General features: G+C 39.8%; 3 protein-coding genes across 5 annotated transcripts in view; 2 read left to right on the forward strand and 1 right to left on the reverse strand.

Annotated features, from left to right (window-relative positions):
• Positions 1-2,428: 2,428 nt before the first annotated feature.
• Positions 2,429-36,101, reverse strand: PUS10 (pseudouridine synthase 10). Its single transcript, XM_074150439.1, has 17 exons — positions 35,973-36,101; positions 34,129-34,392; positions 32,391-32,477; positions 26,040-26,074; positions 23,461-23,572; positions 21,693-21,754; positions 18,968-19,013; positions 15,352-15,416; positions 14,188-14,273; positions 10,275-10,400; positions 8,498-8,554; positions 7,481-7,557; positions 7,333-7,388; positions 7,090-7,207; positions 5,761-5,903; positions 4,988-5,087; positions 2,429-3,306 (listed from the first exon to the last, which is right to left on the reverse strand). Exons 1-17 carry the CDS (start codon positions 36,096-36,098, stop codon positions 3,268-3,270), a joined length of 1,599 nt encoding a protein of 532 aa, XP_074006540.1. The 5' UTR covers positions 36,099-36,101; the 3' UTR covers positions 2,429-3,267.
• Positions 36,102-37,725: 1,624 nt separating this feature from the next.
• On the forward strand, positions 37,726-45,157 carry PEX13 (peroxisomal biogenesis factor 13). Of its 2 annotated transcripts, none has more exons than XM_074150438.1 (4): positions 37,726-37,858; positions 40,011-40,708; positions 41,157-41,282; positions 41,803-44,136. In XM_074150438.1, the coding sequence occupies exons 1-4, from the start codon at positions 37,785-37,787 to the stop codon at positions 42,096-42,098; spliced, it is 1,194 nt and encodes a 397-aa protein (XP_074006539.1). In that variant the 5' UTR covers positions 37,726-37,784; the 3' UTR covers positions 42,099-44,136. The 2 variants fall into 2 exon arrangements, with proteins under 2 accessions (XP_074006539.1, XP_074006538.1); XM_074150437.1 differs by having other exon boundaries at positions 37,785-37,858; positions 41,154-41,282; positions 41,803-45,157.
• A 7,663-nt stretch (positions 45,158-52,820) lies between these two features.
• The window catches only part of SANBR (SANT and BTB domain regulator of CSR), a 23,100-nt gene continuing 11,375 nt past the window's right edge, over positions 52,821-64,545 (forward strand). For both annotated transcript variants that reach the window (XM_074150579.1, XM_074150580.1), the window contains exons 1-8: positions 52,821-52,970; positions 54,798-54,984; positions 58,305-58,398; positions 59,454-59,692; positions 60,529-60,587; positions 61,425-61,585; positions 62,468-62,554; positions 62,666-62,776. In XM_074150579.1, coding sequence (XP_074006680.1) covers positions 52,821-52,970; positions 54,798-54,984; positions 58,305-58,398; positions 59,454-59,692; positions 60,529-60,587; positions 61,425-61,585; positions 62,468-62,554; positions 62,666-62,776 — 1,088 coding nt within the window. The remainder of the gene's footprint in view (positions 52,971-54,797; positions 54,985-58,304; positions 58,399-59,453; positions 59,693-60,528; positions 60,588-61,424; positions 61,586-62,467; positions 62,555-62,665; positions 62,777-64,545) is intronic.

Here is a 64,545-nt window from a genome sequence, read left to right on the forward strand (position 1 = left end):
GTGTTTTAGTATTTTTCACATAATGTGCTAGAAAATACCTACCTCTTTCACACAGGCCTCATAAACAAGATTAAATCTTACTCTCACAAAACATTCTGTTTGAGTACTCACAAGGAGGTGGTGTACTTTTAAAAGTAAGATGAAGGCCAAAGTACAACATTAATATTATTGCTGCAATATTCATTACAGATTATGATAGTTCAAGGTGTTGACCTTGTGTTAGAAACTGCAGATTTTAAAGTTCAAAAAAACAGATTCCATCTCTCATTTTAGTAATTTCACATGATCACTGAACAATAACTATCTAAAGCTGTAGAGATACCTGCATCATCAGCTTTTTTCCCCTCATTTGGATACTTCACCTTTATCATAAAAATAAGCAATTTGGGAATTTTTGGTGGACCTCCCTATGTTGCATGGAGTAGAGACTAGACCCAGCACATTTAGTGTCATCTTTCTAGCCTTGTTTAGCTGCACTTTGATTCTTGGCATGCTCACCGCTTTCCCCATGGTGACATATAGCACAGTGCAGGAAGAGCTGTGGACAGGAGCGCCTCGAGCATTCTGGTACTACGGCAGGAGCCCTTCCTCCTGCTGCCTTGTTAGCTCTGTGTCCCCCTGGGACAGCTTTTGTTTGTCACGTCCTTACTGCAGTCCTGTTTACATTTTTTTCTCTGCAGTTTATGGAATTTATAAATCATATTTTAGCTCACTTTAAGTTTCAAGATGTTGCATAGATACGAGACTGAAATTCTCTTTTGTTTGTTTTCTGAATTGAGTTTAAGTTTTCCATCTTTCATGACACTTCCTTTCTGGGTACAGATTATTATCTGAGACAACTACTCCTGGAATCTATTGTTCATAACAGCTTTAAGATTAAAAACAAAAAAATATTGCTGTCTGAATCATGTTCCTATTATTTTTGTGTTAGAAAAACAGGAGCTTCTGAAACTACTACCGTACTTAAGTGTCGTGGTTTGGGCTGGATTGACCAATCAAAATGACAGATGTTTCCCCCGCCCCCTTCAAAGAGAGGAGAGGAAGAGATAAAGAGATTTGTGAGTTTAGAGAAAACCTAAACTATTTTAATGAAAATATTAATAAAGTTAATAAAATAATAATAATTAAAAAAATAAAAAATGAAATAGATACTATATATACAAAACTGTATCAAGCTCCCAGGGTGATGATTGTGTCACCAACAAGCACAGGGAAAGTGTCCCAAACTGGACTCGGTGATGGATGGGAGCTGGATTCCGGATCTGGAGTCAGGAATGCTCAAATCAGCATCAAAGGCAGACGAACAGATAAAGTCCTCCTTGGACACCAGCCATTGAAGAAAGAGGGTTGAGCCTTTGATCCCTCAGCTTTTATACTGAGCATGGGGCAGATGGGATGGAATACCTGGTTGGACAGTTTGGGGTCACCTGTCCGCTCCTCCCCACAGGTGGGACCCCTCTACACTTCTCTGCTTCTGACCCTCTAACAGGGCACATAACGACATTAGCTGACCTTGGCTGTTACAATAAGTATAAGCAGGCGCCTCTCTGCAGACCATCCCTTGGCATGATCAGGTCTGAGAGCAAACAGTATCTGCACAATATGCTGTTCATTTCAGAGTTTAGTTAGAAGAGGCCCAGCTAAAAAGTAAAATTACCAAACAGAAAATTGGTTCTGTTTTACCTCAAACCAGGAGATTATGTTACAGCGGACTAGGAAAACAAATGACGAGAGACACGTTTTGACAGCCCATCACAGGCACAGTGTATAATATTTAGATTAATTTTTCAAGATCAGTTTTTAGGAGCTCCTTGAAAATGTAGTTATTAATGCCTTTCTGAGTCTTCAGCTGCAGTTGTTCTATTCTGGCACCACTCAACTGAAGGTAAGACATCTCAGTAATCCTCCCTGTCCCCAAACAGTGGTTTGTCTTGGCAAATATTACCCTCTTTATTTCTGAAATGTTAATTAATGAAGAGCCTTTAAATTTCAAACCTTAATTTCTTGTCAATAACTTAACTTTCTTCTGTACTTCAGGTAAGCAGAAGCATCTTCCTAATGGATTAACACGATATTGGCATAAAAGTGGCTTTTCCTAAAGATGTAGGTGGTGGGACCTGGCTAATAAACATAAAAATAGCCCTGCAGCCCAGCCCCTGCTTTGTGTGAAACTTGTGTTTTTCTTTGCTTGTGTTATTTTAAAATAACACAAGCAAAGAAAAAACCTCAGGTCTTCCCTATTCTAGGCAAGTTCGAGACACTGTTCAACTCTTCCGGGCATCCATCTGAAGTTGGGCACTAGAAAAAAAATGTATTGTGCTACAAAGCAAAGCTTTTTATCTCAGGCTTGTTCTCTCAATACCAACTTTCTTCAGTATATCTTATATTTGCTTGTACTTTGAGGTTCTTAGTTTTCCTATTTTTCTTTAGATTTCTATCGTGCATCACTGCCAGAAGTTCCCGGTCTTTTTATACATGGTGACTCAACTGGGGAAATCCTGCACTTGAAGAGGACTGTCACCAGGCCAGAGAGCTGCTGAGGCCTCAAGTACCTCAACTGTTGTTTCTAGGAAGCATTGCTGATGTTTTTAAATGAGAAAAACTTGGGTTTAAGTCAAAGTTTTCCTCTGAAAACCATTGTTCCCTTTGAAAAGTACTGTGGGAGACAAATTTGCCCATCTTTAAAACTGATACTGAGCAAAAAGTAGCCAGCAGAGCGTTGAATGCTGCCTCATTCCGGGCACTATCCCACGGGTTTCAGAGTCTCCCTGACTTTGGGGATTTCCTGCATGAACAGTGCTCATAAAGTTAGGACTGGCTTTCAGTTAACTCAGTGCTACCTGCACCCAGACAAGAAAGCTGCAGCATCCAATATAAAAAGAGTATAAAAAGATCTGGCTTGAGGAAGGCTTTTAATTAAAACATTTTGAACTACTGCCGAATGCATATTTGATGTACTTGCTCAGTACACCATTTGCACATTACATCATTTATGTTTATCTTAATTTTAAAAAGACTTGTTATCAATACAGTAGCTTACCAAAATCTTTTTATGCACAGGAGAAATTAAAATAAGGCTAGAGATTGAACGAACACTACCTGTTCCAGAATGTTTAAAGTTGATTCAAAATAACAGTATCCTTTGGCAGATCAACATGATCCAAATGTTCAACAGAAACACTTTGCAACGAAGCTGTAATACTGGACAGTGTTCAGTAACCAGCTGCTGACAGAGGAGCTGCTTCTTCCTCGTCCCAACTTGAAAAGTTAATTATCCAGGGCTGGAGGCCAGTCAACGTCAACAGACTAGAAGAGCAGGGGGGAAAAAAGGCAAATCAGCAGGCTTGGTATTTTACATATATAAAGAGACTTGCTATCAGAACTCTGTGCTTGTCAGCTATTGGCTAATAGTGGAATGAAACAGAGTAAATAAAGGACACTAAGGTAAGAGACAGGGGACAAGACAAGCAGGAGACCGTGGCATGAAACAGCCACCTCCTTTTAGTGGCTCCATGTGTGTTTGGAGAGAGCTTTGTGGGAGCTGGGCTTTCTTCATAAAGCAGAATCGCAACTCCTTGTACTACTACTGCCCAGCTCACGTTGGGCTGGATTTACAGTGTCCAGAACAGTTAAATAGAAATGTGAACCATCTCCATCTTCTACCCACCCCGCAGATGTGCCATTATGATGTGAAAACAAATAACCTGTTGATTGATGCAATAGAAACATTCAGATATTGGGCAGTACAGGCAAGGCTTGAGTAGAAAACCATCACCTGTCCCCAAATCTGCCTCCTGAGTAAGGAAAACTAGACTAAAAGAATAAGCTGTCACGCATTATTCACAGGAATTATCTAGGCAACTTCATTAACAGTCATCCTGACTGTTAGTCAAAAGGGACAGAACATACCAGACCTTATTAGAAGCAAACATCGTAATTACTACAACTTGGATTATGTCTTTCTTCCCTGGCCTCCCTGAGGCCACATCTCAAATTGCCTTTAGGCATAAACTTGTTGTTGTTCACCCTCTTCCAAAAGCAGAACAGCCTACACTACCACACTATCACCATCTGCAATCACAACACAGGCATCGCCACAGAGCACATTCAGTGCCTTGGCTTCAAGACTGCCTGCATTAATCATACCTACTCCTTGCCTAATCTACAACTTCATCAAAGGATTAGCCTCTTAGGCTGAGTTAAATGCATTATTAGCAGGATGACTAATTATTTTCATGTCCCTAGACATCATTCACAGTTATGTCCAATAACTGTAGTGACACCTATCCATATGAGAGCGATGTTTGTCACCCCAAGTCAGGTGTTCCTGTTACCAGAGGCAACTGAAGTGCCCTCTGCAAGCTCTCTTCCTGTATTATCCTACAAAGATATGCAAAAAACTGTAAGTCTGTTCTGCAAAATGTAACACACGGGCAGTTTTCCAGAAATACATGAGAACAAGCGTGCCGATCACTGGCTACTTGAAATGAAACCCCACGTTTCAAATAAACCTTGCCAAACCACTTAGTTAAATATTAAATCCATATCTCCACATACATTCTTTTAATCAAAACAAATTTTGTTATTTCATCTGACTCCAGCAAGTGAACAGATGATACAATTTCTTGCTGCGTTTGAACCAGCACTGAAAGAGGAAGTCAAGTCTCTCCTATTTTTCATCCAACCCTGTTTTGAAAAGAAACGATGTGGTACAGGCAACATTGCTAAGCTGGGTTCCAAGGGGTGCTAATAATAAGCATCATCAATTCATGGTGTGTCCTCCCATCCCTCCCTGACATGAGTTCAGTAGAGGAAGCCTGTCACATGTGGCAGTGTGGTACAAACCACAATCTTTGCATTAACATCAATTTTTCTTTTATCTGTGGAAAGGAACGTTGATTTGGTCAGAGCAATTGCACTGAACCATCTCACAAATGCAACTACATTTCTGATGATTGCCAGGAAAGTTAAATGGGGAACAACTTACCTCTACATCCAACTCCAGAATGTCAGCAGTTCTGTTCAGTAGGGAGCCAATATTGGGCTTTGTTCTTCCAAAGTCACCATGCACAAATTCTTTAATGTAGCTAGAAATACTGGCTAAGGAAAGGTGTATTTTACCGCAAAGAAATTGAAAGAAAAAAAAAAAAAGAGTACGGTGAAAAACACACAAAGCAAAAAAAGGTATCTTTTTCCACTCCTAAGCCATTTGCAATGAATATCCTGTTAGGATCATTCTTACTGTCCTGTTAAGCCCACACCCATCTTTAAAAGATTTCCTAATTTTTGACTTCTGACTGTAATGCCAAAAACTGCACTATTGACCTGCATTTTCTGTTTTATTCCAAAGTGAGTGGTGACTTTACGACAAAACTGTTAACTTTTAAGCAACAGCAATCTACAGTCTGCATTGCAGTGCATTAAATATTGGGGAAAAGCTTGTTTTCTAAGGTGAAGTTTTCAGTGAAATTAGAAAAAGCTTAAGCCTGTGTTTAACCAGGACACTTTTATAGCTATCACATACTTTAAAACTATCAGAGTGGTCATCACAAAAATACACACACTTGGGTAGCATTTTTGAATGAAAGCCTGAATGTGAAATTCTGACATAAAAGCAAACATCATGCAGCAACATATGACTGCTGAAGAGCAGGGATTTAGAAACACCGCAGTGATAAAGCAGGAAGCTTCCCATTACCCAAAGTACTCTAATGAGCAAGCTGTTTCATAAATGCCTTGTGTAACAGCATCTAAGGATACGTTCCGGCTTGAGTCTTCAGGTGCAGGCGAAAATGATGCTCATCTATGTACTCAGATTTCATGGTGTGAATGATCCGACATCTTACAGCTAAAGGCCTTCTGTGAAGAACCCGGAGAGGTGTCTTCTGGTCAAGTTTTAATTCCTGTTACAAGAGGTAAGAATATAAATGAGGAAGGAAATGTGCAACATACTGCACAGATTGTAAGAGTCATATATATTGTTAACCAATCACATCTTCTTTATATTGTATTATGGTAGTTGAGTAATCTTCTTGAGGCAAGACTAATTTTTTCCATGTTTATCAAAGGAAGAGAGCACAGCCATCTCCAAGGCTGAACGAGAAGGCCTCATATGAACACAAACTAATGGAATCACAAATACAGAGGAATAACCTTGAAATCTCCATAGTCCTTTGCTGGAATGACTCCAGGATTTAGAAGCTCAGCGAGAGCCTCAGGGCAATCAAAAACAAACAAAAAAATTCCCACCCACAAGATGCTTTGTCTAAGCTACAGCCAACCCCCTAGAAATGAAAGTGAGGAAAAAAAACACAACCCAAAATGAGATTAGATCTCGTAACAGTCTTTTAAAAAGTTCATTCCCCACCCCCTTTCCTAAATGAGATGCAGCAGTTTTAAAGGCAACTTTTCAGGAAATGAGTGGGCCTGCTGAAAAAAAAGCTTCACAACAGTTGTCTCCCTGAACTGCAATGGCGCAAGCCCTTGCTCTGAGAATGATTTCATGGCCAAGACCCATAGGAAATGGTGCAACACAACAAAAACCGAACACACTTCTCCATCAGCAGTATCTCCCTGACCAACGTTTAGGGAAAGTTCTCATTAACACAGCGTGCTCATTACATCAGCACTTTGTAAGGTCTCTTTGCATTATTTTCCACAGACATTTCAAACTCCTAATTGCTGCAGCTGTGGAAGAACCGCCTTAGAGCTTGCAGAACAAAAGACCTTCTCTGCTCCTTTCACCTACGCAAAACACTATCTAAGGTAAAGAAAGGGGTGGGGGTGCCAGATTTCCTCCTCTCCCATTCACTACTTTTTATTATTTGGTCTACTGGAAGGTCAACATTATTCAATAATTTGTTGTCTTGGCTAATGGCCAGCAGCCATATTGCTAGGAGGACAATGGTGAAAGTAAGGAAGGGTGAGAAGAGGGAAGGGAGATATGAAAGTCCCTTTAGCAAGAGAAGCTCCGATTTAAAAAAACAACCCCAGAGAAACAGAGATATGTCTGTGGCTGTACATGTATAAACTCTCCCCTAGGGCACCAGGACAGGTACTATATAAATTATCAAAAAGAGCTACAGATACCTTGATATCATCTAGAAATGCAATATCTTCTCTCTGTATTGCTTTGTCTGTCCATATTAAGGCACTATAGGTCTTTGTCTTTTCCTCTTCACCTTCCTTCATACGACCAATTGCCTCTCTAAACAAAAGAAATTAATTACTCACATAACATAAGCATAATTATATAACGCTGTGAGCAAGAACGCTTGCAAAACTCCCAAAGCACCGCTTTGAAATCCCTTGCCAGCGATGATAAATACTGACCTGGTGACAAGCTGTAAATCTCGAACCTGTATTTTGTCTGAAGAGTTATTAATTGTCTGTGATATTTAAAAAAGAATCAGTTAGCAAAACTGCTCAGTTAGAGAAGAAACACATGCTTTATGAGTTCCATGAGGTGCAAATGATTTACCTGCTGAAGTCCCTTCATTTCCTCAGCAGTAAAATGTATTCTACGAGGATTCACAAGCTCAATTGCAAAGGGCCTTCCTGGCAACATGCACAGTCATAAAACATAAAAACATGTTGTTCTAAATTAACGTTTGAATTTATACAGTGAGGTTGGAAGGTGCGAAGATTGTCTGCTGTTATGCAAACAGGGGTAGGACTTGCGGGTTTAGGGATGTAGCATCAGATGGAAGAAAAGAAACAAGGGACTTTTTTTGGCTACTAAACCCCAGTATCAGCAATAAGTGCAAATTACGACTTCCCAGAAGACATCTTGTACAAGTCTGTGCTAATTAAAAAATAAAATAAGAAAAAAAGTTAATTAGCTTATTTTCTGTCACCTACAGCAATGCCCAGGTGCAAGATGATGTTAAATCCCGCTCCCTCAGCTAAACATCTGTTGCAATAGCTGCACTTTCTGTGCTCAGGGCCAGGGATGCTCCCCAGTATAAGCAAATGCCAAGAACCACACTACAAATCAGACAGCAACTGGAACACATCATTGTTAATTTTTACCTTTTCTTTCCCCTCCTCCTTTGGCTATTGTAGCTTCAGCATACTGGAAAGCAACTGACCTTTATAAAGGACTCAAGTTCAAAAAGAAAATAAGGCTTCCCCACTTCCCAGTGACAGTGAGGCAAAGCAGAAGGACCCAACAGAAAACAAGACAGGATCAGCCTGACACAAATGGCTTAAAAATAGGAAGTGAATAAAATAAAGTACTCCTAACAAGCTATGCATTTCCATGCATCTCTGCAGGCAAGGATGCTGAAAAAGGACTCCTCTTTCAGTTGGTTTTTCAAAGGTATTCAGTCTTTGGGAATAAATACATAAATAGCTCCAAAACATTTCTGAGATACAATTTCAAAGCATGCCTAGTCACACACTTCATGCACTTAGCATTCAGCAAGTTCTATTAGGGTAGCTTTGGTTAACCATTTTCTTTGTTTCTATGTTTCACAAGGGATGTTCCAAGCCTCACCATTGCCTAGTGTCCTTACATCCACATCTTCTCTTCCCGAGGAAGAAAAATTAAAGCCTGTAACAAATTTGAACAAGGGAGGTGAGATTTTATTTTACATTTTCAATACTAAGTGAAGTGTTTTCTTTATAAACTTGTTTGCAAATATACTTCAAAGAGCTATCTTTACAAAATGAAGCCTGCACCGTATTTGAAAAAAATGGGATAGTTATTGCTTATTGGATCGGTTCACAAGTTTCTCGAGTGCACTCCTAGTTCGTTGGCCTGAATGTGACCCCGTCAACCCTGAAAACGACTGAAAAAAGCAGTATTATCCTAAAGGAATTCCTCTCACTAATTAGTTTTGTTCGTTTCTTACCCAGCTAATTCTAAGTCTATGAAAAAAATCAAACTGAGCTGTCTTCATCCAAACCAAAACTTTTTATCCTAAATACTCCCAATGGTTTCCAAAGATTTCAGAGAAATTTCTGCTAGTCATACATGCCTGGACAAAAGAGGAAAATAATTCAAGTCCAAACTGAAAAGTAACATCTGTGTATTTGTTTTTTCATCTTTCAAGCTACAAAAATGTACTATTGGGTATTTAGTTTCCTTCATCGTACCCCTTCCACCTTTAGGCTTTGCCTGAAGGAATGGGGGACAAAACCCTGCACTAGAGGTAACTTTGCAGCTCTATTCCAAAGGGTCTCTGAAAAACTGATGGTTTCAAAACTTTTTCCTCCACAGGGAACAAACGTAGCATAAAGACTTCCTCAGTTTTTATTCTCTCTCATTTCTCTGGTTGTATTATGACAACTACATAATCACTTTCCATGGTCATGATGGTGTATTTTGGTCATACTAACAGAATTTTCTTAGCTGGGAAGACTCCAGCCCTTAATCGTCTTCACAGCCCTTTGCTGGGCTCGCTCTGGTATGTCCACATCTTTCTTGTACCAGGGAGCCCAGAACCGGACCCAGTACTCCAGATTTGTCTCCCCAGGGCTGAGTAAAGGGGAAGGATCACCTCCCTTGACCTACTGGCAATGGTCTTTCTATTTGTTTATATCTCTTCCTAACGTTACTGCACATGCACTTCTGGTAGCCACCTGTAATAGTTCTGCAAGCTGAAATAAGGTGTTACATAGTACCTGGTCTAAAGACATGGTTTGAGGATTTTCCTAGTGTTTAGACTAACATATCCATGGGAAGGGAGGAGAGGAGGGGAAAGCAGCTGTTTTTTCAAAACTAATACTTAATGCAATTTTTCCTTGGGCCTTCTATGTCTCTAATTCCACATCTAGAAGATGACAAATGATGGGCAATGATTATTTCATCTGGATAATCCCTGGATAAGCATTTAGCTTGTGGAACTCTATGCGCTGAAGACTAAATTAATCAAGGTAAGAAAAATGAAGCGGTCAAAAGATAGGCAGATATTGTGGAATGCTGATGGCAAAAACCTTCTTGTTACAAGTCATTTTATGAATTACCAACTGTTAATAAGTATGGCTAGGCAAAAATACTACCACATAAAACCATAATATTTGCATCATCAGATCAACTGAGGAGATATTTCAGAAGGATAAAAGACACTGCATAAAACAAAGCAGTCATCTAATTACTTACAGATCATAGCTAAAAAAAGTTTACAAGTTTGGACTTGGAAGGATGAGAGGGGGATAAAGAAACATAGTGTTTTTCCCTTACAATCTTGTATTAAGTGAGTAGCTATTAAGAAAAAATATTCTAGTAATAATGAAAAATATATATAGTAAAAGATTTCCTAGATACTTACTATCTGCTTTGAATTCTGCCATTAGATGCTCTGAAATCAGTTCTTCCACTGAAGATTCCAGCTTCCGCTCCCCATCAATAATCCAGGGAGTCTGAGGTAAATTCCTTGAATATTTATTGTATCTTCCTGTAAAAAACAACTATGTTACCTGCAATTGTTCCAAAGCAATGGACAAAAGCTGCAATATTGCACAGCATAACACATTTAACTTGCATTGGAGCATTGTGAAAATAAATTTTCAGGCTTAAACTTGGTTTATGGCAAGAGCATTAGAGCAACAGTATGAAACGCACGCTGCTGCACCTACGAGAGTTTCAGTATCCGAGATGGCCAGCTTAAAGGTAGACTTGGAGAAGCTGTTGCTGCAGTCATACCTTCAGGTATAACCACAGAAACAAAACTGTATGTAGCCTGACTCAACTGGGAATGAAAACCTTCAAGTTCAAGTGCCTCGTCTGAGTCAACTTAATTCTGAATGGAAAAATAATTTTTTTTTGATCAGACCATGGCCTTTAATGAGCCTCCCATATACCAAACTAGTGCTATACATATGCCTGTCCACCAAAGGATGTTCTCACATCCTCCCTGTATCAAGTATTCAGGTTTCAATCCAAGTTCTGCTGTTGTCTGAACATTTAACAAAAGAAACCCAAACTAAAATACTTTGGCTCACTAAAAGGAAAACCATGCAAGCAAAATGTGTCAAAAATAAACTGGTACAAATTTTGAAAACCTTGAAAAGTTGCCATGTAAAGAGATTGCCATCCTCTGACTGATTCCACACAGTGTCACATTATGTCACACTAGCATGCCATCTCCCATGACACAACTGCTACGACCAAAGAAGCAGCCTGACACAGATGACCAAGATGAGCTTTCTTATTGACAGGTTTTATAAGAAGTGAAAATATGAAAATATGCACAAAACAAGGAACTCATTCATAAAGAACAATGAGTAACCCCCCAGCATAAACAAGTTTCAATCTGAAACCTTGCATATAGAAAATAAAAAAGGAGTTCAAAGTAGCTATGCATATTATACTGAGCATCTGTCTTCTCAATATTTTTTTTTTGGTTTTCAGTATCATATTTTCCTATTTCTAACAATGTTTCCTTCTTGCATTTTGATCTGCAGAAAAACCCACACAAACAAATGGGGAAACTGACTAATACTGTTTCACTGGGGCAAATAATGAAAGCGGTATGACTATCAGCTTCACACTGCTAAAATCTCTTTCCATAAAATGGAAGAAGGAAAATAATACTTTTTTTTTTTTCTCTCTCAACTCCCCATTCTAATAATTTTAGGTTTTGATCTGATCAAGAGTGGGTTAAAAAAACACAGAAGGGTAAAAAAACACAGTTCTCACTTTGACAGCTTCTCCTGAGCCTTTAAAAAAAAGTTGAGGGGGAGAAGCATTCAGTGAACCACAAAGAAAGACAAGGTGAAGAAGACAATACCAACCCTGAAACTGTGCTTACAAATTAAGATTCCGTCTCCTTTAAACTGCTGTAATAACAAAGTAACTGCACTGTACTCAATACATTCTTCTAATCTGGATTTAATTATTCAAAAATTAAAGACAACATCCTGCCTGGGGTTTTTTCATTTTGTTTGGAACAAGCTATGAACTATAAATTGCAAAACCACTATTAAATCCCATGCAGAAAGCTAACCCTCTGTCTCTTTTGCCATACAGATGAATTCTGATGAAACCATCCAAAAAAGCAACCTAAAAAGCAAAAAAAGCCTAACACCTTTTCCAAAGTATTTGGAAAAGACTAAAAGACACAGGATATCTCGGATTCATTAAAATGTACATCTAACTGTCTAATCAGTAATTAAAAATAAGAAACAGGTATGTATAGAACACCAACTAGCCTGCCACGAGAACACTCACTTTTGCATTTTTTCTTCTCATTTTACATTTTCCTTTAGTCAGGATCAGTACCATCCTTGTAAACATAGTATGTTGGATTAAAATTGCAGAGTTTTTAAAAAGAATCTGTTTGCATATACTTAAATAAGTGGTTGGTTATACACCAGACTGGGGGAAGGGTAGATACTCTTGCAGGCAGGTGATAGAAGAGTTTAATCATCCCAACTCAGGGACACCAAATGTTGTTGTATTATTACCTGCCTCACCCAGTTATTTCAGATGCTGTCTGGGTTTGGATGGGAGAACTAGAAAGAGCTAAGCTTTCCAAAATGTAACCTTTTTAATCACATTAAGATTGGCAGTTTTGGATGGAATAACATGCAGATATATCCAGATGGTGAAAACCTCTGAATCCAAACCAAAATCCAAGCCAGTGGACAGCACTGCTGGGAGGTTATTTAGTGGAGAAGTGCCTTTCCCAAACCATGCGCTCATTACAAGGGGACATACTACAACTGCAGGATTTGTAGGGATAAAGGTTTTCCACAGGAGAGAGCAAGCTTTTAACAACGGGGCAAAATTCTTTGTTTCATAAACTGCTTCTGGATAAGCCCCCACAAAGAATCACAGAATCACAGAATCACAGAATCTTAGTGGTTGGAAGGGACCTTTGAGATCATCGAGTCCAACCACATTAAAAAAAAAAAAAAAACAAAAAAACAAAAAACAAAAACACACAAACAAACAAAAAAACACAACACAAAACCAAACAAACAACAACACCCCCCCCAAAAAAAAAAAAAAAAAAAAAAAAAAGCAAGCAGCATCCATCAACTAAACCCCACACACAACACCCCACCACAAACCAACAATCCCGGGCACTAGAGCATGCCCTGAAGAGCCACGTCTACACGTTTCTTAAATACCTCCAGGGATGGTGACTCCACCACCTCCCTGGGCAGGCTGTTCCAGTGCTTGACCACTCTCTCAGTAAAGTAATTCTTCCTAATATCTAATCTAAACCTCCCCTGCCGCAACTTCAGACCATTTCCTCTGGTCCTGTCGTTATTCCCTTGGGAGAAGAGGCCAACCCCCGCCTCTCTACAGTTTCCTTTCAGGTAGTTGTAGAGGGCAATGAGGTCTCCCCTCAGCCTCCTCTTCTCCAAACTAAACATGCCCAGTTCCCTCAGCCTCTCCTCATAGGACTTGTTCTCCAGACCCCTCACCAGCTTGGTGGCTCTCCTCTGGACACGCTCCAGCACTTCAATGTCTTTCCTGTAGTGAGGGGCCCAAAACTGAACACAGTACTCGAGGTGAGGCCTCACCAGTGCCGAGTACAGAGGCACGATGACTTCCCTGCTCCTGCTGGCCACGCTATTCCTGATACAGGCCAGGATGCCGTTGGCCTTCTTGGCTGCCTGGGCACACTGCTGGCTCATGTTAAGCCGGCTTAACATGAAGCACATGTTAAGAAGCACATGTTAAGAAGGCACAACGTAAGTTGTTTTAAATTTTCACATCACCCTGTGCTGTCTCTGGGAGAGAGAATTCTTCCATCTCTCAAAGCAAAAGAAAAACAATGGCAAGGAAAAGCAAGACCTTCCTAAATATCCAGACAGGAGGTGTGTGTGCACACTGGGAGCAGCTGGAGTGACACGCTCCTCTCCTGCAGCTCCTACCACGGGAACCCGCCCTTGGCCCTGACACAGCTGCCTGCAGCTCCCACTCCTCTTCAACCATAATCCACCACGCACTATCTCCAAGTTTAAATTCACAATGCAAGAGCAGGCAAATAGTTTTGATTTTAACATGTTGATCTGTTATTTCTAACTTCTGATGAAATCACATCTTCAGTAAAGGCAAGTATAATTTCTTCCCCTTTCAAAGCCCACTCTTAGGTAGAGCTAGATTTGTTTTTATTTTTTTGTTTTAATTACAGGAATCAACCAATAGCAAGAATCTTCTGGGTCTCACGGCAGTATTATAAAGTTATGTTTAAGACAACACAGCAGCAAATAAATGGATCACTTTACCAGCCACAAAAACTGCACCATTATTGCACTGAATTTCCAGAGCAACAGAGAGGTTCTTTGGTGAACTTGGGGGACATGGAAAATGCCTGTATAAAAAAAGATTAAAAAATACTAGTAATACCAGAACATGATGGAGCATCACCATAGCAATAAAGGCATGAAAGATGATGACTTCAATTACACAAATCACAGCCACAATATAAATTCAGTATTCACGTTAAAAGGTGGAGCACCAAGAGATGGATAAACATTAAGCAAATCAAGAACACCACATCGCAAATACTTTTGTCAATCTATCATCAAACATTATCGAAGTATAACACTCCAAAGTGTGCTAATAAGATGTGCTGTGCTATAGCTATAGCAATAATGAAACTAGATACTACATGAAGACTATCTTCAGGATCTATTACTAAATCTTTGTTGGGAATCAAAGAAAAGAGCTGTGAAGACTTAGTGCAATTAAGTGCAGTGAATTACAGAGAAAGTGTCTATTGATGCCTTCCCACTGCTTGTGATTTTTACCATATTACAGCACTTGGTGTTTTCTTAAAACTCAGCTCCTAACATTTTGGAAATACGGGAAAAAGTCTTTCTTGTAAAAAGAAGCTTGCCTTACAATCTCTAAGGTTCAACACACAGAAGGAAGTTCCATGATTTCTAAATCTCTTCTGTGGTTTTGGGGATGTACATGAAGATTTTTGAATGTAAATGACTGGTAATATAACAACAAACTGTTTTCACTTCTAACCGTTCTAAATCCCATGCCAGCTTAGAGACCCGCAGTGACATAGTGCTGAAAGCACAGAGCAGAACTCCAGCTCTCTGACCCACAGTTTCTCCTCTCCGCTGCTCCGGACATAATCAACCAATGAGGCACTTTTACTAACAGGAAAAAGACCGTCATTTCTGTCATGCCCAGTTTTCCATCCTCTATGGCTTCAGTCAAGCATTTTAAGATTACTCCTTAATTAAAAGATCTGGAATGACATTTTATTACCAGAAGAAAACACAACACATTTTAAACAGTAAACTAGCAGAATTTAAACAATTAAAAGTTCTTTTATAGACATCTTACCACTACTTACCCACCTAATATTTTCCTCCCCATCCTAATTCTATACAAAAGTACAATACTAAGAACTAGTTTCAGGATATACTTACTTGAGAAAATCCTCTTCTTTAATCTTCTCTAGGGCTTTTATAACTGCCATTCTAGTGAAAATAGACTGCACAGTGAAACAAAAAAATTAGTCAAGACCTAAGGAGACGCTAAGAAAGGATATGCCTAAGGAAGAAAAAAACCCCTAAAACACACACACTGTACACTTCTCACAACATAGTTTTTTCACTTGTGTTTAGTGTTTTCTTATATCTAAAAGCAACTCTATAGCAGCAAGTACTCTCTGTGATCTTAACCCGAACTTTAATAGAGCAGCAAAGAGCAACAGGTAATTTTGCCAAAATCTATTCAAGTGACTTTACTCACAACATGAAAGCAATACAACTAATACAGCTGACAGGTTTGAACATAACAGTTACTTAGTCGTAGAACTCAGATTTGCCCCTTTGTTTCTACAAGACACATACAAACAGTATATGTTTCCTCACTCTGTTTTTATACAGAAGAAAATAACAAGTGCCGCTGACTTTCAGCAGGTATAAAGTTACAGTCATGCTTCCAAATAAACCTATTCCAACTCCTTAGAATATTCAATTGCTAAGTCTGCCCCTTGGTTAGCTGAAAGAAATGCTAAGCATATCTCTGGAAACTATCTTATTTCAGATGATATACAAAAGTGTGCAAAGGCAAGAACAAAAAAAGTTGTGCTTGGGAGCTCAGTTCCAAATCTGCAAAATAGATTAAAACCAGAATCCTAAATCCATGAACAGAAGCCTAAACCAGCTTCCTCACTTTCAAGAGTTAAGTATACCTGAGGCCCAGCTTTTATCTCAGTGACAGTAGGCAGCTAGTTCTTCTGAAAATAAGACTGTTGAGTAGGTATCTGTTTATAAAGTTCAGAAGTTCATTCATACTCAGAAGTAAGAGCTCTGAATGGTAGGGCTTGGCAGTTCCCAAACTGTGGAGAGCAAACAATTTCAGACTCCCAAGCTGCATCAATTCACAAGGGTGAACTAACAGTAAAAGTAGTAATAATAGTACAATAGCGGGAAGAGTCACGACTACCATCCTCTATGCGTAGCCAGGCGCTGCTGTTGATAATTCAAGTGAGACTAAGGCAGAAAACAGAATTTAGGTTCCTAGAAGAGGAGAAACAAGTGTTGTAACAGGTGAGGTGGAATCCTACTTTAGGAAGGCTGAGGACAGCAGAAGGTTTCTAAATGAACCCCCTAGTCAAAGCAGGGTCAGCTATAAGATCAAACTATACTGCCCAGGGTTTTATCCGGTCAGGTCTTGAAATCCTGCAAGGATGGAGCCCGTACACTCTCTCTGCATAGCCTGCTCCACTGTCTAACTGTCCTCAGGGTAAAAAGTTTTTTCTTCTATCACAGAATCTTCTAGGTTTGAAGGGACCTTCAAGATCATCTTGTCCAACCATCAACCTAACTGACAAAAATAAACACCCACAAAACAACAAAATGCAACAGCATCACTAAACCATGTCTCCCAGCACCACGTCAACCTGTCTTTTGAACACTTCCAGGGATGGTGCCTCAACCACCTTCCTTGGGCAGCCCATTCCAATGTCTGATAACCCTTTCAGTGAAAAAATTTTTCCTAATATCCAGCCTGAACCTCCCCTGGCGCAACTTGAGGCCGTTTCCTCTAGTCCTGTCACCCGTGACTTGGGAGAAGAGACCGACCCCCGCCTCTCTACACCCTCCTTTCAGGTAGTTGTAGAGAGCAATAAGGTCTCCCCTCAGCCTCCTTTTCTCTAGGCTGAATAACCCTAGTTCCCTCAGCCTCTCCTCTTAAGACTTGTGCTCCAGACCCCTCACCAGCCTTGTTGCTCTTCTCTGGACCCGCTCCAGCACCTCGATGTCTTTTTTGTGGTAGGGGGCCCAAAACTGGACACAGTACTCGAGGTGGGGCCTCACCAGTGCCGAGTACAGGGGGACGATCACCTCCCGAGTCCTACTCGCCACACTGTTCCTGATACAGGCCAGGATGCTGTTGGCCTTCTTGGCCACCTGGGCACACTGCTGGCTCCTGTTCAGCCGGCTGTCCACCAACACCCCCAGGTCCTTTTCTGCCAGGCATCTCTCCAGCCACTATCGACTCTGAACCTCTCATTTCAGTTTCTTTCTGCTGTCTCTCATCCTTCCACCGTGCACTGTGATGAACAGCCTCGCTCCCTGTTCTCAATAATCTCTCTGTTGATACTAGGGGGAGATTCAGTTGGGTCCTCCAGAAAGCCTTCTCTTCTCCAAGCTGAAGAAACCCAAGTTTCTCAGCCTCTCCTCCTAAGGCACGTGTTCTAGCCCCCTGACTGTCTGGACAACCATCTGCTGCATTTCCAATTTAATGATGTCTATCTTGCAAACTGGATTGGGGATTTGGAAAAAAAACCTGAAAAATACTGGGTCACTGTTTGGGACAATTCAAGTCTTGGCTCTAACACAGAGTTCCTGGATGCCTTCACGAAAGCTGCTCTTTCTCCTTCTCAGCATAAATTAGAGATCATAACACTTCCCTTCCTTGTAGAACAGATCAACTGGAAAACCCTTAAACTAGCAGCAGGTTTAAATAACTCTCTACAGCAGATGATACAGAAATTTTCACTCAGAACCCAGTTTTTATACTACTTCTCTGATTTAACACAGCCCTTGAAGCTAGCTTCAAGCACAACTTCTTTGTTAGGATGAACCTCTGACGGCTCTTCAGAGTCGATATTTTTTTCCTTTCGACTCCCCTACATCTTGTTGCCTGTGTGGTTTTAACAGCCAGGCCCTGCTGGTTTAGCTCCTTATGTGGGATTTCCCTCCTTTTAAAGAAAAGCAATGCAGCAAGCAGTGAGTTATAACAATAAAATCCTTCTAAAAAAAGACTTGCATTTATTGGTCAGGTGGAGTAGAGTAGGCAGAATTCCTGGGTCAGACTGCCTCTGCCAAATGTCGGTAGGCTCTTCACCAGAAAGAATAAAAGGCCTCACATAGGCTTCTGACAGAAGTTACTTGTTCTCCCTCTGATCACACCAACTGTCCTACTTATATCAGTTTCTCTCCAACTGTTTTTTTTTTATTCTTACATATCCTCTTTTCCATCAATGATTGTGTGCGTGCTCAGGGCCTGCAACAAGTGGCAAGGTCCCTTTTCTTTCCTCCCCTCCTCCAGAGGCAGCCAGGATAAAACCATCCTGCATGTATTGTGTCTTTCATTCACATCAGAGGACATGAAAACTGCAGTGCGATCATTCGCTTTCAGCTGCAGAGTCTCATCTTCTCAATGTGACTTATCTGAACTGTTTCACCAACAGAGAGCTTGAGGATCATCTTTTATGCTACTTCTAATGCATGACAATCCTAGATCTTAAGGGAGGTATTTACAGAGAACGTTCCCAAAATTATGGCCTTCAGACAGTCTGGAAAATGAATGACCTAAAGAAAAGCACCAAGTGCTTAGTTTTCTTAAGCAGAGAAATGTTAACTGAATAAAGGAGACAACTTTATTTTCACACTACTGAAAACTGGAGAGATTTTTGATGACGGAAAGCCAGACACAAAACACTGACTGAATACCCAGAAAAGTTCTTCGTTGTAGCTACAGCTGTGAAATTCTGAATGTCAGAAAAAAAATACAACAATGATAAGTTCCTACCTGTTTGTTCTTCGCTGGTTTGAAACAGTCTGGACAGGCTGCGGCTCTAAATACAAAAATGAAAATTAGCTGCTACTCTTACAGAAAAAGAAACAAACAGACTGACAGACTTATAACCATAGCATGTACATGGTCTTTGTATCAATATGTCCAGTATCTTACTTCCACAGCTTAGCACAGAGCAGATTTTAAAATTAACTTTATCCTAAACCACAAATGGCGGAAGGTGTGCATTGCTTGGTCTAAAGAGAAATCACAGACAAAGCTGTGTAATCCTCTTTTGCTCTGACCAACACAAATGTGTCTCAGCTTTGAGATGGGATGGAAAAGCATACAAGAAGTTAGGCTTTTAGTCATTTCTAATCCTTCTCAATAAAGGTCATGATTGATGTTTATGTTCTGTGCAAGATTTGCTGACATCTTCGAACCTGTACTTGCTGTTCTTAGACAATGCCCACTATAAACTATATATTCAAATTGCTGCTCCTGGATAGGAAAATTCAATTTACTATAGAAAAAGTAACCCCAGGTGCTCGATACCATGCTCGATACCATTTGTGCTTTGCCTCTTCAAAAGGAAACTATTGGTTGTTTCACGAAAGTGAAAGCCAAGTCAGTGAAACACTTTTTCTGAGTACTGTAGAGGAAGTTGCTGTTCCTATTAGTGGATTTCTATGTATGCAGTTAGAGACGATTTCTAGCCTACAAAACAATTTATCATTTCTTGCTGGTGCTCTTCAATGCCTCTGTAACTATAGACTGTAAGTAAGCGGGTCTGACCTCTTGCTGTTCTATACAAGCAACTTTCCTGGCCAGTTTGTGACACAACTTCCCTCTTCCAGAATTTAAGTATCACCTTACTTCTAAACATTAATCTCAAATACAAACTAACAAGAGTCAATTCAATCTTCCATGTCAAACCAAGGGTCATGTTAGCACACCTACCTGCACATAATGTCCCTGCCCATGGCAGGAGGGTTGGAACTTGATGATCTTTAAGGTCCCTTCCAACTCTAAACGTTCTGATTTTATAATCATGTAAGAACAGCTTGAGAGATGAGAAACTGCAGGTGCCATACTTGGAAATCCCACCCAAAAGCATACCTGGAGAACTTCTCCAGGCTGAGACAAAGTCCTGCTTTTCTTCCACAAAAAACATGACTGTCATTACTAAAGATGTGACAATTGTCAAATTTACCATGTTTACATCAAAACCAAACCAAACCATTGCTTCAGAATACGCCCAGAGCCAGCCATTCACATACGCAGAATGCCTTGATGCCTGAGAAACTACTATTCAATTAAATTAGGTAATATGTTGCCACTTCAGAAAAACATCTAAAACCTTAATTGCTGTTTAAGTATGCTACAAAGAGAAGGCAAGTAAAGGGATATTGTCAAGTCACTTGGAATAAACCTGAGTAGTTGGAATGTGGAATAGAACTTCTTTACAGCTTTCACCTCTACAGCTATTCTGCTTGGAGCACTAACATTGGCAACATAACATGTTCGGCATCAACATTTTTGAAAGGTCACAAAAAGGATGGAAGGACAAGCTGAAAATAATTGCTGAGAAGTTTCAGAGGAAGGAAAAGCACTATCGAAAACAAGAACTGATCAAGTAAAATTAAATAAATAAGAACGACAGGGTGCAGGATCCAGAAACTTCTGAGTTTTTACAGGATTGCAGGTACCATTATTTAGAATTGTAGTTTGGCCCTACTCCTTCCCTTCATTTTTGCCCAATCTTGAAGAAGCCGGACAGGCAAGAAGTTCAGCAAATGCTAGTAACCAATTCTTCCTAATACCAAGTATGTCACCAGGCATGCATTTCCCTCACCCCAAGACATACGAAGGATGCAGGTGTTGAAAACGAAGAAGGTGGCAGATTGGGCATTCAAACAAAGATCATAAATTGCCAGAAGGGGTAAAATCAGGGAAATATATAAAGGCTGCAAAGGAAATCTCTAGTCTCAAGAGTGGAAGTCTCTATGCAACAGAGAAGTCAGAAATTCTATGCTGAGCCTCTTTCTATGCTAAGATTTAACTTACAGTAGGAGCACAAGTGATGAAACTGAGTGAAACTTAAGTTTTCCAGGAAGCATCAGCAAACAGGAAGAGTGCACCTAATTATCCAGAATATACTACAGCTAGATTTTGAGAAATCAGATTAAACGGTAGCTGAATTCACAGAAATATTTTGCTTCTTTGTGTATAGCCAATGCCCTACTGGGCCAGGCCAAAAACTATGTGTAGTGGCCTGGCAACTTCTGCTTGTTTTAATCATCCAGCTAAGTTGGATTAACTCACTTCAAAGCCTTCCTTCCCATTCTAGTCTCCAATAAGAGCAGGAAAACCTAGGCATGACCTCAAAAGATTCTCCCACTTGCAACTACGTGGTTTGAATTTATTTTTTAAAATGATACAGCTATATTGAAGAGGGTAATGACTTTGAAAAGGGCTGAAATTGAACATCTTACCTGAATGTTCCCCTTCCAGTTCAAATCAAAATTCTGGATGACTTTCTTTGTTGGCTTTAAAGCACCGAGTTAACCAGAGATGGTTAACTTTAAAGCTCTGCAACTCTATCTGCATATGAGGAAGTTTAGATGCAGGCCCCATTCTAGTTTATAAACACTGCATATTCTCATCTGCAGCAAATCCAAACCAACAATGTTGCACAATATTTAGATAAAGATCTTTTGTTATTTATATAAAAACTTACAGGAAACGGCACTCCTCGTCTGTTTCTGGGTGAGCAAAGACCACGCTAACTTCAAACAAACTCTAAATTCAAGAAAAAAAAAAAGGTAATAGTTTTTTAAACAAACAGGGAGGATATTCTCAAGCATGTTCTCAACATCTCAACAAGGTGAAGCATCCTTAGTATTAGGAAAACAGTAAAGAGGTAGACAAAAGATAAAGTAACCCATTTATTCTACAACATCATCTAAAGATATTAAAAAGTGTGCCATAATAGCATTTGCATTTCTGAAGTAACCAACGATGATCTGAGAGCACTTCAAAAACTTGAGTGACCTACACATCATAGATACCAGCCCCATTTTGCACAGGAGGAACTGAGTCAGAGACAGTGAATGCTCAAAGCCTATTACGGTCACTAAACTTAACAAACCTTCTGGGAGAGCAGTGCATAGCGTGGAATAAAGATAAAAACCCTGTAGTAGTCACCACTGTAAAATTTTGTCAGGGGCTTCATTTGCAATGACTGGATGGCCCTGGGGCAAAGAAAGGCAACATGTCCTAGCGGACTGACAGCTAGACCAGAAACTCTAGTGTAATCTCAATTCTACCCCCAATTCCCTCTTTGGCCTTGGGCAAACAACACTCATTACTTCTGTTATTCAGATACCAGAATACCTCAAGAGGGCTATTGAAAAGATTGGCTAATATTCAAGTGCCTTGTAGATAAAGAGCACTAGACAAGTAACTTTTATGGTACAATGATGTCTGGAGTGGCTCAGTGCCTAAGCATTGTACAGCTTTTGCTAACTTGGTATGTAAGAAGTTTGTTTCTTCTTGGATAATCTTCAGGGTAACTGAGTGTTTCTTTCTTCACTAAGACAGAAGGGATGCTTTCAATTAGTACTCCTGGGAAAAGACAATCTGTAATTATTATCAAAGCTGACAAATTAACATAAAGGCTCAGTGAGTCTAGTCCTGGGGTCAGTCCTATGGCTGATGACAAGTAAAAACTGCAAACTGCCTTGTCCTCAGCAGGAATTGTAGCCATGTTCGCAGAAATTTTACATTCAAGATGATGGTGTTTCTGAATTTGTCTGGCAACATCTGAATGTCATGTTCAGTCAATGTATTTCAGAAACATTTTAAGAATGTTAGTCAGAATCTGAAAGCTGAAAACAGGGTTTGAAAAAACATTTCTGTTGCCTACTAACAGGTATTGCAGGTTCCAACATGCCTATCTCTAGCATTCATTAAAGTGAACCAGTTTTTCCTCTTTCAGTATGTTTCAGAAATATATTTTATCCATAGAATTTAACATGCTCACAACCTGAACGATTTATCTCACAGAGCAGTGGTAGCAGTAACAGGAGACCAAAGAAGGAATGTGTGAGCATTCCTTAGCCTCTGGAAAACAGAGAACCTGGAAAATGATAAAAATGAAAAACTCTCATTGATACAAGGAGGATGGCAGCCCAAGAACAAGAGATTTAGCAAAAGGCTACAATAGTTTCAGAAGATGCAATGATCAATGTGTACAAAAACGAAGACTGGAATCCTCGGTACTGAGTCTTGGGGATGTCTGCTTGAAAGAACTTCCCTCCTGCTTCCCCTGACAGCGAATATAAGAGCAGTGCAACTTGTTTATCTTAATGAAGGGAAAAAAGTATATATTTTTATTTTTTTCCCCTCATATATATGTGTATAAATATACACACACACACACACACACACAAGCACATATTAAAAAAAAAGAGAGAGAAAAAAGTGTTTTCTTATTTATACGACACCTTTCCGTCAGCAGGAACACCCAACTCTTCTGACAACTGGGGATGAATAATCCACTTATAAGCTTCTTTTAGTTGAACAATGTCTTCCTTCGCCAAGGAAAGGCCCAGTTTTCTGAATCACATACACAGAGAAATAATAACTTGCATAGGACTCTGTCAAAGATAGATACATGACAAATAGTATTTCAAGACAAACTGAAGTAACTAGCCCCAGGTAAACACGCAATGCACAAATGAAAAAAGGACAAAACTACTAAGCATACAGACAATGGCATGAAAGAATGAAAGGCTTTTCCAAGACCTCCTATAACCACACTGGACCCTTGTATTGAATTAACAAAGTGTTGAGGAAACATTAAGGCCAGATCAGGATTCCAGGTAAGATGTTTCCCAATAAACACATAAGGGTTTGGCAGGGAGTCGCTAAAGGTGTAGCTTCCTGAGCTACAGTCAGCTCAAGCTAACTTAGGCCTATGTTGCCTCCTCCCTGCCTCTGGCCATGCATTCCTGCCAGCACTTGCATGCTGACACTACACAGCATGGCCAGTAACACCAGTCCATTGATCCCATTGAAGGCAAACCCTAATCCACCAAAAATATCTTGTTTTTCAGCTAGATCAGTGAGATGATCAGCTCTCTGGTGGTCACATAAGCACTAATGTTAACACAAGATCCTTCTGATAGTAAATCAACACCTTGAGAATGGTGTTGAACAGGTGTGAACCTAGTTCACCTTAAGTAAACTGAGTATCTGGATCCTGCAGGACAGCACCTGGGCTACTTGCTAAGGAGCCTCTTGTCCAGCTTCCACCCTAAGTAATATCTTCTCTTGCCCTGTTCCTATTTGCCAGTGTTTTTGTCATTAACATTTAAAAGTAGATTTTTTTTTCTGTGTAAAAGAACATTCACTGAAGAAACTCATATCATAGCTCATGATAGATCAGAAGTTGCAAAAGTCTTTCCAGAGTCTACCTGGAGAAGAGCCAAGGAAGAGATATGCACAAAAATCCTTCGTTTAAAAAAAAAAATAAAATAAAAAATTGTTAAGACTTATTTTTATCATTAAAAGGGTGATCCAGCCCTTCATTCAAGGAGGGCATGAACTCCAGTGGGCACAAATTGCTAAAAGGAAAAGCCCAGATGACAGCCTCAGCTGACCTTGCTGGGACAGACTCAACTACCTCTGTACGTACAAGACCAGGCCTCCACTCCTGTGTCTTTGCCTATGGAGAGAGAAATTAAAAGGAGCAGATGCCTGTAAGGATACCAGCATATGTGTCGTGGTTTAACCACGATTTCAAACCACTTGTTTGGGAACGTGCAAAGGACATGTCCTCCTATACAAATGGCACCAATGGTAGGCTATGTGGGCAATAGTTGCCCTACAGGGTCTCATCTTCTCTCAAGCAATTTAATGGAACAATTGCTTTTAAATTAGTCTCAAAGTAGGAAGTGATTCATCACCTTTTAGTCTAGGTTTCTATGAATATCTTGAAGTGGTACTTCCACCAAAGACTAGTTCAGTATCCTCAACTAACTTTGAGAGAAGTGCATTTTTTTCCTCTTGCCCACAAAGACAATTTATCCATTCAAAATGGTTCTAATATGTTCTCATTTGGCAAGGAACGGGAGCGTCTTGGAGTAGATAAAGAATCAAGCGCTTAAATTGATTTCAGAACACTGAGGTATAAAAGAGTCAAAACTAACTTGCACCCACTGCACTAATATCTTTTTTGCTACACTACTGAATTTTCACCATTATCTGATTAACAATTTTCAGTTGCTATTAATGTAAGCTAAACCTGAAGAGGTTTGTGTTTCATTATATCTTCCATGTACAAGAAGATTTTGGCTCACAGCATCATGGCACCTCTCAGGACCATTGAGCTAACTCAAAGCTGCACAGTTGGACAGACAGACAGCACTCTAAGTTGAAATGCCATGTCCCAACTATAATCACACTATGAAGCAAAAGAGATAAGAAATGTCAATTAAGGTCAAACCAGGTAAAAAAAAAAAACAACCAAACAAACAAGAAACCAAACCAGCTGCCATCTTATCCTCTCTAAGCATCAAGTAAACCAGACAATAGTATCATAATAAGATTATAAAATCAACTTCTTGCCTGCTCAACATTTATATAGACAAATGGTGGCTATACAAAAGAGTTCTTGTCAGATGTACAGCAACAGATACAGAAAATAATAATAAAAAAAAAAAACAACCCACAAATAAAATGACAGCACATTGCAATTCTGAATTTCCTTATGCTTAGTTTTGAAGGTACAAAGTCAGTTAAAATCTTGGCCAAGGACATAAGAAGTGAGTCTACATATTCCACAACTGTCAGCAGAAGTACCTTTATATGAACGCAACTGTCTTGACCTCGAAAACATAGCATTAATTGCTTGGCTAAAATTCTCCCTTAACATATGTGTCTCAGCAGGTCCGCTGCATTAAGTGGTTTCTCATTTCTACTATGCTGGAAAAAAGTTATAGTAAGAGTATGTCTCCTTTCTCTAAATCTGGAGAACTCTCTAATAGAAGCAGTATGAGGATTGCCAAAAGAAATTACTCACCCCATTTCCTGTTTTACCAGCAGCCAAGCAGCACGCTATAGGTCACCAGCCATGCCCAGGAAGAAGAGAGGAAAAAAAGCAAAAAACAAAAAAAGCAAATGAAATTGAGGCTCAAAACTCCCAACAATTTGAGAGACTATTAGCAGAAGGAAAAATGTTTTAAAAACTCAGGATAAAAAGGAATTATTAGGATTTTAATTTAGCTTTTGCTTTAGAAGTGGAAAGATAGAATTGGTGTTTGTTTTTACTTGCAAGACTTCGCTTTGCAATTCACCTCAAATCCTATCTGGCTTTAAAAAAAAAGATCGGGCTGCATTAAACACACTTTGAAACTTGCTATTAACACTGTAACTAGAAAAAGACTCTGACAGCCTAAGTCAAGTGCAACTGGCAGTCACCTACTGTACACAGAAATGAAAAAAAAAGTGTCTAAGTGGATGGTATATGAAAACTGATTTGACATATGAATTAAAAAAAAATAAATTAAATTCAGTTATCCTCCCTTATAAAAACGATGAAATAAAAGACGTACTTGATCTTACAGTAATCATGAACCCTTTTCCTGGGGATTGCCCCCTTATTTAAAACACACCACTTCGTTTAGGAGACATAAGCTGAATATGAGAAAGCTGAGGAATAGAAGCACTAATTCTAGAAATCAGAGGGAGCTTTTAGAACAAATGCTCAATTTCACTAATAATTATTTATCACAAAACATACATAGGAATGGCTGGAAGATGTGATCTGAGAATCACAGGCAGATTCAACCTTGAACTCTCCTTTTTCATTTCCCAGTTGCCCTTCTGTTACTTTGTGCACATCCTCTGTGAATACCAGCTTCAGCAGCTCCTGATACACTTATTTGAGCAGAGGTTCCAAGAAGTAATATTTGCTTTACATGTGTGATCATAGGATAATTCAGGGACCTTGGGAGGTCTCCATCCAACCTTGTGCTTATAGCAGGATCAGCTATGAAATCACACAAGGTTGCTCAGGGCACTATCCAATGAGCTCTTGAAAATGTCCAGGAATGGAGACTGCACCATCTCTCTGGACAACCTGCTTTAATGCTTGATTGTCTCAATCCGTGCATTGTAAATATTACTTCAAACTCTATTCCTTTCTTCTAGCAGCCTTATATATGTAAAGAAACAACGTAGCAGGCCTCCTAGATGTGACACTGCCCAGGAAAGAAGACCACAAACCATCACTTAGGTATCCCAGCCAACAAGTGGAACTCAGCAGTGTAAGAATTAACAATGGTTACAACAAAGGTCAAAAGCATAATTAAAATTACCAGTGGTATGAAAGGACAATAGAAAAATACAAAAATAAGCACAAAGGAGCAACAGCCATTGAATCAGTGCAACACTAACAGACTTGAACAAAATAAAAAAGAATCAAGAAATTTAAGATTTCCAAACAGCATGGCTTATGCCAAAAGCTTCCAAAGGCTTATCTTTACCACACCCTGCTCTGGAGAGCCAAACATTTTAGAGGTACACCCTTTGGCAGTCTCACTTGTTTCTCTTTGTACCGACAATATTGATTCTACAAGATGATCTATTACTTCAGTGTAGTAATTGTTCAGTGCTCTGGGCTTTAAATTTTGCCTCTGTGTGCGCCGAGAGTAACTGCCATTCTCTGCACTACAATGAAAACTACCTTAGTAAACAGAATTGCGTTACAGTTAACGAGAACTCTAACTTTGACCTCAAATGACCTTTCTATTAGGTCTTTAATTAAGTGAGAAAAAAAGTGATGTTGGACACAGGTACACAAAAGAACCATAGAATGTTTCCGTTTCACCAGAATGCTTATCAGTGCAAAAGCAATTAATAAGAAAAGAAAAACTCGCCTCAAAACTTCCTACAACGAAGCAGCAACAACAATGTTCTCAGTTCTTCCTCTACTAACAACAACAACAAAAGACGTTAAGACTGGCAGGATGCCACTTAACTAATAGAACCTGTACTGTCAAGACAGTCTGGACACCTAGTCTCACCATCCTCACTGAAGATGAATTCCAAAAATCATGTTGTTTGGATTGAAATGACTACAATGAAAAAAATAAGAATTCGTAGTTTTCAATTTGTGGACTGTAGACTAATCGTAAAGTGTCAGAGAAAGGTGACTCCATACACTTGCCATCCAACCATATATACATTTGCAATGTTCAGAAGAGTTGGCATCTCAAAAGCAGTGAATGCCACTGACTTAAATTCATGTTTGAAAACATACATCAAACTTAAAGGAGCAGAGGCAAGATCGCATCATCTTTTCATTGATATCAGAAGGAACCCCATCATAGATCTCTTTTACATGCTGATAGAGGAGATCTCTTTTACATGCTGATAGAGGAACTCAATCAAAAAAATGTCTAATACCCTTCTTTTGGTACATCTGAAAGAATGAGGGAATCCTAAAAACAGTGCTAGAAACTGCACAATTCTGAACAAAATAGATATAGTTGTATTGATGGAAAACCGTTTACTCAAATTCACTGTGATTCATTACCCTGCATATGTAGACAATATGAGTAAGACTGCTTCACAAAACACCACGAAGTATATTGTGATCTTGTTTCCATAATAACCTAGATAAAATCATAAATAAAAATTGTTTCCAACTGAAATTCCTTGAACATAATTCTGAACTAGAGAATATGACAACCATAGAACTGGGTCTACAAATCTGCATTTAACAAATGCCAATTTAAAAAATCTCATATGCCTTGATTTAAAGCACATGTAGCTTTGGTACTTAGTCGGGTGGCTGACCTCATACCTTTCCCCTGTTCTACTGGGCTACAATTACAAAAATACAGAAAACTTCTGCATGTAAGTAACTATGCTAAAATGAGAGCACAAGTCAAATTTCATCTCCTCTCTCTTGACTTCAAAATTGAAAGAGAATTAAAGAAATTATTTTTCCCATTCCATTAAGAGGAAACAATAGATTATGGTAGTGTGAGCACAGAAGCCAAAAGATCCCAAATTCCAAATCACATTCAACCACCAAGCCAGCCAAGCCCCTCTACTCCTATGCCTTCACTCCCTTGCTCTACTCTCTCCCAGCTGTACGTGAAGCAGGGGATCAGATCCCTCCACTTCATAATTACTTTATGTTTGTGAAGTGGTTTGAAAATGAAAAATGCTCATTACAGAGCTCAAGCCTGCAGGGCAATGCTTAACAGCAAACATATTTCTGAAATACACTAGCTCAGGCACTATATTGATTACAAGCTGCAGGATATTATTCTAATGCTATCTGAGGGATCACAGTGGCAACAGTTGAAATACCATGTGCAATCCCAGCAACAGCATTTTTTCACTGTATTAGAAAAGAGCTTCGAGATGGGGAATTCCATGATGAGGTATACACGGATCTACAGGGAGTAATGACTACAGATGCTATTTGCATCAACGTCCTTGTAGCAAGTACCAGGATGATGGATCACAACTGAGACTACAGACATAGCTAACAGTCACCCTTTTGAAGGGCATGACTCACTTCATATTCTAATGTAGTTGTCTGACATAAACTTGGGACTCCTGTATTTATGACTTATTTTAATCAAATATCCTACTTGGGGAAAGAGGTGATAGCTTCTTTGCATTACAGATACAAATACTTTGCAAATGTAAATTTTATGTCCTACTCTTCTTCAGCTCCTATCATACATTTTAGACTTGGCAGGATGACAACTGTCATAATTAAATTAGTTGAAGGTAATATTAAAAGGCAGTTTCTGATTTTTTTGTTAAAAAGAAGTCAGAGAAAATCTCTGTGTCATACAAAAGGTCAATGGGAGGGAGGCTATCTTTGGGGTGTCCTTTTATGATAAAATTACATATGGTCTTGTACAGTACAGTTCAAAGAATTCAAAGCAGAATTTAACAAAAGACCTCTTTTCAACATAAAGCGTTTTGAGGTATTTGAGATATTCTGATATACTGTATTACTTGCTGCTTTTCTGTAACTGTAAAACAGGAACTGTTTTTAACAATTATTTTTTGAAGTGATAGGTGGTAAATAAATCCCCCTGATTTTAAAGAGGTTCTTTCTCCACCATCACCCATTTTTACCCCTTCAGCTAGAGCACAGCTACACAAACAGCTAGTTTAGCATTTGGCAAGACTGAAGGGATGGAACAGAAAGGACAGCAGGAGCTTCCTAATGCAGACCTGCTCCCAGACAAACCAAAATTGCTTCCAAAGAGAAAAGATCTGGGTTTGGAGCTTCCTACTCACTGATCTCACTCCATCTATTCATTTCTGGAGCCATACCACAACTTTTATTCCCTTGGTTGTACCAGGCACTTTAATATTGTTTGTTTGCTTGAACATAAGGACAACATACCTTGAACAAAGCAGATCAACAGGTTAAAAATTACATCTCATCCCTTTTATCAAACTAATGATTCATTGCACTTAGAAGGCAAACTTATTATAAAGTAATAAATCTGGGTTTCTACCAACTGCATTTGCCAAGTCAGTTTTCCCAGTCCACACAGTCTTAGTGTATCATCAACATTTCAATCAGCAACTGGAACTCTCTGAAGCAAACTATTATTTTTTGCTTCCATTTACAGCCAAGACTGCCTCAAAAGCAGACAGAAACACTTGCCCAGCTTGTTCAGATTAGTGTGAGAACATCACTGAGCTAGAACTGCAATGCAATAACACCCTCTACCGAGGCTTTCTGGAAAGACCCACAAAGAGGGTGAGGAATAACAGTAGCATCAAATTTTTCTTTCCTCACCTCCATCGTTACATAGCTATGCTATGGGAAAAAAAAAGAAGTTATTTTTAAGCTTGATAAACTAAAGCCATTAAGCTGAAGATGCATAATGGAAATGTATTAAGAACCTGATAACATGGGAATTGCAGTTGGGACTCAAGCCAAAAGATTCTGTGCATCACTTTGGTTTTGCTCATTGAGGCTCTAATGAAAAGAGTAAGGGAGGTCTCAGTAATGACTAGCAAAGGCAGACTGCAAATGGAAAAGACCTGATCAATAGTACCCTAAAAATAATAAGGCTCCTCTTTTTTTTAAACACCTAAGCTTACACCGGGCATAACATTGGAGTAAGTTTGACCTACGTTTGGAGTTTTACAGAGCATCACGGGCACACATGCATGCGTCCATATACTCACCTAGCCTGAAAGTGTTTTTTTGACATACCTCATTTTTTGGATGACCATAAAATCAAATGGGAGTAAGGAGGGTTCATCCATTCAGAAAGCTCAAAGCAATTTGTTCTGGTATTATTTTACCAGACACAGTGGCAGCTGAACCAAACACACCAACTATGCTTAATTCCATACGGAAAGTAGAGAATCTTATGTTCAAGAAGATTTAGAAGTAGAATGTATGTTAGCACAATGCAGCTATTACACTGGCATGTGCCTGAGATGTCAGCACTAACAGTACAAATCAACACTAAAAGCGTAGTAGATTATTTAACAATCAAACTGTGTGGGATGAAAACAGACCTCACCGCAGGCTTATATATAAATCCAAGACCACCTACTTTTCTTTCTGCCATGTTCACTGAAGTTTCTACTATATCTTACCACAGCAGACAAGCATCATAAAGATTTACATGTTGTCCTTTAGAATAGTATTTTTGTGTCACTTTATATCAAAAAGCAGGGGAACATCATAAAACATCTCACAAATATGCAAAAATTGTCACTTTATTGATCAAGTTATGCTATGCTTGGTATTCTCCCTCAATTTAAAAAAAACTTACACACTCCTCTGTATTATCATTAACCTCTGTAATTAAATGACTGAAATTTAAGTTTAATTAAAATTGCCATTAAAATTAGAAGTTTTACAACTGCTATAAACTGTTACAAATCTAAAGTTTCAACAACGCCCAAGACAGATGACTATTAACGTGTGCATTTTCACATAATTTAAAATGCAGACCAGTTAAAGAGTTCATCTCAAATTCCTTCATTTGTATTCTGGGCTACCAATTACCATTTATTTCAGGAAAGGCACCAGCTGTGCAGTTCCTTCTCTGAGAAGATCCACAAAGCAAAGCTGGCATCTGTACCAAAGGAAACAATACACCAAGGGTTTAAAGAAACTCCTTTTAGATTTTCAGATGTAAAGTAACTCCCGGGCTAACTGAAAACTGAAGTGACTCAGACACTTTATTAATTAAAATAATACTCACCAACAAGGAAGAGGAGAGCAGACTCCACTTCAAGCATGTGTTTTTGGTTTTTTTTAAACAATAGCAATTAAAAATCAAACCACCTCCAGGTTGTATGTTCCACAGTTACTTTCTTTAATATGCATTTAAGTAATGAAGAAATATCTGTAAACACTTACCTCCCTAACAGACAGCTGCGGGGGTAGCGACACAGAAAATACAAAACTAGTGAACTGGTAGTCAGAGGAATTAACCTTTTGGCACACCTGCAAGCGAAGGATTTTAATATTAAACCACAGAAATGGAACTGAGTTGATAATCTTTTAGGATATTCTTTATTCTAGCATAATCACTGTAAATCCATGTTAATACACATTCAGATAGATGCCAAACATACAAAAGAGAGTAATCCCTAACAACTTATTGAAATACACGCTTTTTTGTCCTGTTAAAAAAAGAAAGTTACTAATAAACTGCATCCTTATTGCTATGAAACAACCAAACTCACTACTTTAAGGCTAAGACCAATTGTATACCAAAATCTTAGTGCAATGAATTATACCACAGTGACCAAAGGCTAGAACAGCTGACTTGGAATGTTTTTCTTCATGGCAGTGACACAATTCCATGACAATAAAAACATTTAAGATCCTGGGATAAGACAGGAACAAACAGGTATCCACAGTATTAATTCAGAATCACGCTTCATCGTAAAAAATCATGTTTGTCACTGGTAATGAAGTAAAAACCCAAACACACATCACAGATCTTAAAGTACACTAGTGAGAGCCAATGGCTAGATACCCCTACTGGAAGTAAACTTAAACACACATGGAGAAGTTGTCCAAAACGTCAGTGATTTTAGTGAATGTTCAAGATGAATTCTGAGCTTTCAAGTTGAAATCAACATCTCAGATAAGGAAATTTCCCTATAAAACAATCAGCTTTTGTAGTGCCTTAACAAATGCTACTAGATTTTTCATTGCTACTCAAAAAAGTAACTCTGAAACAAGTCTTAGAAGTGGATTCTGTAAAAACGTATATACTCTGTCAATGGAAACAAAAAAGAAACAGCATGCACGACAACGAGAGAAACTATATATTATACTTTCTGTTTAGTCCCATTTTTAGATACATTCATGCTATTAAACCAAATTTGTTCCTATTAAAACTCCGTTAAACATTTCAAATCCAAGTGGGATTTTTCTCGCTGATACTTCAATTTGTCACATAGCAATTTTATTGCTCAGAGATGATGTTTGCAACACTCATTATGCCTATATTCTCTCCTAACTCATATTTTCTCTATTATCTGCAGTCTGTTGTATCACCAAAACATTTTCTTCCTCTGTGGCTTTCTAAATAGTAGTACACAGTAAAGACACACTCGTGCTATATTAGGAACATCTAGCTAAGCTAAAGAGCTTAGCACTTGATGCCTCCTTATTTTCCCTCCATATAGCAAAAGTGAAGACAGGTCATCATTTACAGTGAAGATTTCTTTGCAATCTAAGCAGCTAAACCTCAGGTTATCTCCTAAATTCATGTAACCACATATCTGTTAGTCCTTTTCTTAGGAAAATGTGCTCCTAGTAGTCATTCCATTGCACCAGCGCTGCTGTTTTTTAAGAAAGTTACATTATGACAAGGCCTGAGTAAAATACGGTCACACCAACAAATGTTATTTCCCAGCTGCACAGGAGGTAAGCAAACACTGTCAAAGAGCAGTATGTAGTTGAATGGCGCCATCTACCTTTCAAATAGTCGAAATAGGTAAATGTTTCAGTTTGTTTTCCGGTATCTTTCTCTCAATTGTTTAACTGCATGGTATTTTTAATTACCAATTCTATACTTTAGGCCCCAACATACACAAGCTCCAATAAAAGTGCACATAAAGATGAAAAACTGGTTATTTACCTTTTTAACAAAGTCAACCTCGCAGAACTCCTGAAGAATTCCCAAACACACATTGCAAACCTTCACAGCTGAGTTCTCCATTGCAGTATTTTCACTGTTAACCGAAGGAATCTGCTGGAGTGCTCCGTTGTGGTTCAGATCATCAGACCCTTCTTCTGTGTGTTCAAGTCTGATTCTCTTACAAGGTGGATCAACTATGTCAAAACAAACCGTATCTTCTTTTTCATTATTTTTCAGAAATTCTTTTAAATCCTTCATCAAATCCTGACACAAACAGAGGAATCATACTGGTTTTGGTGTTTACTCTTCTCCAATGCTGCAACAAGCACTTATAAACACAATTCTAAAAGATAGTACTAACCATTCCAGTTTAGCCTTAGTGTACGTAATTAAATACTTGGAATTTATACCAAAGGACATCTACACAATTAAAAAGCTCCAAGCTGTATTGCTCTCAAAATGTTATCCAGAGAAACGGAGATTTTTGCTGAACAGATTTTACCATCCAAGAAGAGTGAAAACATTTTACAGACCTAACTTGCAGAAATGCGTTTATCCTTGGCCCTATTGCTATTCAATGAAAACAGATGTTTATGACCTTTTTGCCATTTAGATTATGTTAGCATTTAATTCCTCAAATCCATTAGCCCAGATGATTAGGAAGAGAGTTGGCTAGTATAGTATGAGAAGAAAATGAGAGCAGATACAGGTGAGGGTGAAATTAAATACATAGAGAAAGAACTTCCTATAAAGACGGAAGCCTACAAAAATTAAAGGATGTGCTGATGAGAGAGAAAGGAATTACCTGCATGCCTCCGAATTTTAGGTAGGATGAGAGATAGAGGCAAGACATAGTTCAGAAAAAAAGATTTATCAAAGGGTCTTCAGTAACAAAGACAGCAGTTACTGTGTTGTTGCCAATCAGAGGAAAATTAGGTAGAGATGTAAAAGAATAAAATACAGCATACAGAATGAACACTTCTCAAATCATTGATAAAACATGGAAAAGGATATGCGAGAAAGATGTTAAAAATCAATTCTGGAGAGTCTAAACTTGAACAAAGGTGAAACAATCAGGACAGACATCAGAAGACAGTAGCATAAAGTCAAGGGTAAAGACCAGGTAAATGGAGATGCTTATTTGGCCTACACAACGAGAGAGATCTCAAAGAACCAATGTGGAGGAGGAGCAAATAACCAAAACCAAGTTGAGGAGTATCAAATACAAGAACAAAGGCAAGAATGATTGTGCACAGCTAGGAAAAATTTTAAGACAACTGAATTTCAGCACTAAGGCCAGCTAAAAAGGATGCCTAATAACACTGTGTTTGACTGACTGAAAAAGGAAGATTTATCCTTAACCTGTGCTCCACAATTCTTCAACTACATCCTCCTACCAAGAAGAAGGAAGTGTGAGGCAAAAATTTTTAGAGTATAGATGGTTCCTCCTCTGCATCAGCTGCACTGCCCACAGCGCCTATACTACTTGTTACATTAAAGGAAAAGGAACAGAGGGAACAGTCGTAGCTGTTCCGCTTCAAAAGTGACAGAGCCATGCTGTGCAGAAGCTAACACACCCTGTTCTCTGGTGTTTTCAGGGAATACATAGCAACTTTCACAGTCAAACTTAACATTTAACCCACAACAAATGTTATATTCTATGATTCTTGTAATTTCTCAAAATTGCACAGCATAGCAGCAGTCATTTTTCACAACTCATTTTGCAAAATGTTTTCCTCTCAGGCAAAGAGCTGAAGAACATAACAGCATTCTCCTCCAAGGTAGTGCAAAGAATACTGCATTCATATGTTCACATGTTCCAATTAGGAATACAAAGAACAAACCTTGTGTGGACATCTATAAAGCATCTGTGATCCCACGCGGCAGAACCTCAAAATACATCGTGGGCAAGTGCCAGTGTTCAGTAACAGCTGAACAATTGGTCTGTCCTTTTCTGTTAGTGAAGACATGCTGGATAATTCTACAAAAGAAAAGAAAAAAGCTTAGAATAAACACAACTCAGCAATTCAATAATAAAAGGACTCAACTATGCCATATTTAGAATCAATGGATTTTTTTTTTTGTTCTCTATAGAAAGTTTAGGATACATGTTTGTCTGAAATCAAAGGCACAACAGAATCAGAAGACCAACCCAAAAAGACCATTGACTCTTGGAAAAGCTTCTGTACTTCCTAGAAAAATCTTAAGTCAAGAGTTCTGAAAAAGGTATGCTGTGCTTTTGCCCAAAGTTTTATCTTTATTAAAGTGCTTTACATGACATGTTATTCTTTACTGAATAGAGAAGGCCGGTGGAGCTAAGACATATTAAACCCAACTTAAAATGGAAATTCCTTCTAAAATCGTAGCAACCAAAGAATCAAACTATTAAAATCACAGGGGAAAAAAACCCAACGCCAAACAAGCAAAAAACAGATGCCATCCCCTTTTGTCATACAAAGCCCCAAAGGCAAAGGAATTCTTCTCTATCTGTTAGCCCCTTCCATTTTTTGAGATTTCTTATTTCCCATCTCAAATATAAAACTACCGCTTTTGTGAGAGATCTCGTAACGATTCTTTTTCCTAAAAGATTATGGCTAATTTGGTTTCCTGTCGCTCTTTCTGCCCGGAACTTTAGAGCAGACTAATTTCTTTGGCCAAAATTTAATAATGGGATAGAACTCTCCGCAGACCTAAGTTCCTGCATTTTTTGAGAGAGATTCCCAATGAGGCGTTCACCCTGACTGGATATCTAGGAGACTTTAGGAGGCACATAAGAATAACCACGGTTGTTCAGACCAAAGGTCCAATTAGTCTACTGTCACCCAAAGCAGGGATAAACCGAGGCCACAAGAAAATACGTGTATGCAGGGCATATCCCTCTGCCGAGTGCTCTCTGCCTCCAGGTAGTTCTGGTTTGGGGGATTCCCTTGGTTTCCCTGTTGGTAAACCTCGACAGGTCTTTCATCCAACCCTTATCCAGTGCCGCTTTGAAATTATTTTGCCTCTACATCCCTCGGCAGAGGGATTCCACCACACGGAATCCCCCCACACCTGCTGACAGACGAACCAGCACACCGCAGCCCCCCTCCCCCCCCCCCCGGCCGCCCATCCACACCCCTGACAAGGCCAGCCCCGACCGGCCCTAAGCCACTCCCGGCCCGAACACCTCAGGTCTCGGTGACAGGAGGGGAGGGAGCCCCATAACCCCCACACGCCAGCGCGCGCCCCAACTGTTATAACCGTTACAGCCCCACGCGCACACTGAGGCACCTCAACCCCCCGGGGGGAAATGGGGACCGCTCAGCACAGGGCCGCCCTCCCGCAGGAGTCCGAGGCGCCGCAGACGGGCTCCGGGCGGCCGCCACCGCCGCCCCACTCCCCGGGGAGCAGCGATCACCTCACAGCGGCCCTCGCGCCACGCGGGGCCTCGCCCCCCCCTACGCCTTCGCGGGCGGCCAGCGGAGCCGGCACAGGCTCGAGCAGCGGCGAGGCAGAGCGCATCGATGGGCCGGGCGCGGCGGGAAGCCCTGCCCGAACCGGCGTGGGTGGAATAGCTCGGCGCTCCCGCTTAGCGCCTGCCGGTGGGCGGTCGGGGCGGAGAAGCGCGGCGGGCCGGGTCGGGCCGGCGGCAGAGCGGGGCCCGCAGCGAGGTGGAGATGGCGTCGCAGCCGCCGCCTCCCAAACCCTGGGAGAACCGGCGGCTGGCGGGCACGGTGGCGCCGGCTTTCCAGTGAGTGCCGTGCGCCGGCCCCCGTGTCTCCCCTGCTTGTTCGCCCCCTTCAGGGCGGCCGCGCCTCACCTCCCCCCCTCCCCCCCCGCAGGCCTCCCGCCTCCTTGGCCTTCGCCCCTGAGGCGAGCTCAAAGGTCGGGCCCAGCCGGGCAGCGCCTCCACCAGCTGGTGGCTGAGCGGAGCTTGGGGGGGTTCGTCGGTGTGGGTGGCCCTGGGGGGGGTGGATTACCTGCTGGGGTCGTTTGGGGTCGTTTGATCCGCCCGTGCCCAGCGGGAAAGGGGGGGGGGTGTCTCTGGGGGATCCCCCTTCTCAGTGAGGAGAGAGAGCGAGAGGGTCCCGAAAGGTACCGGTCTCAAAGCCTGCTCCTGTCTGTAGAAAGCTGTGTGTTTAATGTGGTGAAGGTAAAGCTGTACGTGTTGCCACCAGTAGGCAAAGTGCGGGTGTCCGTTCCTGAGGGTTATAAAGCTCTATAAGCCTGCGTGTCTCCTCAGGAGCAGAGGAGCTGTGTGTCATCCCCAGGAATTGGAAAGGGTGCAGGTGTATATCTGTCCCTTGTATGTTCACCCGGAAATCTGAGCTTTTCCAGAAAATCCAAGCTGCTCACAGAGAAGGATGTTGTACAGAAAGTGTTTGTAAACTCTTTTCTTTTCATCAGAAATGAAGGAAAGCTTGGCAGCTGTAGATCAGTCTTGTTTTGCATTTGGTGCTATTGATTGCAATTAGAGCGAGCCGGAACTGGGCAAAAGGTTAGGCCAAGACTAAACATTCCACAGAAACTTTGCTGCTTTCACTGCGAGCTGAAGCTTGCTAAGCAAGAAATTTGATGTTAATTTTTCTTGGTGGTGTTATCTAGCTCATTTTAAATTGCTTGAAGCAGCTTTAAAGTGAGGTGTCATGGGTTGACTATTGGGGAGGTGAATGTAGTGTCACTTAATAAGTCACAGTACCTCTGTATTCTGTGATAATAACTTATTTTTGCTTCTGTTTTTAACTGCTAAGAGAATTCAAGACTATGATGGAAAAAACAAATCATGTAAAGATATAAATATTATTCCTTGCTGTAGAAACCTGTAAGTTTTGCTGAGACAAAGTTTTTCCTTTCCTTCTACGGAAATAGTAAAGCAACCATGCTTCAGCTGAAAGCCGTGCAGAAAGCAGCAGCTCCATAGCAATTCAAACTTGATTTTCTTTTTTTTTTTTTTTTTCCCTGTGAATTTAATGGACTACAGAAGTGGGAAGCTAGGGGGTGAGGCAGTAAACATGGTAAATGACCAAAGTGTTTGACTTTTAGGATGATATGTGATTAGCTTATTAATGAAACAGCAAAAGTTGGAGAGCTGCTTGACTGAGTTCAAATACCAGTCTAGTACTTGCAGAGCCTTATTACAAAGGGCATAGATGAAATGACTTAAACTTATGGGTATACAAAGGAATAAAAGTTTACTAAATAAAAAAAAAAAAATTGACTCATAACACCACTTTCTGCCAACAGCAGTAATAAATTCAATCCCTTGACATATTACATAAAGGTAATTAGATAATTTGGGTAAAGGGGGAAATTGGGGGACCCAAAGCCATTGCATATGTTGTTCTATAATTCCTTAGACTCTCAATTAGATCACACAACCATTTTCTGTAAGGGTGCATTCAAAGGAGCTCTAAAACTTCCTTCCTGCTGTATCATAGGCTCATTGTATAGAAGAGCTGAGAACAAGTATTGGAAATAAAGCTTTCAGATTGAGAAGTTCATAAATTTTCTTTGTAGTACATATGAGAGGCTTTGTGTGCAGAAAAAATGACCTAGGTGTTATAGCATCAGGTTTGATGGATCTAGATGTAGCATTTCACACTTTCTTAGTCAATACAATAAATAGACTAAAAATTTTTCCGTGTGTATGTTTCAGATATGCTGTGGTTCCACATTTACACTGACTGTCTCATTATGGGTTTTTTTTTCCCCTGAAAGACCTGTATTTCCTGACTAGAATTTTTACTTCCCACAGATGTTGTGCAATGTACTGAGTGTTTGGCTACCAGATTCCCTATCCTAGCACTACCAAAACGCTCTGTCATATTTATATGACATTAGCCAAGGAAATGAAAATATAAACTGATTTTGTGTACTCATCTTGCTTGTCTGAATTTTTTTAGGTCTGCTGACTTGGGTGACAATGTGCTGACCAGGCCTGGACAACCCACAGTTGCACGGATACCTCCACCTATTTTGCCAAGACCATCACAGCAAACGGGAAGCAGTAGTCTGAGCACTTTCAGGCCAGCATATACCAGTTCTTTTTCTCCAGGCTATGGTTCATACGGAACCTCTTTTTATGGAAGCTATAGTCCTTACAGTTATGGATATGGTGGCCTGGGTTATAACCGCTTTCGTACAGATGATATTCCTCCCAGCAGGTTTGTTCAGCAGGCTGAAGAGAGCAGCAGAGGTGCATTTCAGTCCATTGAAAGTATTGTGCATGCTTTTGCCTCGGTCAGCATGATGATGGATGCTACCTTTTCAGCTGTGTACAACAGTTTCAGAGCTGTGTTGGATGTAGCCAATCACTTCTCCCGCCTCAAAGTCCACTTCACAAAGGTGTTTTCAGCTTTTGCTTTGGTGAGAACTATAAGATATCTCTACCAACGTCTACAACGATTACTGGGTTTGCGGAAGAGCTCTGAGAATGAGGATTTGTGGGCTGAAAGTGAGGGGACAGTAGCTCGCGTTGGCCTCGAAGACAAGGCGGCTAACTCTGCAAAATCCTGGCCCATTTTCTTGTTCTTTGCTGTTATAATGGGAGGTCCCTATTTGATTTGGAAACTGCTTTCTACATACAGTGATGAAGAAACAGGTAAAGATGATCTGTGGCACGAAAGAAGTGCAGCATATATTGTTCCTTTTGTTATCTCACGTATAGTGATTAATCTCATACCGCAGTAATAGAAGTTAATAGATACTGGGGTACAATACTGAATTTTAGGCCTGTGATACAAGTAACAGCCTGTTTAAGTAGCCTGTTGTTGAGTTAGGATACAGTTTCATGGTAAGCTTTGTGTGATTCCAAAATCATGTTCCTTGCTATTTCTTTTTCCTTTCTATTAGATGTGGCAGTTGGGATGGGGGGGGAACAGTATTGATTGGATTGACTCAACAAATCATGCTTGCTTTGTTACTCTTGTCAGTTCTCCATTGGAAAAGTTTTAGCAAGGAAGTTGAGGTGCTTTCTTCATTTTCTTTTAAAAAAACCCAACATTTTATAATTCAGAGCAGGTAACCTTTTAATTTCTTTTTGGAAGCAGTATCTAGTAACTGGGCAAGTGGAGAAGATGATCATGTAGTTGGAAGAGCAGAATATGACTTCAATGCGCTCTCAGAAGAAGAAATTTCTTTCCGTGCTGGTGACATGCTAAAATTAGCACCCAAAGGTAAACTTTTAATTTTTTATTTATTTTCTAATCAAATATGAAGTAAATCATATTGTTAGAGTCTGAAAATGAAAACAAAACCCCTACCCTTATTTGACCAAGCTCCTCATCCACACTGATTATCTTTTTTCCATAAGTTATTGCTTGTATTGTAATAAAACTTCTTTCAATTTCCCTAAGATATGACACAGCCTAAACTTACTCAGGTAGTGCTTTGTGGTTGTCCTTGTGGTTACCTTTTCCTTCCACGTGCTACACAACTGTGAAAATCCTTAGGCTTTTGCAGTACAGTGTTGTCATTGGTTTCGGAACAGCCTGCACTTCACACTACTCTTCAGCTCACCTCACCGATGCAGATCCTAGTCATTTCTTGTGAAGTAATTTGTAGTTGCCTTTTATCACAGTTATTTTTCTGCGTGATGAACTGTAGTGTCATCTACCTTCTGCTGTATTTGTGCCTCAACTGCAAAATATTTTGAATTGTTTTGTAACTTGATGTGTTTGCATTTTTCTTCTTCAGAACAACAACCCAAAATCCGTGGTTGGCTTCTGGCTAGTTATGATGGCCAAACAACAGGACTCGTGCCAGCTAATTACATCAAAATCCTGGGCAAAAGAAGAGGTAGGAAAACAATGGACGTGGAAAGGATTACAGAGCAACGGCCAGCCTTTACCGGCACATCTGTTAGAGGATCCACTGCTACTGTGACTTTAGAGGAGCAGGAAGCTGCTTTTGATTCTGTTTTTGCTGGAAGTAATAAAGTTCCTGTTGCGTCTAACTCCACTGTGGTTAGTGGAGAGAAACAGGAACTCTAATGCACTTTCATCAACAAAGCAATTGAACTGTGCTTTATTGATAAAACTTAGGGTTTGTTGAAAATCTGTATTGTAGTGGAACACTGATGGGTCTGTACCAGTTATTGCTGCTACTGACTGATGAAGGGATGAAGAAATGATTGCTCAAATTTGTGGTATTTATTTTTGACTCACCTAAGGCTGTACATTAGTGACTCTACCCAACCACCTGGCAGCAGCTCTAAGATCTTGAGATGAGGAGAATCGAGGCATTTATAACAAAGCAAACAAAACAAAAAAAAGGGGGAGTGCCAGCCTATTCTTGTTAAGGAGACAAACTGCTGGTGAAATTTGGAGATTAACATCCAGTCTTCATTGGAATGTCGGCTTGACAAGAGGCCTCTTCAATAGTTGTGCAAAAGGAAGATACATTTCTGTAAGATGTCTGCCAAAACTGGTCACTGAGGACCGTAAACCAGTAATAGTGCATTGTTTCCCCCTGAAAGGAGGGAGAATTGCAAGAGGTTTAGGTGACACAATCGAATCATTAGAAGTTCTAAGTTGCTTGCTTTTTGTAAGAAGCAGGGCTTCTGTCATAAAGACCTTACCCCTAATAAAAAAGGGACTTGTGAGAAAGAGGAGAGAAATACAGTTACAAAGGAGGAGCAGTGAGGCTTCAGTTGTAGTTCTAACCAGTTCTCTTTTGTTTATTAAAATAACAGTAGAATAAAGGATATCCTGCAGTCAGGTACTTTCCAGTGCACTTACTGTTATTCCCTTCTGTGGCAGACTAACTTTGCATCACTCCTACCCATTTTGTGTTGTAGTCTGTTAACTGCCTATCGATAGTCTATCAGCTACCATCCAAATCTCAGCTTATTTCTGTTCTTCATTGTTTTTATAGGAATGTCAAAATATCTCTCCTGCCTTTTAGTGCACTAGGAAAGCATTGGGTTGGGGAAAGTTTAACGTAATTTGAGAGGCAAAGCAGCAGCAGCTTTTCTTGCTTAATTGTCTCAGAGTTATCTCTGTATGCTGCCTTTCAGGTGGTAAATTTTGCATCTGCCCATAAAATTTGAGGGCTCTGGTTTATCAAAAGCCATAAAAATATTAAGACTGTGCAAAGTATTTAGTATTTTCTTCATATTGGTGTTTGAGAATTCTGTATTGAAATACTGGTTGGTTTTTTTAATGAAGCAAAGATAATTAACACTTTTTTCCTTTTAGTATATATGTATAACATGTTGAGCTTCTGAAGGTTAGAGCAATGGATAAAATAACTAAAGCTTGTCTTAATCATTAAAATAGCTTTTCTTTTAAAGGTACTCAAAACTATTAGTGAAAGTAGGGCACGTGCCTTTGCTTAATTGATCCAGTAGTTTCAGTTTGACTGCTTCTACAGAGATCTTCAATACCCATTATGTGTTAGCAAAGCTTGATATTTTAATTGCATTTGCTGGCCTTGAGTTCTTAGAATTCTGTTCACCACAAAAAAACTCTAACGATAAAAAATGAAGTGAGCACAATTTTATTGAGGTAGCGTGGCTGAAAAGATGGATATTATGCTGGAACCTTAGATTTAAAAGTAATCTCTGGATGCCTCTTGTTGATAATTAGAGCAAGAATTTAACTGGTTGTGCTCAGATATTGGGAGCTGGTGCGAAGAATCATTTTTACTGGATTGTTAGATCCAAGTGCAGAAGAAAAGGAAAGAGTAGTTAAAGGGCAAATGAGAAACTTGAAACTAGGCTCACTAGGTTTAAAACAGAACATGTTCCTGAGACACTTCCCTGTGTACCAAGGCATGGAAGAAAATTATCTATATTTGGAAATTGCATCTGTTTGTGATATAAAAATAGCAAACAATCCTGAAATACAAAATACAAAAAGGAAAAATGGGGGTGGGAGTATCAAGTTAATAGTTCTGCTTACAGCGTGTATTCATGGAGGGAATTAATTTACTGTTGTGAGATTTAATTAATGGACTGTCAGCATCTCGTGTCAATGAAAGATTTCAATCAGAGCAATGGTCTTTTAAATAAATGAATAAGTAAACCCCAAACTTTTTGTAGAGTATCCGTTCAAGTCGACTTCTGTTTTCCCATTCAGAAAAAGTTGGGAAGACAGTACTATGATGTTTGTTAGAATCTTTAAATCTTACTAATTTTTAGAAAGATGTTTTTAATTTAACTTTCAGGTCATACTATTTTGAACACAAATATTTCAGTAGGAAGATAGGTTATTAATAACTGAATTTTCTTTATAGTAGTTTGACTTAGTCTACCAGTCAGCAACTATTATATCTGCTAAATCTTCACAAGAATTTTGATCCTTCCAGTCTTGTGATTACTTTAATGGGGAAAGAAGGCTCTGAGGAAATGAATTATTTAAGTCACGATTAATTGTACTGATTGCAGAGGGGTATTAAAATTCATCAAAGATAGATATATACTGTGCTTCAAGATTTTGATTATTTTTTTTTAAATGCACAAACTAGCATGTGTGTGCTAGTGAGTCCTGCAATGTCATTGTCTATGTTTCTGCTCATATGTCAGGCTACAGAAAAAAAAAACACCTAAATGAATGCTGATTGAAAAAGGGAGGCTGTTTGACAGGCTGCTCGAGACTTGCACAACTTTAGGAAGGTGAGAATACCAAAAGGAGCAGGTGTGGCTGCAGCGGGAATATGTAGCAGAGGAGATCAGAAAAGAGGTGCTGTTCAAATATTGCTAAACCTTTGCATTGGGCAATTGACTCTTATTTTAAGATCTGTACATACTCAGTTACCTTTATGTTATTCTTTAGAACTACTTACATACCTGTAGCAGACCTATGACACTTGTTTATGTAAGGCCTTTGTTTAATCTTACTTCAATCTTATTGATACTGTTTAGTATACCAACCGTTTTATGCTTGAATACTGTCTGAACTAATGGCAAATGCCAGTTTTGACTGGTTCTCTGGGTGCTAGCATTACATGAACGTGCATGCATTCAAAGCTTTGTTCAGGTTTCTGAATAATAAATTTAAAATATTCTCTTTGTCTAGTACAATTTAATAAAATTGTCCGCTTCTTTTGCACAGGTTCAAAACCTCTTCCTTCCGTGGAGCTAGACTGCAGCTGAGCTAGTAAGATTGTTTTGACTTATTTGGTGATCTTGGTGAAATTTGCTAGACAGGTAAATACAAAGAAAATACAGTTTCTTATAAATCTGACCTGTTTGCAATGGAAATTTTCCAGGAGGTACAAACTCGGAAACTGAGACAGTGATTTTCTTGACGCACAGTAGCCGTTGTAGAAACACTCTTGTCTGCAATAGTAGCCAAACTGCACTTATTTTACAAAACACAGATAACACGAAAGTGTATGTTTTTAAGTAGCTCCTTCCAGTTTTTCTCTCCCCTGTGGGTGTGGCCATGTGTTGGGATCGGCCAGCATTTTTGGCCTGTAATGACAGGTAGCAATTGCATGTGTCCACAGGCAGTGATACACTGGGGTGTTTTTCACCCTTGTGTCCTGGGACTGGTTCTTCTGCAGACCGATGTGAAGCCGGTTTGGGATGATGGATCTGTCTCCCGGATTCTGTGGGCATACCCATCACAGCCGTCAAGCGGCTGGATAATCTCTCCTTGAAACAAACATGCTTGTGTAACCGGTTTAACTAGTAACATAAGCATGATGTCAATGCGAGGCACCCCTAGATCTTTCTTATCTTACAGTTTTTAATTCTACTTTTGAGATACTAAAGTTCCCTGAATTTCACAGTAGTCACAAAACTATAAGACTTGGGCAAATGACGTGGTTTATTTATGCTGTCAAAGGGGATCTTTACAGGCTTTTTTCTAGTTTTAGAAATGAAAATGCTTTAAGGGCCAAGAGCTAGTTCCACAACCTTTGAATTATTGGTAACTAAACAAAGATCATCTCTAGACTATCAAATGGGAAAAATTTGAGATATTGAGGGTTGGTTGTTTTTTTTCTCAAATGCTGATATTGGTATTTTTTTCCTCCTCTTGAAAAAAGGGAGGGACTGAATTCCTGTCTAGCAGCACAGGTTAATTCAAACACTGTGTTGCCACTTCTCTCCCAGAGCATCAAGCCTGCGTCCGTAGTGCAATAAAGCAGTGTGGTAACGATACAGCAATATTGCAGCATTGGCTTATCCTGTGGGTTGCTGTGGGACGGTACGAAATCAGGAGTGATTGCTGCTTCCTTCTAAGGAAGTTTTCCATGCTGTTGTAAGAATTCAAATTTCATACACTTTTCTAGATTGGTGCAATCCTTTTTTCTGAACTTTTCTGTGCTTTTTTTTTTTTTTTTTTTTTTTGGCATTCTGTGTCCTTAATGTATTACTCCAGGGTTTAGGGGTGGGTTTTTTGAAGAAAATTGTTAATATTTCTGTGGCTATGATTCTCTCAGTGATTCCTGCCAAAATACCGAGGAGGAACAGAAGCTGCCTTGCGTGATACGCGGTGGGTTTTAAGCGGAGGCAGGCAGAAAAATGGGAGTTTGGGGGAGTATTCTTAAATATTGCTCACTGGAGCAGCCTGATTTAAAGTTCTTATCTTAGTCAGCCTTTTCGTGAGTATAATCCAGTGTTTAACAGAGTCATAGAATCATAGAATGGTTAGAGTTGGAAGGGACCTTAAAGATCATCGAGTTCCAACCCCCCCGCCATGGGCAGGGACACCTCGAGTAGAGCAGGTTGCTCAAAGCCCCATCCAGCTTGGCCTTAAATACTTCCAGGGATGGGGCAGCCACAACTTCCCGGGACAACCTGTTCCAGTGCTTCACTACCCTCACAGTAAAGAATTTCCTCCTAATATCTAATCTAAATCTCCCCTCTTCCAATTTAAAACCATTACCCCTTGTCCAGTCACTACATCTCCTGACAAAGAGTCCCTCTCCGGCTCTCCTGTAGGCTCCCTTCAGATACTGGAAGGCTGCTATGAGGTCTCCCCGGAGCCTTCTCTTCTCCAGGCTGAACAACCCCAGCTCTCTCAGCCTGTCTTCATAGGGGAGGTGCTCCATCTTCATGGCCCTCCGCTGGACCCATTTCAACAGGTCCATGTCCTTCCTGTGTTGAGGGCTCCAAAGCTGGACACAGTACTCCAGGTGGGGTCTCATCAGAGCAGAGGGGTAGAATCACCTCCCGTGACCTGCTGGCCACGCTTCTCTTGATGCAGCCCAGGATGGGGTTGGCTTTCTGGGCTGCCAGTGCGCACTGCCGGCTCATGTTGAGCTTCTCATCCACCAACACCCCCAAGTCCTTCTCCTCATGGCTGCTCTCCAGCCATTCTCCGCCCAACCTGTATTTGTGCCTGGGATTGCCACGTCCCAGGTGCAGGACCCTGCACTTGGCCTGGTTGAACTTCATGCGGTTTGCACGAGCCCACCTCTCAAGCCTGAGTGTTTTAACACAACTTCCCGCTTAATTAATTTGCGGTACTTGTGTGGCGAGGTTCATCCTTGCGCCTGATGCGTTACTTCGAGAGGTGGTCGTCGATGACGTTCCCACAAGCTGGGGCTGCCCAGGCTTCTCCTTCGCGCCGTCTGGCAACGCAGTCACGATTCTGAGGGGGTTTTACTGACAAGAAATGGTATGGGAGTTACTCCTGTGGGGTGCTGGGTGCTGCTCGCACAGCCCGTCTGCGCTGGGCGGGGCGGGGGTGCAGGCAGCCAACGGGAAGGGCGGGTTTGACGTTGCACCGACGTAGGGAGAAGTTGGCATGACGTCATTTCTCGCCTGGAGTGCCCGGCGTAAGGACAGGCGCCTGGTGTAACGCTTCTCACCTCGCCGCCCCGCCCCAGTCTATCACGACTGAAGCGCGGGCGCCGGCCACTCTGCGTCACTGGTCCGTGGCGACGTGAAGGCGCAACTCTGGCGTCATGGCGACGTCACGCGGGAGGCGGGGCGTCGCGTTGCTAGGCTACGGGACGCGAGGCGGGAGGGGCCGCCGCCGCTGCACTGCGACAAGGCGGGGCCGCCGGCGGGGCTCCCACACTGCCCGCGCGGCCGCATTCCCCCCCCCCTTTCGGCCCTCCTATTGGCTGTCCCCGGCGGGAGGGGGCGGGGTCTCATCACCTGCCCGGCCCCGATTGGCGGTTGCCGCCCCCTCCCTCGCGGCGCTCCCCCTCCCTTCCCGAGAGGGTGGGGCCGTGTGTGAGGGCGCCCGTCTCCCGCGCTTCGGGCGCGGCAGCTGAGGCGGGGAGAAGGGAAGGGGCGGCCGGCGGGTCCCGCCGCTCTGGGGAGCCCCGGGGCGGCTCTGCCGAAATCCTCAGCGGGAGCGGCCAGGCCGGGCTCCGCTCCGCTCCGCTAGGCGCCACGCTCGTCCCCTCAGGGGAGCGGCGCCGCTGTCCCCGCTGCCCTCTCCGGCGGCCGTTGCGGCACGAGGAGGAGCCGTTGCCCGTCCGGCCGACCCCTCGCCTGGGAGCCCGCCAGGTAACCCCTGCCCTGGGTTTCCCTCCCCTCCGCGCTTCTGAGGGGCTTCCCCGTCGGAGAGGAGCGGGGTGGCTGGCGGCGGTCCCACCCCCGCCGTATTGCATGAGGATTTTTGCCTCAAAAACTGGGATCAGCTTTGTTTATTTGTTTGGGGTTTTTTTTATTATTATTATTTAACTACTTTAATTTCTGTTTTGACTAGCATGTGGGCAAACTGCAGTCAAAGTTGCCGTTCCCCCCTATTCTGCACCATCACTTTGTAGCATTTAAGGGTTCTGCATGAAACCTCACGCCCATCCTACCATCTTCGCCTCCCTGCAGGTTATCCACGTGCGAGGGGATAGTAATTCTTCTTTTTCAGGTCGGTTCTTTGCTTTAAATAAATTAAAAAAAAAAAAAAAAATCGGTCTTAAATGAGGTGGTGCGTTTCCGTAATGTAAACCAACTTCCTGCATAATGAATTAACTCTTTATTTAAATTTTATCCGTTTTGTGAAATATTAAAGTGTTGGGAATCTTTTGCACCACTTAATTTAGAATTCAAAGTATTAATAAAAAATCCTATTGTCATGTATCTTTCTACATTGTGCATGTCAAATGAGTTGGTCAGAATTAAACAATGCTGAAACTTTTTCTCCAATTTCCATAGTTGAGGAAGGGGTTAACTTGAGCTTTACTTGCAATAACAAACTGGAGAGAATCTGTAGAAGTTGCCTGTTCTGTCTTAACAATGTGATTTACCACAGGCTTTATGTTGCTCTGCTTATGGAGTGTACCGTTCTCGCGTGAGTCAGAATCTTGTGTGTGTCTTTAACTATAATATTGACAGGATTTCCTAAAGGACAATAAGGCAAATGTTAAATATCATGTATAAAGCCACAAAGAGGAGTCCCATGCTCTTTCTAGAATAGAAATAAAAAACCTTAATTTCGGTATGCTTGTAATTAAGTATGCTCCTTCATTTATCTTTGCAGTAATAAGAATATATAAAGCTGCATTTTAATGCACAGAATAAATGGATTAAAAAAAAATTTGAGACAAAGGCTTCATCCCTTCTGAACATGTCATTACATTTTAGAGTACCTGTCATCCCTTCATGGTCAGGTTGCTTCATGTTCCACAGGGCTGATGTGTACATAAACTTGTTACCAGCAAAATACTTAAAATACACTGTATTTTCCCCTTTAAATTGTAGATTCTAACTATTACAAAATAACTGCTTTTCTTTTTTTCTTTCTTTTATTACCCAGTATAATTATATCATGGAACTCGTCCTTAAAATGGTGATTTATGGAATATTGATGTTGCTAGTAATTTTACTTTCATGAAGTATATCTTATGACTCAAGACTAAAGAATTCTAATACTCCATCATTTACTTACCTTATTCAAAGGTATTTTTAAACCAGCTGCTACGTGCTTACAAGGTAGCACAAGAAGTTGGCTTCATATTTTATAACCACTCAGGTTTGTCACTGGTGCTAACCTGTTCTGACCCAGTTATTTCTTTTCATAGCAGCAGAAATGGTAGATGCTCAGTGGCTTAAATATAATAGATACTGACATCTGTCTGTGCACTGATGGTGAGAGGTCTCCACCATGGAATCACCACAGTGACACCACTTGATAATACTATCAGGATGAGGGCTAAGAACTCAATGACTGAAGGGCCTGATCTACCTTTACCGTCAGTGGTATCTATCTTAGTTGGGAAGTTTAGGCTCATATTGCCTGTGAAGGATCTCTGTCCTTTAAAACTGGTGATTTGGCATGCTTTGCAATAGATTTCATTTAGATAGAATTGCTAAAATGCTGTGATTTTTCATATTGGACTTGTCTTCTCTGTTGTGTTTGTGGCTTTTTTTTTATTTTTTAAATCTCGTGAATATATGAAACCTAAGAATTATCTTGGTGGGTTCTGGGTTTTTTCTTTCTGATGGCTTCATTCAGCTGCTCTTTTGAGAAGTTGAAAGCTTACACGTACCTGCTGTTGTGATTTCAGTTTCTACCAACAAAACAAAAAAATGCTAGAATAGCTTCTTCTAGAGTCAGGAACAAAATCAGTGCTATCTTGTATATTTTAAGCGTATTTCCTTTTTAGCTACATGGAAAGAGGGTGATGCAAAAGAAACATCTCCATGTAGTATAGTTCTAGTAACAAGTGATTGTCATCTAAGCATATTTTCCCTGAATTTTTCTATAATCTTTGCTTTGTAAGTCAAAATTCTGTATATGACTATTGGGTTCTGTTATTTATATGATCTGTTTAAGGTACTTTGGAACAGGTCCAAAGTACTTTCCAAATATGAATCCTTACTAAGCTATTTGGTTGTGTTACTTGAATATGAGATGATTGATTAATGCCTGAGTATACTGAAACAGTATTTTGAACTCCTACTGCGTTTCCTGGTTCAATACATAAAATTCATTTAGAAAAAGAAAAAAGCACCCTAAATATAACACTTTTTTTCAAATTAGGTGAACTGCAATTTTAAAGTGTTCATTGCTGTCCTTGTATGCTTTGCTCTGGTGTTCAACTTGAAGCTGAAGGAACAAGGTTGGCCTGATAATTTGTGGTGCCCACCAAAGCCGCTCTACCACTCCCCTCCTCAGCTGGACCAGGGAGAGAAAAATATAACAAAAGACTCATGGGTGAGATAAGGACACGGAGAGCTCATTCACCAGTTACCATCACGGGCAAAACAGACTCAACTTGGGGAAAATGAATTTAATTTGATCTATTACCAATCAAATCAGAGTAGGATGATGAGAAATAAAAACTAAATCTTAAAACATCTTCCACTCATCCCTCCCTTCTTCCCAGGCTCAACTTCACTCCTGATTTCTCTACCTCCTCCCCCTGAGTGGCGCAGGGGGATGGGGAATGGGGGTTGTGGTCAGTTCATCACACATTGTCTCTGCTGCTCCTTCCCTCTCAGAGGGAGGACTCCTCAATGCTTCTGCCCTGCTCCAGCATGGGGTCCCTCCCATGGGAGACAGTCCTTCACAAACTTCCCCAACATGAGTCCTTCCCACGGGCTGCAGTTCTTCACAAACTGCCCCAGCGTGGGTCCCTTCCATGGGGTGCAGTCCTTCAGGAACAGACTGCTCCAGCGTGGGTCTCCCACAGGGTCACAAGTCCTGCCAGCAAACCTGCTCCAGCATGGGCTCCTCTTTTCATGGGGCCACAGGCTCTGACAGGAGCTGGCTTCAGCGTGGGCTTCCCACAGGATCACAGCCTCCTTCAGGCATCCACCTGCTCTGGCGTGGGGTCCTCCAGAGGCTGCAGGTGGATGTCTGCTCCACTGTGGACCCCCATGGGCTGCAGGAGGACAGCCTGCCTCACCATGGTCTTCACCACAGGCTGCAGGGGCATCTCTGCTCTGGCGCCTGGAGCACCTCCTCCCCCTCCTTCTTCACTGACCTTGGTGTCTGCAGAGTTGTTGCTCTCACATATTCTTGCTCCTCTCTCTGGCTGCAGTTGTGCAGGTTTTTTTTTCCCTCCTTCCTAAATATGTTCTCACAGAGGTGCTACCACCGCTGGTGATGGGCTCGCCTTGGCCACTGGTGCGTTCTTCTTGGAGCTGGCTGCCATTGGCTCTATCAGACATGGGTGAAGCTTCTAGCAGCTTCTCATGGAAGCCACCCTTGTAGTCTTCCCACTACCAAAACCTTGCCATGCAAACCCAATACATAATCCTAGCTAATTAGGAGTTATGAGTGCCTTAGGACAACTCAAATGTCAGGTCTTCAGTATGAGAGCTGAAAGACATCCAGGTGTTGCTTTTCCTGGCTACAGCCCTTAGCTGGGTGCCGTGGGTTGGCTCCTACATAATGGAAGTCAGGTGCGCAAAACAGGCAGAATAAAAGATCAAAGGTGAGCAGTAGAAAGTTTGGGAGAATAGACAAGTGTATCTGAATGTAAGTAAATTTAAATTAAAATGTCCCTCTGTAGCTTAGGCTGTTTATTCTGAGACTGTGGGAGGCCTTTTTTTCACATTGAAGGGTTCAGTGGTGTGAATCCCTCCTGGAATCAGAGAACTCAATGGAATAGTGGGTAGTTCCTGCTGCTGTTGTGTTGGTTTTGGTGTGTTTTTCACATCTGCTTCTCCCCCCATGGTTTTGAGGATGCAGATATGAATACATAAGTTTTGTCAAATAAAGCCTTAGTACCAAATGCTGTGGTAAACATTTCCTGTAGTAACTTACTGAGTGCTGCAGTTGACCTAGATCAAGTTTTAGCAGACCATGCAGTAAGACCATGCTAATAACATTTTCTCTTCTAGGCTTAAGGAGCCAAAGATGAGTCGTGGATTTTCAGAAAACAATAACTTTCCATATGACAACAATCAAATGGTTTTGGATATGATCCTGTGTTCCCTAATTGGTGTTCCTCAGCCTATCAACTGGGACAGTGTGGCAAGGCTAGTTCCAGGATATACATCCAAAGAGGTGAATTTACTAATAAAAGAATTTGTATACTTAAAGCAGTACTTTATGAAGAAGAAAACGTCTTTGGGGGAGGGATGGAAATTGAAATTTAAAGCAATGTGGGTTTTTTTCTGAAGTAATTTATACCTAAAGAATTGAAAACGTTAAATGAGGAGTAGACTGAAAGAAAAATTATTTCTGTGACACCTGAATTTTGAAATTAGAAAATACATTCTGCATTTTATTTCATTAGAACTGATATAGAATAAGAACAAAACTTACTGGAAAGTAAAAATTAAAAAGTGAAATAAAAAAACCCCCGTAGTTGTGTTAACATATTTCAAATTACATAGCTAAGATTTTCATGGAAAGGATGGCAGAACCTATTAACCTCATGTAGATTACAATATACTTACTGGCAAACCTGATAACTTTCTATAGTTGTCGTTACGATCCTAAGGAAGTATGAGTTACAGATCTCCATTAGGTAGTTTAGATCGCTGTTGCCTCTTGCTTGGTCCTACAAGATGTAGATTTTTCTTTCTTTGGTTGGAATAGAGATGGAAGAACCTAGTACCTCTGCATGCTTAATCTTTCTGGATTGCTGAATTTTCTGGTGAAATGCTTTCACTTTTTTTAATAATATTTTTTAATTTTTCAGTTCTGAGGGGAAGTAAGATGAAAGAGGGAAATGTTTTTGACCTTGTGATTCAGCAAAGCTGGAAAAAAACAAGCCAACGGTCTTTATCTTCTTGCGAACTTAATCAGATGTGTCAGCTTGCATTTATAGCATTGCTATTGGGCATCACTGTAGCCTTGTATTTAGAACATTAAAAGTGAATGGTTTGGAGTAGGAGCTTATGTGGAATGTTACTGCCTTTCAAGTGTTTGGGGGGAAGTCTCTGCTGTTTACTTTCAATTTGCAGACAGTATAATGCAAATTAAGCAAATAATTATAAAAGTATTGGTGAGCTCTCCTCGTTTTAATTAATACGATTGATTACTACATGTCTGGCTACTCTGGTTTTAAAAGAACAAAGTGTCTCATATATGTGGAGTCCCTGTTTAAGGCAATTAAGTTAATGTATACCTGTGCTTTTATGTATCTGTTGTATATAGTAGACTGGTATCCTTACAAATTTGAGATGCTACATTAATATCAGAAGGATGTCACTGTGTACACTGCTCCCAAAGGGGCAGGTGGCATGCAGCAATGTCCGTTAGCTCAATCAAAAATAAATAAAAACAGCTGCTTGAATGGAGCCTGATGAGCTGTGTCACAGGAGGGTCACCTGTAGAATTAAGTAGATTTACTTGTATGTGTAAATTACCTGTGTATAGGATTCTGCTGAACCAAACCTGTAGTTGTCATTTTATCAGTACAAATTTACAAAATGGAAAAACTTCTAGTTCATCAAAACATGGAATGGAAATCATAAAGTAAAAGAATAATAATTATGAACCAATTACTATAGCCACTTTTAATAACATTTGACAATGTTTATGGCAAAAGAACTAGTTACAGAGAGAATTTAAACTCTCCCCGTAACTTTTCTTTTTGAAGATTAGGCTTAAAATCACAGGGTTTAAGGAAATAAAGGTTGAAACAGGTTCCATCTTGTTTTTTCTCTTTCTGTTAAGAGTATTTAATTATGGTCAGTCTTACTTATTTTACTGTATATTTATGTACTTTACTATTACCACTAATTAAATAGGAAGAATTGTAAGTTTAATATCAGTAACTGTTGACATGCAAAAGATGAAATACAATATCAGTCTCAAATTATAGTTATTAAAAATGTACTGAAACCTACTGCTTCATTATCCTATCATTTAATCTTGTGACAGTGTGCAAAAAGGTTTGATGAACTAAAAAGCAGTGGAAGTTCACCTGTTGACAACCAGTATAATCCCCTGATGGCTTCTGGTGCGAGTCCTGTGGAAACTTTAGCTACGTACATCAAATCCTCCTTGCTCGATACACAGACAGAGTTTCAGGAGCCTGCTATTGGGCAGGATTCCATTACTATAACTGGTATGTTTTTAGTCATTCTGAAATGTGTTGGCTTTGATTATAATCACTATGTGCATGCTTTCCTGTCCTAAGTGGTTAAGTCCACCCAGGAATAGTATTTGTTTATCTTTGAAAAAGAGAGCTGATTATAAATGTAATGCAGACATGCAGTTGCTTTCAGTTAGTTTAGATTAAGAATCAATGTTTGTTTGGGTATTTTTGTGATTCTGTGATTCTGTGATTTTTAATAGCTCGTCCTTCAAAAAGGCGTAAATCCTTACGCTAAATCCTCTGTTGAGGATTTTTGGGGAGAGAAATTACTCTCCTGTTCTGTATCCCCCATGTTGTTCACTGTTCAACCTACAGCCATTTGCAATCATGTTAAGCTGTGCTATTAAAATAACTAGCAAGGTTTGTGTAGAAAAGCTGCAGAGAGCTGAGAAGGTGGTCCCTTGATGTCAGACCCTTCTCTCCCAGCACAAAGGCCTGTGTTAGCCCTGCTGCTCGGTAACAAGATGGCTACATAGGAGTTGGAGCATAGGCTGGCTACTCTTCAGTGCAAGATAGTCTTGCAACGACAGAGGACATGTGTAGGTCAGTTGTGTGTCCCAGTAGTAATTTGGCAGAAGAGGACCGGTCCTAATTGTTGTATTTCAATCACAGTACAATTAAATGTTATTAACATCTCCTGAAGTACTTCTCTTGTAAGAATTTTTAATTAACTATCTTTTAGTAATTCTCTGATTTTCATTGTAGACTGAGATGTTTTCAGCACCCTGTAGGACTTGGTAAATGTGTTGCATGAGAAATTTGCTTCAGTAATGAGTAAACAATTTCTGTGTTAAAAATAAAGAAGACAGTGCAGTATTTAAACAAAATGTTCTCTGTTACCATGTCCTTCACAGTGCTGCAGCTTTCTTCGCAAAAGAAAAACAGCTGTTTGACCTTTGCTGGAGAAAGAATAAAATGTTTTTAATAACTGTAATCAAGAGATGATATTTGAAAACTGTATATGGAGTGTCTAGACTGAAAATGCTTCCAATCAGCTTTCAATTATGTACTTGTTACATGCATGATGTGGAATAAATGCTTCTTGTACCCACAGGTGGCTACTTATAAGATTAGTAGCTTCCCAGTAGGCAGTTAACAAGCTAACTCTGCTTATAGAACTCTTCAGGCACTTAGTGCATGTTTTCTTTTTAACAATGTAATACATGTAATAAGTATTAATGCAGTTCAGTATCCTAATGTTTCCTACTACAAGATCCTACCCTGAGATTTTTCCGTTTCCTTTGTGACTTCAGCTAAATCATTTTCCCTGTCTATTATGTAATTTGTTGATATGAAATCAGGATAATTAATCTTTTTCTCACAGGCCTGAGTGAACTCACCCTCTTAATACTTGTGAGATACTTGTATATTTCAGAATTGGGGATTTGAGAAAAGCTTATTTATAATTGGTTTTTGTTTAATTAATTGCTTCCTAGTGTATTTATTCACATCTGCTTATTGTTAGGATCAAGAATTTTGTGCCTGTTTGGATTTGTTTGTAGACATGAGTAACAGCAAGAAAAAGCAATCAGACTGCATTCATTTTGAGCTGGATTCTGGTTTTGGCTGAGTTATAGAAGCTCATTTATTACTTGCTAATTATAAGGCTAACTGCTGTTAAGTCCCTCTGAATGCATATTATGGCAGTAAACAAGCGTATAAGGTAGCCATCTACTCAAAGTATTTATTACTAACTGTGAGAAGTCAAACAATCTATAAGCTTTTGGGGAAAAGAAAAAAAAATAGGAAGAAATGTATGGTGAAGTTCAGATGTTCCCATTAATTTGGCTGTCTCTGCATATTCTTGATAGCATTATTTCGTTTTCTTTAATAAATGTGTTCAAAATAAACTTCTTAATGTTTGCAGACAGAACTGTCCCATGTTATTTTTCTTCCACAGGCCCTTCCTTTAAAATACTCACTTTGCATTCAAAATCAAGAATTCCCACCTTGGCAGTTTTAATGCTAGCACGGGTCATCTGCCTGCAATGGAATGGATGCCCTGAAGGCTGTGGCTGACCCAGGTTTTAGTAGGGTCTGTCTAGTGAATCTTACCCTTTTATTAACTGTGCTCCCTCTATTATGGTCTTACTAAGGCTTAGCTGCGCAAGGCCTTAGGCTATATCTTTGGAGAGAGTTTTGTTTCTGCTGCCTCTAGTGTGATAACTTTCCTTTCCTGAAGGGCATAACTGCTGTGTTCTGAACTGTGTAGGGCTTCCCGATCATTTTTGGTGTTGGTCTGGTATAGTTATTTAGCTATAAGATGAAGAGGTCTGTCTTGGTCTTCTTCAGAAAAGTACAGCCTTTTACATTACATGAGAGGGAGAAGGTACTTCTGGAACATTTTTCTTAGAAATCTGAGAGTAGGGAGTAATCAGGGAAAACCACGACCTTACGAGTTTTCATCAGTGGAAGACAAATATGTGCCCTTCCATTATTTAAAAAAGATAATGATCTTTCTGATTTACACACAAGATGATTGAAGTTTCAGATTGCAGCGATCCATTCACTGGATCTGAAAAATATCTGAATGCTGGGCTTGTCTTAACCCTTGACCCTGAACTTGCTGGAATTTGTGACTATACCTCGTGGACTTCACTGGCTTTTGTGTTCTGGTTCCACTGCGTGTAGTGCATTTATGAAGATAACCTATTTGTCCTTTATTCCTGGAATAAGTTGGAGGATGTAGTTCTAGGACTAGGCAAATTTCATGGTCTGGTTTCTTTGAGCGTTGTTTTATATAAAAAATCTGCTGCTTTAAGCTGTGTATTTGAGAAACTTAGCAAAAACACATCTTAAGGGACTTCTGCACTTCTGTTTGGAAGCAATGTATTTCCAAAGCTAACAAATTATGGATAAGAAGTGGAGTTAGTCTCAAGTTGTTATATCCAGGCAGCAAAGCTTCCTGAAAACAGAAGTTTTGATGTGACAGAGTCTTAAGAGCCACATCCCACAGAGCAGACAAGGAGAGCTAAAAGAATGGATTGTATTCCCAGAAGGAAGTGCTGAAGACTCTACGTGAATCTTACTGCTTTGTATGGAGACAGGATTGATCTGGGTTTGCAGCCAAAGTGTCTGGGCAACCCAGCCATGCTGTTGGTTTTCCAGTGCATGGCATTCAGAGCAGGAATTTGGATTATCTAGTAGCCCTTGTGATAGCACAGATTTATTGCTATTTGCGTAACATTGCTCCACTGTGAGACCTGTACTTCAGTTGCGTTTCCAAGATGCTGAAGAGCAAAAGGTCAAGCGTTTTTATTCTAATCCAGCCTTTTTTCCTTACATTTAAGGAAGGCCCAGCACAACCTCCATAAGGAATTGTTCTTCAGAATCTGAGAAAGGTCCTGTGCATAAAGGTGGAGAAAGCACTGATGAAAGCCAGGGGTAAGAAGACTTTTGTATGTTTGTTTTCTAGGAGATTATAGAACTGACAGAAAGATGGCTAAATTGCTTTTACTTTTCTGCTGTCACTGAGAAAACAGCTGGGAACATTCTAATAAATGTTGTAAGAAATTTTGAAAACCCTCCATTGCCACAGAAATGTGCTAGTGCTTGGTTTGAGAATTTCTTATGTGCAATAGGGGTAGCTTATTTATAAATCTGTCCATTGTGGCAGAGTGATTGATCATTGCTGTGGTGAGAATGGGAAACATAACCTGATTTTAAAAAGGAATGAAACAAGATTGATGCTCAATAACATTTTAATTTTAAAAAAAAAGTGTTCTGTGAACATAGGTTTGTCCTATATAAAAGTTGGGAAAAGAAAGCCATAAATGAAAAACGCAAATCAAGAATTTTACTACAAATTCAAATAGCCATGCGTGTCACTGTTTATCACACTATAACGTCCCTGTTTTCCATACTATACAAGTACATAGAATAATGTGTTTGTTTGAAACCTAATGGTAGCCATCTTTCTGTAGAGACAGCATTTACAGATTGTAGCTTTGGTGTTTTCTTTAGAAACAGACATTTTACTATACAATAAAACGATTATAATTTCCACAGATGAAAATTGCTATTATATGTCGTTATTGTCCTTGGTGCTTCACTGCTCAGTTTTTCAAGAAAATTAAAAAGGGAGAGCAAGTAAGTTCTCTGTGTAATTCAGGTGGTATTCCATAACAAACTGGAGACAAAACTGGGGACTAGAGCTAGACATTTTCTTTCTCCAGTCCCTTAAATTAACAATTAAATCGCACTGATAATGTGTCAGAGGATGTGCATTTGTGTTCTTCACCTGACAGTGCTAGCTGACAATAGTTTCTATTAATGGTTAATAACTGCAATTTGTTTTCTTTCTGTTAATAAAAACCTGTTAGTGACATTAGTGTTGCAACATGTGATCCAGATTTGGAGATAAGATCTTCATTGATCGGTTTTGGTGTTCCGATTGGCTTACAGTCCTAATTTGGTTTGTGGCATGTTTTCTTTTTGAGGCCAAATATGGTGATCCATGTGTGCGATGAAGCAAAAAACCTCAAAGAAGATTTTGTGTGTCCTCGAGACCTTTTGATTTCAGAAATGAAATACTTTGCTGAATATCTGTCAGTGGATGCCCAGCGCTGGGAAGAGGTGGACATTTCAGTGCACTGTGACGTTCACATCTTTGACTGGTTGATAAGATATGTTAAAAGGAACACTAAAGATTCTGAAGCTAATGAAATGCCCACTTTAGGTAAAATAAAAGTGTGTAGATCATTGTTGTAAGTTCATTATTTTCTGTACTAATGGAAGATTAATGTTTTTGATACAGTTCAGCCCAGTCTCTTTGTTTCTGACTGTTGCACTGAGGTTTGCCATTTGTTAGAAAAGTGTTGCAACAGATATCCTCTGGTCGTTGTAACAGATATCTCTGATTTGTCAACATTGACAGTTTTGAGGAAACATCCTGATAGCTGAAGCTGTGAAAAAATTCCAATATATTCTGGGACCTCTTCTTAACAGGAACAGAGTGGTAGTTTTAAAACACTGATGATTATTGGGTTTTGTTTTGTTTCCTCTCTGCTCCCTATCAGTACAACAGCAATATTTTCTAAAATTTCAATGCAATCTAATATAGTGGTAGAACTTTTGCCTTTATGAATTTGAAGCAAGTTTTTAACCTTTTTGTGAGCCTTGGGTACCATTTTTAAAAAATATAAACACACCAAGAGATTAGAATTATAGCTTGCAGTGCAAAGGTTATGTTATGCAAAATCTCAGCTGGGTGTGGTGGCTACAGGTGGAAGTTAATCTTGTTATGTAACTGTTTTGTCATTGTATCTATATGAAGCCACGTTTTCCAGTTTTTATAAATTCCAGTTTGCTTTAGTTGTACTCTGGCCACCTAAATGATAAATCAAAATTTTGTTTCTTAAGATGGGAAATGCTCTACATATTGGAAGATGGAACGTCAGGTTGATTGGTAATATAATACTTAAAATAGATACTAAATATTCAGAAGGAGAGATGTGATATGAAATTATCAAAAGAATTAATGTAAAAACCTTTATTTTTGTTGTTGCCTTTTAGAACCATCAAATGTCATATCAATTCTTATTTCTTCTGAGTTTTTGAAGATGGATTCATTAGTAAGTATTTAAAAAACCAAGATTCTCTGCCTGGTTAATTACCAGGTGTCTAACAGCTTGGTTGTTATGCTTTGGCTGTTACATAAACAGATGATGCAAGAAGAAAATGTTGAGATTTTACCAGCTTTCTTATTCAGTGCAGTAATTAATATTTGCAGAATCTCAATGCAAGAAAACTTACAGAATAAGTTATTTATAAATGTGATAGTGGGATCTTGGATTTGCCTTCTGATAACTTATCTAGGTAACATCAGTATCTGACATTTGATAGGTTTTATTAAAAGAGATGGTTAAATCAATTAATAACTTTGTTTTATATCCTTTTTACATGAGTGATGCTTCTGCAATTTAGGATCTGGTTCTCCAGCTCTATTTAAGTAATATCTGCTGACTTGTTTGTTAAAAAGTTTGTCAAAAATCCTGTTGTTGGGGTGACCCACAATTAAATACACAGTAAACATAGCTGTTGACGCTGAGATCCAGGCAGTACTATGTACAATGAATACTGTGGTTCTCTCTTTACAAGCAACTGGAAGGTACCGCTTGTTGAAGATGAGACATTTGTGGAGTTGTTTTCTGGTCTGTTGAAACCTTTTGGAGGAGAACATAAACTAACTTAGAATCTCCATTAGATAAATCTCAGCCTTGTTTTTATTTTTAAGTTGAACTGAAATATTTTTCCAAAACACCAGACACTTAAAAAAAAAACCACCACAAAAAAACACAAAACAAAAAAAAAACCACAAAAAATAACAACTTGAAGCAATGAGTACATCTTTTGAGATAGCTTTGTCTAGAATGCCTTAACATTCTTTTTAATGTTTCTATTTTTCCTAGGTAGAAAAATGCATTCATTATTGTCACAAAAATATGAATGCTATTGTAGCCACGCCGTGTAACATGAATTGTATCAATGCTAATCTTGTCACACACATTGCTGATCTCTTCACGCACAATGAAGTGGAAGAGTTAAAGGACAAAAGGGACAAATTTAAGAGGTAACTCTTTGCGCTGTAGTACACTACTGAAGTGTTGTCAGGCTTTTGAATCATTTTTCAGAACAGCTAAGACACTGTGGGGTTTGAGTTACATTATGGGAGAGTATAAATTGTGTATATATCTTTAACACAGACTATCATGAAGTGGCTTCACAATTTTATATTAAAATTATGAGCAAAAGGAAATAGCTTTTTATAGAAAATGAGCAAAAGGAAATGCCATACTAGGGGTGTGATGTGGACAAATTATTCATGAATTCTCACACGGAAGCCAGGATTAGGGTAAGGAACCTTTTATGCAATGACATGCTCCTAATTCATAGAGAATGGTTTGGGTCCAGCATCCTGTGAACTCTGATGTTTGGAGATAGAATTTAGGATGTCTAGAAGGCTGAATAGTTTTGATGGAATACTATTTCATACACAAGGACTCCAGCTTAGTCAGTATCAAGATAAGGGCCAATTATTGGAGGGCAGACTGACAGACAAGCAAGGTGAAAGTAGGAAAGTATTTTAATCAATAGGGATGAAGACATTATAATTTTTACCATTAAACTTAAGTGTAATTTTGCAAAAGTATTCATTAATAGAAGATCTTTTAGTCAAGATAGAAGCTGGCAGTTAATATTGGCAAACAAAGAATATAATAGAGGAAAAAAATTAAGAGATCTCTTTCCTCACATCTTTGTAAAAATAACAGCTGAGCTGGTCAGGAACCAGTTATCCAAGCAGATTATTTTCAAGGAACATCACATTAAAAAATACATTCTGAAAGAAATATCATAACTTTGCATATCATCAGAATATAATTGTTAGTATCATGATACATAAAACAATTTTCAGTTTTTTCTAATGGGTAAGCTGTGTTGCTGTCATTAATAGTAAACTTTTCTGTAAGAAGATTGAGAGACTCTTTGATCCAGACTACCTAAATCCAGATTCTCGAGGAAATGCAGCAACTTTATACAGGTACGGTCTTTTTATATTACTACTTCAGTTGCAAGGACAGTCCCTGCGTTTCAAAGTTGTGCTCTTACTCCAGTACTGTCTCTTTTTTTTTTTTTTTTTTTTTAAATCTAGGTGTTGTTTATGTAAGAAGCTGCTAACTAAAGAAACTGAAAGAAGAATTCCTTGTGTACCAGGAAAAATCAACATAGATCAACATGGGAATATTGTGTATGTTCATATAAGGTAGTGAAAATATGTATATTAAAAATATTTCTTCAACTATGTGTTTTTAAAAAATACTACATGTTTAGGAATTATCAGATACTCGCATTACAAAATGAAGTCATAGATATTTGAAGAGCAGTATGAAACATCTCAACTCATTATGTTACCTAGCAAAAAAAACACCCCAAAAACGGGCGCAATTATGATGTTCTGAAATTCATTCAGTAGTGTTGCTGCTGAATGGAAATGGAAAAACTACAGCCATGATTACTGGGAGAGCTATTTTGGGTTGTACTGCCTTAAATAGAAAACGCTTAGCTAATTCTTTCATTGAAGAGTTTTAAGATACGTGTAGTTGATGACCAATTAAATTAAAGGCTGCATTTCCGCAATGTTTGTTGTGGAGTGATAGATCCACCTCTGCCAGCAAAGAAGTGCTAAAGATTGTTTTCTGGACTGACTTTATACTGTCAAATCAAATACTTAGCCTGCTTAAAGGCTACTATATATAAACTTTGCCAGTTGTTTTTCTGTTCTAAAGTATTTGTCAGAGGAGCTTCCAGAATCTATTCTTTATGTAAGCCTTATTCATTTGGCACAAATGTTTAATTCAATTCTGTCTGTTTGATCCATGTTTGTGAACAGCTGGGTTCTCTTCTTAATGAAGATCAGTGCATGATCAGCTGCAATTCCCACCCTCCCCACGTGCCCCCTTTAAGGAAGATAGCGGGAAATTAGTAACAGGAGACCTTTCTCATCAAATGTATTCAGAACAACCAAACACAGTTCAGTGTCAGTTCCCTGGTAATGTGTTTAGTGTTCCCTGCCATGAGTAATTCCAAGGTGTGGATCAAATTCTGCCTAACAGTCTAAATAGAACGGAATCTTGCGACCCTGTCCTGGCCTATTAGGATCATCACGTAAAATTAATTAATTGTATTATTTCACTTAAGCTGACTGTATGTAGCTGCTATGAATTTCCTAGCATATAAATGTACAAGGTTTTAAAGTTACTCAGAGGATTATTTAGGTTCTAATTATTTGCCGTGTGGTACTTGTGACTACTTTTCTACTCAGAATCCGTTTACCATCCTTAAGTGAAGTAATGCTGGCTGCTAATGAATTTAGGCTTAGGAGCTAATACAAGCCTATCTTTAATGATTTAAAAATAGGTTTATGCTTATTGGTCCTCTAGTGGTGCCTAGAATTAACTTCCTGTTGGAAATACTCCTTGCTTAGGTTAGATGTGTATATATAATAAAAAACGTTTCAGGACAGGGCTTAAAATTGTGGGAAAACATTAATCTGCTCTTTCTGAAGATGGCATGCACCAGTGCAGGTTGTGTATTCTATTCTGAAGTGGCGTGTGTCGTCACTAGGAAGGAGCAAAGTCCTGTATTTTTAAGACCAGAAGTCTCAGATCCATCAAAAAGACATGGTCTTATATTTTCAAACTTTCATTCTTAACTGTGTAAATTGCTGTTGCTTTGCAGCTACATAGAAACACGTTTTGTTGGCTTTTAAAATAAATAAAATAGAATGACAGTACTTTGCTTCTGTTGCACAACTTAACTACTGTAAAGACAGAGAACTGCACCACTGATCACAGCCCTCTGAGCTCTGCCATTCAGCCAGTTCTCAATCCACCTCACTGTCCACTCATCTAACCCATACTTCCTAAGCTTACCTATGAGGATGTTACGGGAGACGTTGTCAAAAGCCTCGCTGAAGTCAAGGTAGATGAAATCCACTGCTTTCTCCCTCATCCACCCAGCCAGTCATTCTAT

The sequence above is a fragment of the Numenius arquata genome, chromosome 7 (assembly GCF_964106895.1).
Source record: "Numenius arquata chromosome 7, bNumArq3.hap1.1, whole genome shotgun sequence".
Taxonomy (NCBI): Eukaryota; Metazoa; Chordata; class Aves; order Charadriiformes; family Scolopacidae; genus Numenius; species Numenius arquata.

Excerpts from the sequence above, each read along its gene's own strand:
- PUS10 (XM_074150439.1), bottom strand. The coding sequence starts at position 36,098 with ATGTCTTCACTAACAGAAAAGGACAGACCAATTGTTCAGCTGTTACTG. Across the intron at positions 32,478-34,128 it reads AGGTTGACTTTGTTAAAAAG|GTGTGCCAAAAGGTTAATTC; the intron begins GTAAATAACCAG and ends CTTCGCTTGCAG. Across the intron at positions 5,088-5,760 it reads CTGAAGACTCAAGCCGGAAC|CTACATTAAAGAATTTGTGC; the intron begins GTATCCTTAGAT and ends CAGTATTTCTAG.
- PEX13 (XM_074150437.1), top strand. The coding sequence starts at position 37,785 with ATGGCGTCGCAGCCGCCGCCTCCCAAACCCTGGGAGAACCGGCGGCTG. Across the intron at positions 40,709-41,153 it reads ATACAGTGATGAAGAAACAG|CAGTATCTAGTAACTGGGCA; the intron begins GTAAAGATGATC and ends TCTTTTTGGAAG. Across the intron at positions 41,283-41,802 it reads GCTAAAATTAGCACCCAAAG|AACAACAACCCAAAATCCGT; the intron begins GTAAACTTTTAA and ends TTTCTTCTTCAG.